Source organism: Callionymus lyra, chromosome 1, assembly GCF_982586985.1.
Source record: "Callionymus lyra chromosome 1, fCalLyr1.hap1.1, whole genome shotgun sequence".
NCBI lineage: Eukaryota > Metazoa > Chordata > Actinopteri > Syngnathiformes > Callionymidae > Callionymus > Callionymus lyra.
The window spans coordinates 44,714,755-44,786,843 of record NC_141818.1 but is presented as its reverse complement, the minus strand read 5'-3'; the positions used below and the strand labels follow the sequence as shown (position 1 = coordinate 44,786,843).

At 38.1% G+C, this 72,089-nt stretch overlaps 1 protein-coding gene across 1 annotated transcript; it reads left to right on the top strand.

Annotated features, from left to right (window-relative positions):
- Positions 1-41,084: 41,084 nt before the first annotated feature.
- On the top strand, positions 41,085-71,404 carry mad1l1 (mitotic arrest deficient 1 like 1). Its single transcript, XM_087809643.1, has 18 exons — positions 41,085-41,181; positions 41,739-41,888; positions 42,054-42,194; positions 42,342-42,521; positions 42,580-42,704; positions 42,766-42,847; positions 42,928-43,058; positions 43,666-43,780; positions 43,908-43,969; positions 48,564-48,650; positions 49,998-50,142; positions 52,698-52,838; positions 52,988-53,044; positions 54,370-54,461; positions 54,635-54,725; positions 60,480-60,711; positions 61,340-61,533; positions 70,687-71,404. Exons 2-18 carry the CDS (start codon positions 41,748-41,750, stop codon positions 70,834-70,836), a joined length of 2,166 nt encoding a protein of 721 aa, XP_087665769.1. The 5' UTR covers positions 41,085-41,181; positions 41,739-41,747; the 3' UTR covers positions 70,837-71,404.
- The last annotated feature ends 685 nt before the right edge of the window (positions 71,405-72,089 follow it).

Below are 72,089 nucleotides of genomic sequence, written 5' to 3'. Positions count from 1 at the left end.
GAGAGAAGAGATTTAGAAATTTAGATGTGAGGTTATCAAAGGACATCAGAGCAGACCATGATTTTTTTTTATCATTTCAGTAAATCTGTCTGGAGCTTTAGCAATTTCAGAAAAAGATCTTTTGCTCTGTAGAGTCAAACTTTATTGAATAGCTCGTATAGTCGACGACTGATTTGGAATTATTTTCCCATGGAAGATTGTAATCAGCAACATAATTGTCTGTCTAGACTGGTTGGTGACAGAAGAAAAGTGGACAAGAGGTAAAAAATGTCTTGAAGCCTCGACCTACAATCAAATCTACAGCAGTGAAGAAAACCTCTCACCAAACATGTAGAGATTTGTGATTTTGATGAGCTGAGAATGTTCCTGTAGATACAAGCGCTGTATTTATCCTCCACCTCAGCAGGATGAGCTGTTTTCCTACTTGTTTCCACTTTTAAATCCCTTCATTTGTTCCTCCTCAGTTATTCTTCTGATCAGTGCAGATATTCTTAGATAAAGAACTGAGTTTCAGGCGTAAGATCAGAAGTCTATTCAAATACATTTTTCTTTATATTCATTTGATATAAAAACAAGTACCTGAGAGGTTGTGGCTGAGGGTTGAAATATATTGCACACCTTAATAATCATTTAGGAAAGTGAGGTATTTATACTTATTATTTTACAAAAGTATTAAACAATAATACTAATTGAAACATGTTAAAGACATTCAATAAGATAAAATGTATTTTCATGAAGAAAAACGTATTGAAATCGTTAAATGAATGAATCAGCAAATGTAAAACTCAATAATAACACAAGTTACTCGCTCGTGATTTAAATCCAAGTTTCCGATTTACTTTATTTAGTTTAAATAATCACAATTGAAAAAAACAACATACTTGTGATCAAAGATCATCGAAAGAGATTCATTTCTTTTTATGGTTTGAAAAACTAAATAAAAGGTTTTTCCATCACAATGTAATTCAGTTAATAAATCATCCCAACAGCTGACAGCAAAAACCCTGGGAATGATCATTTTTTCATTTCATTACATTTACCCGGGTCTGCTCTCCTCGTGAAGAGATGGTGAAGGAGAGTTTGTAAACTCACACCATCAGGGAGACAAATGAGAAAGAAAAGCAGACAAAAACAATGATTTGTGTGAGCGATTGTGTGGGTGCATCAATAAATACACATCATAGAATAGTTCAGCCGCTACCGAAACTTTCAACATTCACAATAAACATATGTTTTATATCTATTAATGGTTTAAACTACATTACTATTTATAACTATTTTATTGATGCACATGACTTTAAACTTCCTCTGCAGTCACAAGCAGCAATGAGGCAAAGTTGCTGTGTTTACTATGTCGGGTAGAGTTTATTATGGTGGCCTGGAAGTTCAAAACAAATATACAAACTCTGAGCAAAGTTACAATTTCTTCACACAAATGAACAAACTAGTGAAATAAACACAATCACTTTTTTAAGAAATTGTTAAATTAATACAGTAAGTTGTGATTTTGTTTCAGTCTTTTCAGAGTTTCTAAATTTGTTTCACAGTTTGTAAATTTGTTTCACAGTTTTTAAATTTGTTTTATAGATAGTAAATTTGTTTCAGAGATAGTAAATGTGTTTCAGAGTTTCTAAATATGTTTCAGGGATTGTAAATGTGTTTTACAGTTTGTAAATTGGCTTCAGAGATTTTAAATGTATTTCACAGTTTGTAAATTTGTTTCACATTTAAAAAAAATTTATTCACAGTTTTTAAATTGGTTTCTCAGTTTGTAAATTTTATTCACAGTTTTTAAATTGGTTTCTCAGTTTGTAAATTTGATTCACAGTTTGTAAATTGGCTTACAGAGTGTTTAAATGTGTTTCAGATTTGGAAAATTTGATTCAGGAAATTGTAAGTTTGTTTAGGAGTTTTTATATTTGTTTTGCACTTCTGGGCCAACGTGGTTTATTATCACAGCGTTTACTTTCAGAAACTATCGTCCAAAAAAGAAAAGAAAGTTCTCACGTGAAATAATCAATTTATCACTACTAGCGTCGAAGCTATCGTTAGCTACCGTGTTGTGCAAAAGCTACAAATTACTCACGTTTATGCTCTGTTTCCTGTTTGCTTCACCATGGTCGCACATTTGTTTCTTATTAAATCTATCATACCCCTCCGTTTCAAGTAACCCTCAGACCGCACTTGTTTTCAAGGGCTACCTGGCGATCCGTCTTAACCCTTCATCCTACAGAGAATTGAGACACCCCTCAGTCTCTCGGGCACAGAGTCTTGCAGCCTATATCAGCTCCTGACCGGAATAAAGATGTTACACCCGGCAACATTGGTTTATGAGCGATTGCAGTTGAATGCAATTCAAAGGTGGAGCTGCTCGTGCATGAAATGTGTTTTCAGATGCAACAACATATAGACTTGTGAACTGATCGTGACCTTTTAATTTTTTTTAATATAATGCCTTAAAACATCCTTTTCTTCAAACCACCAAAATCAAACAAAGTGTCCTTTTTTTTTGTTTCTTTATCAGGCAGCAAACGTTCTGAGACGAGGTTCTAAGCTTGTGATGTTAATGTGCATGTGCTCCAAGAGTCGTTGCAGTGTGTCAGAGGTTTCTTTTCATAACCATAATAAGTAATGATCCGTGCAGACGAGAAACCGAAGCTCAATCTGCTCCCAAGTCCTTGAAAGCTCTTGTGGCAGGAAAACCTCATTTACTTCTCCTCGCTATTCTTACATGAATGTAAATTCAACAATTCACTTTTAAACGATTGTCACTTTGATTATAAGTTCAGGCCTTTACGCTTTTATTCGCCCCTGAAAGCTTTTGGTGTCTCTTTGCAGTAAGTAAAATGTTTACGCTGCCGTCTCCATTGGCCGACCGTTGATGTATTAAGGCCCAGCTAACTGTGATATTTGCTAATCAATCAACTTTAACTCAAAAGCTGCGTGCCATGAATTTCTGTGTGTTTTCAATCACGACGGCGTTTGCATAATGTGGGCAATGACTCGGTCTGGCGTGACATCTCTAAATTAATTGGCGACATGAGGCTTGTTAGCGCGTAAAAAAAAATCCATAAATTAGCGGCGTCTCAGTATGAGCTGCACGGTTCAAAGAAAACAAAACCATTTCAATATCCCAGTGAATGTGAGAGCTTCATAGCTAATGGGAAATTCCCAAGTGGCTCATCCACAGCCCAGACCAGCAGCCCTCCGATTGGTCAACTCGTACTATACATTTTTTTTTTATTCCTTTAATTTAAATGCAACCCTTGTGTAGCTGCTATTTCAAAGCTGCCAGTGAGTTGTTTAAGGTTTCTCACACTGACCGTGAGACGTATTCCGTTGAAGTCCATTTATTTTTTACATTGAAGCGAAAAAACATTACAGTTCTCCTAGTTGACAGGTAGAAAATCTGTTTGCTCCCACACCTGTGCTGTGTCTCAAATCGCATACTACTCTTAGTATGCTAGAAGTTAGTATGCATCAGTTTAGTGTACGTACTAACTAGTACGCAAATTCTCCACAGGTAGTATTTCTCAAATCAAACACTGCTGCTACACACTAACCTGAGATCACATGACAGCTTCTTCTTCTACTACTATTTAACGATGTTTCAACCAGCTGTTTGAACGCTATCGCCACCTGCTGGCAGCACGTATTGCAACTTTAGAAAAAGAAATAAAGAATGAAAGAAGAAAAAACATGAGAATCTTAATAATCGCGAGATATTTAAGCTGGTATCAGCAGCGAAGACGTGTTTATCCTCCTACTGCTTCGGAAAATGCACCTGTAAGTATATGAATATATATGCATTTATATATGACGTAACTTCCGTTTAAAACGTCACTAAGATGGCGGCTGTTTAGTGTGTTTAGTGTCCATCGAACCATACTCAGTTTTGTGGGCGTGTTAGTACGCCAATTTAGTGTGCATGGAGCACTAAATTTTGCGTACTAAGAATTGAGACGCACTAAAAATACTAACTTTTAGTACACTAGTATGCGATTTTAGACACAGCACTGCACTCAACTCGTCAAGCCTGCTCCACTCAGGTGTCCATATAAAGGAAGGTTCTACCTTAGATTTTATCTCAGTTTTTAAACATATCTTCTTAATACTACACGTGTCACTGTGTTTTCAATGGTTTTATCTTCTTATTAGGCCTTTGCTGAAATTACTATAAATATCTTAAATGGCTTTTGCTTGGAATTTTAACCCAAATATTTAACGTTTTACTCTCTAAGTACATGTCTCCCTTCCCAAGTTGGAGTTAACAGCAGCGTTTTTTTTTTTTGGGCTGGAGAGAATGATGAAAAACAGAAATGCACATTCCATCGTTCCAGTCAACATTTTGGACAGACAGTGCTAATGTACTCAGCTACATAAACAATGACTCCACTCGCTTTAAAACATTGGTGGCGAACAGAGCGGCTCTCGTTCGTGAGGCTAAAGCGCCACAACAATGGTACTATGAGGAAACAAGTGAGAAACCTCGCAGGCCTGGCCACTAGGGGGACTAAGGCAGATAAGTTAAAACATGAACAAGTAATGGGTCAGAGCTTCTGCACAAAGACCAAAGTGCCTGGCCAAAAAGACCAAACTCTCCAAGTGACCTCAGTCCAGATGAGGTCAGAAACAAAATCATCAACAGTATGGAAGTCAAAGAAATGCAACATCCTCTCAGCATGGTTTGCTACTCCTGAAAAGAGCAGTTACATGGATTTCAGATTGAAAGAAACACTGATCGAACTGAAAAAGAAAAGAAAAGGGTTACACAGCACCCTGAGCAGGACAGAAAAAAGAAAAAACTGCACACAGAACAACTCCCCTTAAAAGACTTACAAGCAGCTGAAGAACCAGTGGTAAAAAGGGTCAGCATTTTAAAAGAAGTAGTGAACGGCATAACTTTTTCCCAGTTCATCAGCAAGGTATACTCAGGGTAGGAGGGCGGCCGCACAAAGCTGCCAAGCAAGAGTTCAGTAAACATCCCTGCGATTCTCTCCAAACACTCCAGAGTTGCTTCACTCATCCTTCAGGACATTCATGAAAGAATAGGAGACTGTGGTCGCAACTATGTCCTGCTCAAAAGCATTGGGGTCACGTCAAAAATCAACTTTTGTTGTGCACAATATGCAGAAAGTTACATGTGTTGTGGCGTAAAGGGTTATTGGTCCAAGATCACTGACATCATCCTAATAACTTTTCCAGCTACTGGAGAAACCAGAATTACACACACACACATTTGAGAGACAAACATCTTATATAATGAGATTGGAAAACATCTTGTGAAATCACCTTGGCCGAGTGTCCAGGCATCGTCATGCCGAGGAGGTCCGGAAGGCGGACCCCACTGTGCTCTGTGTAAAGTCAATGTGAATGTTGTAAGACTTTGATGATTTTCTGGATTCTAAGCTTGTACGGATTGCTTGTGAATTATCTGCTGGGCTTCGACCCACAGTTAATACAATCCATCATCCCGTTGACCTGGTCTGGGTTCACTCATTTCCAGTCGACAACCTCTGGTTCCTTCTTCAATATATTGGCGTCCCTGGGTGAGTATACACCCGCTATGACATTGTGACAATATGAAAGCATTCCTGAAAACTGCATTCCTGTGTTTTTGAAGATTCATGTTTATGTTCATTATTCCTTGTATTATATGTGACTGAAGTTATTATATTGAATTTCAAGTGTTCATTCGAGTGTTATATCAAGTGTTTGAAAAACTATTACAAGTTATGTTTAAATTGAATATGCTAAAGCATGAGCTAACTGCTAATCATTTTCTTGTTCAGTCGTACATCACGGAATTAACTTTTTGTCTTTGACACAATACCAGATCATTTACAAATGTGGGTACAGACTATTTCGGGCCCTTTGAGGTGAAACAGGGCCGGATCACCGTCAAAAGGTATGGCGTCTTATTCTCCCGTTTAACTATTAGAGCCGTCCAAATTGAGGTGTCTGACAGTTTGGATACAAGTTCCTGCAATAATGCTCTCCGCAGATTCATCAGCAGAAAAGGACAAGTTGACATTATACGCCCGGACAATGGCACAAATCTCGTCGGTGCTGACGGAGAGTTAAAAGTGGCATTAAGGGACCGATCCCAAATTGAAAGGAAAATGCAACAAAAGGACATAACATGGATCTTCAACTGTCCTTCTGCTTCTCACCACGGAGGAGTATTGGAGACGCAGAAACGCTCCATCCGAAGAATCCTCTGCACTTTTAGGAGAAAAGTCTCTCAACAGTGAGGTAGAAAAGATGAATCAACAATCGTCCAATAACATTATTACCGGACAATCCACACGACCTTGAACCGCTCACACCAAATCACTTGTTCTTGATGGAAATACAGACCCACATTCCACCTGGTGTCTTCAAAGAAAATAAACTATATCCAAGATGAAGATGGAGGGGAGGACAATATCTTGAAAAATTGTTTTGGACCAGATGGACTCGTGAGTACGTACCTCTACTCCAGGAGAGCCCAAGTAACACATGGACAATGGGAAGAATCACCCAAACTTTGCTGACTCTGCTGGACTCGTGTGCAGAGAAGTGCTGAGGACCAAGTCCAGCACTTTGGAGAGACCAGTGCCTCATACAAGAGGCAGTTCAGAACTGAAAAAAGGACTGTTTGTAGTGTTTGTAATGTTTGTAAAGACAAGACAGGCTCTCAACTTTCACTAGCCTACCTTGTGTTATCTCAGGGTCAAAGAGACCCAAAAACAAAGGAGGTCGTTCAACTTGACCCAGAGGCAACACAAGGGATACCACAAACACATTTGTTTTCGGGCCTCCGGGTCACCTTGACCCTGAGATAACACAAGGGTTAAACAAATCATCAACACTTCATCTTCACTTTTCAATTAACTTTTACAGTCATTTTTCGCTGTAGAGCGCTTCTGAGTTACGATGATGACGTGAATCCTCTGCCATTCAAAGTAGAAAACGACCCTGAATCAGGGATTCAATCACAAGTGAATGCTTTGCGTATCTAGAAGTAAATCGAACACTAAACAAGCACTGAATGTGTCTGTATAACAAGAAAACATTAATTGCTTTCTTAATAACATCATTGTATTCATTGTGTATCATGACACTAACCAACCTTATGTCAACACAGGGTAAGAAATGTTTTCAGAGCAGATTTCAGACAAATATGTTTTTTCATTTTAATGTAGCGACTGGAGCTCAGTTCTCTTCATCTTCGATCAAAAAGACACTGAAAAACAACCTTGTCTTAGAGGGATCGTGGGAGCAACCACTTCATGAAGACTTGCATCTCTTGACGATTCTTGTGGTCATAGATTCATGTTTTCTTTTCAGGGCCATCCCGGCTATGAAGATGAATGTGAGCCATTTTTTAAATGGTAAGAGGGCGCGTTCTCTCCATCTCTTGATATAAATTCAACAAACTGAAGGACTTCACTTCATCAAAATGAATTTAAATTAGAGAAATACAGCATTACAAGCAACTTCAATTCAATCAGGAGAGCCTTGGACACAAGTTTAGGATTTAAAAATGTATTTTAATGTTGTGAGGTTGTAAAATATATTTGGCAAGACCCCATCCATCAGATGAATGATGGGATCTGAGAATTTTTAAATCCCCCTATCTTATCTCATCTTAATATTTTTATAATCATTGAGTTAACTTAAGTCATTTAAGCAGCTAATCCAACCGGTCCCAGCAAATCACGAGAGTAACAGTAGAAACCTGACTCTGATAAATACAAAGGCATTATTATGCGTTCACATTTCCTTTTCACATGTATAATACTCGAAGGAAAAACAATATAATGAAAAGAGAAATACCAATAAAATAAATGCTAAAAGGTCAAGACAAATAAGACAAACACAGGAGACTCAGTAAATCAGAGAAAAGCACAAAATGTCTTAAGATGTTTCTTGAAGGAGTCAGTAGATCATCAAACACAGAGGGAGAGGAAAATCAGGGCGTCATAGCTCAGATGGTAGAGTGGTTGCCTGCAGTCCAAAAGGTTGCAGGTTCAATCCCAGCTCCAGACAAGCTTGAGTCCCTGAGCAAGACACTTTACCCTGATTGCTCCTGATGGCAGATTCTGCACCATGTGTTGCAGCCTACTCCCATCAGTATGTGTGAATGGCTGTCAAAGCACTTTGTGACCCTGGTCTAGAAAGGCACTATATAAATAGAGATTATTATTATATTATTATAAAATAGTTCCAAAGCTGTGTTCAGGAACCATCAGTAGATTCTGATCCACAGACCTCAGAGCCCGAGCTGGGGTGTAAGTCTCGATCAGATCACTGATGGAAGGTCTGACCATTAATAGATCTGTAAGTAAGAACCAGAATTTTAAAGTTGATCCTGAAAGAAACTGGAAGCCAGTGAAGAGTTTTGAGGATCGGAGAAATGCAAGTTCTTCTACTAGAGCGGCTCAGAATTCTCTCTGCAGAGAATAAACTGCAGGCGAGACAGATCCTTCTCGTTTAGCGACAAAACAAACTGTTGCAGTAGTCCAGACGAGAAGACACAAACGCATGGATTATATATTAGTTAATAATGGTGAATGTCTTGGGTGCAACAGGTTTTAATGGATTGTCTTTAATCCATCAAAGTTGTCTAATGAGTGGTGCTTTTAAAATGGCAATGTTGCTAAACAATCATGGTATGTGATTTCAATTATTCATGGATTCTTTGTTTTGACTGAACCCTTCGGGGTTTGAAGTGATTTAAATTATTTGTGTACAGTTTTTTGGGCTCCTGCCAGTATCCTGTTTCGAAGTATGAAGGGCTGCCACTCAAAGCTCGAGGGGCCTCAACAGTCCCAAAACAAAATTCATAAATTTTTTCTGAAGCTTGTTTGGAGAATAAAAGGCAACTTGGAAAGACTTAAAATGCGTTTGCTTCTCAGGGAGGCGAAAAAAGGTTGATTTGAGATAAAAATAAATAAACGTTTTTGAGAACAAACTGGAATTTCGATTTAAAGGCAACTGTGTTGATTTATTCATTTTCAACCGCTTTATCCGTTACTTGGATTGTTGGGAGACTGGAGCTTATCCCAGTATCATAGGGTGAGAGGCAGGGGACACCCTGGACAGGATTCCAGTCTGTTGCAGGGCACCCAAAGACAGACAACCATTCACACACACACTCATACCTACGGGCAATTTCCTAAAGTTCTCAATCAACCTCCGTATGTTTTTGGACTGTGGGAGGAAACCGGAGTGCCAGGAGTAAACCTCGCAACACGGGAAAACACACAAACTCCACACAGAAAGGTCACTAGTTGCCTGGAAGCAAACCAGCAACCTTCTTGCTGTGAACTAAATCTTGTTTACTATAACCACACCCACTCTGCTGTGATTGGCCAAGCATCAAGGTTAGTCACTCAGCGTCATCAATCTCAGAATTCACCACATCCAAGGATCTCATTGTATAAGCAAAGTGGGAATGATTACAGCTGGCTGGAGGAGGAGTGAAGCCATTATTACGTCATAATAGACTCTCATAACCGCTTGTTCACCCAGATTTTATAAGGGATAGAACTTTATAAAGAAATATGTTCAAAACATGGTCATGATGAGGGACTTACTGCATCTTGGAGAGAAAGACTTCAACATTTGAAACATATTTGAAACATTCTATTTTTTTAATGATCATTGACAGACATACCGACTGGTTACGTTCATTGTCAGTGGCGCCTATTATGTATTTAAATAACTCCGTCTTCGCAACACAAAGCAAACCTTTTCATTTGAACTTCAAGGCCTCGGATGAATGAGGGCGGTAGATAATTGGAAAGGCTGAACTGATTAAAAACGTCCGCAGAAATCAGTTTTTAATCCACCACAAAATCCAAAAGAAACGTAATCACACATCAATGCACCTCACCTTTCTAAGAACGCCGCAACATTTTGTAAGCTGGAGGTAAAGATAAGATGAAGAGTATGATGGATAAACAAAAAAAATATATACTGTATATTTTAAAAAGTTTAATAAAGTTTAACGTGAAAACCCAACTCTCCTGACTCACTCACATGTTTCAAATGTTCTTCCTCTCCAAGATGCAGTAAGTCCCTCATCATGACCACGATTTGAACTTATTACTATAAAGTTGCTCTGAAATCTGGGCGAACGAGAGGTTACGAGAGTCCATTATGATGTAATATTGGCCTCACTCCTCCTCCTACCAGCTTTAATCACTCCCCGCTTTGTTTCTACAACAAGTCCCTTGGAGGTGGAGAGTTCCGGGATTGATGACGCTCAGTGACTAAACTTGATGCTTGTCCAATCACAGCATAGTGCGTGTGGTTATGATAAACAAGATTTAATCTCCAGGGAAAAGAAAGCGTCAATCTTTCAATGAAAAGAGAGTTTTGTACAAACACACACATACTGATGATACACTAGAGGTCCAACTTCAACCGGTTATGTCTAGAGTTAAACTGATAATGAATGATGTATGTTTAAAAAAAATAATAATCAAACAATCAATACCTTAAATATTGACGTTAATACTCTAATCTAAATCTGCACTATGAGAGGACAATAATACTTCTCTCTTCTTCTTTTGTTACGTTGATCTTCCTTGTCTGACTTTCAAAGACGATCATGTATGGGATACAGGAAGACGGGGCACGATGCAGAAAGTGTCCAGGATGGACGTTTGCTACTTTATAACCATGGACACGCACTTGCAGCTTCCTTTGAGTATAGGCTTGTGTGTGTTTTTCTGGCGTGACTAGAGTAAGAAGTGACACTGAGTTATGTGAATGACAAATGTTCTTTTTCTTTTCCACACAACTCAATCGAAAACCTCTGTACGTCAGTAGCCTGGAACCCACAATGAAGTCGAACAACCATTTCAACCTTCTGCTTCTCTTGCCATTCCGGACCTTTATAAAGAATGTTGATCTCTCAGGTATGCTTGTTGCTACAGTCGTTATCGGAAATATCAAAGAAACATTTATATTGGTCATAAGGAATTTGAGGTGTTCTTCCTTCAGTTGAAGAAAAGTTACAGTTTCAGGGTTTTTTAAAAAAAAGAAGATTTTTTCTTTTCTTTTCAAGAGTGCATGTGTGACTAATTCCCGAATTCTTTAATAAACTTTAAATAAATACTTGGCTCAGGTTGGCAATAAAAGAAAATTAAAAAAAAGTTGTCTTCGTTAAAGTATTTTTATTTGATTTTCCCGTCACAAACACTTGTTTAACAACTCCATGAACCTTGATGGTCGTCTTCTTCTTTTATGACAATCCTTCTCCTTTTCAACTCCTCTCTTTTTTTCCGTCATTCCAGGTGAAAAACCCTGAGCGACTCCGACTCCTGCCTAGAGCTTCTGTACACATACTCTGTGAAAACTACTGTCATTTAAAGCTTCTTCATCTTGCGCACCGACACATGCAATGTGTTTGAATGAGGAAAGACGTCAGGAAGGAGCTGAGAAGAATGATAACTTCGGTTACAAAGAAACTAGATCTACAATCTTACATAATCTGTCATGTATATCCTCAACCGACAGTCTGTCCGCTATAACAAACGCATCTCCCTTCTCAGTACAACCCAGGCAGCCATGTGTTCCCAATTACACATACACAATCTTTGCACCTACATATGGAAGTATAATCCATAATAAAATTAACTACAAATAAAATAAATAGATTTTTCTACTTTACTTCTACACAAAACAGACAAAATGTATACTCATTATACAAAAGTACTAACTTAATTCAGAGACATTAATCATCAATTATATATGTCTATTTTTCACATGCAATTTTTGAATACATTCAAACCTCCAGTGAACGATCCACTGCAAATTGTCGTTTTTCGTCTCACTTCACAGAGGTTTAGTTTAGATCTTGTTTGGTTTTGCATATTCTGTCAATCCTTGCCAAAATGACAAAAATGTGAAAATTAAAGTACAGGATTAAAGTACAAGGTTCTAAAAGTTTTGTTACATTAATAACATTCCATGGGTTTTCAAACATCTTAAAAATCAACCATGAACTGAATGGAAAACAACGTCACACCTTGTCAACACAGATACATGAAAAACTTTAGCAGGATTTTTATTCTTGATTTTATTGTGTAGTGTGTGTTTTATAAAGTAACATTTTCAGTTTTTGAATTCGTTTTGGGGCTAGTTTTGAGGGAGCTATGCAGGCGAGAGAGAGGGCACCTTCATAACCTTCACAAATACAGGTGGTTCAACAAAAAAAGAGTAATTATCTCTTCTGTATCTCATTATCTAGTCCCTAAAAGTGATGAGTTTTTTTGCAACAAGATAATAATGTATATTTATGTATATTTTAAAAGCGCTGAGTGATCATTTTTCTTGATATTTCGGCTCTGGTTCCAGGTCATTTTTCAAACCACCTAGTGGTCGCAGCAGACTAGAGGTCACACTCTGCATGTTGAGAGGCTCAGTGACAGCTCAGACTTTTTCCGACCACAGCGATGAGATTGATGTTCACCCGAATACATATGAGGTCCCATATCGTCTGACTCGTGAACCATACACCTTTCTAAAGTTTTTTTTCCACACTTGTATTCTCTTTCTCTTATACCATTTCATAAAATATATTCTATGCTCAGTATTTATCCTGTTTGGGGAGAATATCAGTTCAGACAGTGCTCAGCCGTGAGCAAACCATTTGTCACAGTAAAGACTTAAGCTGACAGCTGATCAACCCTCCTGCAGTCTGATACCGTTGATGCTTGACAGCCTCAAATTGGAAAGTAAACTGAAATAAATGATTAACGAACAACAGCAGGGAGAAAAAGAGTATGGACACCCTAACTTTTAACAGCCCGGAATACATGTCTTAAAACAAATGTTGTGGTTTTTATCTGTATTTTTTAGTGTGGCCTATCAGTGTAAATATATATATATATATATAACCTTTAAATAACATTTTATTTTAATTCAAAGTTATTTTATATTTCAATAGTGTGTGTGTAAAAGTCAATCATTTGATGGTTTGGTGTACAATCAACACTCAAATATTCATGGTGTTTATTCATTTGTGTGCTGCAATTAAACCTCCAGCCGCTAGTTGGCAACATTCGTAATTTCCTTCGAGCCCAAGTAACAAGAAAGCCGATAAAATCAATGAGTGAAAAAGAAAGGAAACACTAGAGTCCAGCAGCTTTTAAAGCTGATGTTTGGACTCATTTTAAAACAAAGTTTAAAGTTAAATGAAACACTGACAGATACTGGATATTACATGATGCTCCAGGTTGTTTAATAATGCACTTCATTGTTGATATAAGTTTACATTTTTGTTCATATTTTGAGAAGCACTTTCCAACAAACACTTTCATATGTGATTAGAGATAGTATTTCTCTGTGGTAAAATAAACAATAAACAATATATCGTTTTTCCTACAGTTTGGCAATATATCGTATCGTCACACATGTATCGTGATACGTATCTTGTCGCCAGATTCTTGCCTATTGCAGAATTTACAGACCACATGACTCTTGACGAAGATATTTAAGAATAAGATTTGAAAGTACAAACCAATAGTTTGGACACACACTTACATTTTACGTCTTTATTTTCAAGACTATTAAGGTTGTATATGATGTAGATGATCGTCAGAACTGTGAATGAATAGATGTGGAATTATGTACTTAACCGAAAATACGTCTCATATTCAAGATTCTACAAAGTACATTTTCTTCTAATGACTGCTTTGCAGCCTTTGATCTTTTTCTTGATGAAATTAAGTTAAGTTTTTCACCTGACAGTATTTTCTTATTATATATACGTTTAGATATTTTTTATTTTATTTTATTTTCAAATCCATACAATATCGTGATTTTTTTCTTTTAACCCCTTGCTAAACTTATATATACATACATATATACAAGAGGTAGTTTCAACAACAGATCATAAGAAAGCATGACGTCAAGTACTTCATATTTCTGCCCTTGTAGCTCTCTTTACCCAATATTTGCTCTGACTTGTTGAGAAAGCAATTATAGAAATATTATTCCACAAAGAAGGAAACCTTGAGCATTGTTTGTCGAGTTTGGTTGTAGTTGTTTGTTTCCGATGAGATGACTTAACTCTTGCTATTCCAAAAAACATATTTTTCCACTGACTCTGGTGCAATATTTAGTTGTACTGGTCCCACCTCTGGTTACACCATTGTGGTGATTTACCTTGGACAAAATATCACACCTCTGCTGCTCATCTGTGAGATGACTGGGACTAAACTCCACACATGCTTGTGTGACTTGGTTAATGGAGCTCATCGTATTGTACTTTTCAGCACAATGGAGTCTGTGGGAACCTCCTCCCAAAACTTTGAATTCCTAGAAAGAAAAGTGAAAAGCTGAATGTTTGTTTTTTTGACCTCTTGTCACTTCTGGAAGTTTCTATGCCTCCCTAAGCTTTTACAAACTTTTTTCTTGATTCTTTTCCTTCGGACTTCACAGCTATTGTCCAAAGAGTTCAAGGACTAATAAACTGTCTTTCAAAAGATCATTGATTCTCTATGATTCATGAGACTAAGGCAGCATCCAAAAACGACCCTTACCACTCCGTTATGTGCATGCCTGTGAGATGGAGGGCTGTCCCAATTCTCCTTTGGATGAATGTTTAAGACAGAGGGCCAGATAGCCCTCGAAACGGAGGGGTATGATGGATTTAATGGTAAAAATGCGAATTGTTAGTTTATAAGGTTATTGACTGTTTGTGTATTTTATGTGAAAGCCTTTTGTTTTTCTTCATACTCCTGGCTTCAGAGCGCACACAGTCTACTGTCTACACTGGAAGCGCCCGCGATATTTATTTTGTTTCAACGCCACAAATGAGCGTAAAATACACTCTTATTTAATTATTTCTGGAACAATTCTTCTCGCCGAGGCTTCAATACAAGAGGGACGTTACAGACGAGCAGTATGGAGGCATATTGATGGTTTTAAAGCCTTTTGGAGGGCGTTCGTCCCCGGGCTCTCAGTCGCTCCATTGAAATAAACAAACATTTTTGTCTATAACTCCAAAAAGAAACAGATTGCTCTGAAAATAATCCCAACCCTTAGTCGACACGAGGGTGAGTAGATAATGAATGAAGTTAGAATTTTGGGTGAACTATAACTTTAAAAAAGGACTAACAAATGTTGTCTTGGGTTATAGATTGGCTTCGTCCATTATTTTGAAAAAGAAAACTCGTAGCAACAAATAGAAAAAAAAACTATGAAGTAGTTCATTCTCGGTGCGATGAACTAAACTTTGAACTAGTTCACACAGAAAGTGACCTTCCCCAGTATTGTCAATTTTGTCTTGCAATCTTGTTTTGCAACAAACAAATGACAGTTGTATTATTAAAATATGAATAAATATATACTCCCTATGATTCATCAAACTCTGATGATGGTGTCTAAATGCAAAAGTGACTTTGCTACCTCACAACAATAACCCTTTTGTTATTTCTGACTCGATGACCTGCATGTGTGGTCTGGGTGGGATACCCAGATGTGTTTGTATAGGTTGCTATATAGATACCTCAAACGCATTTCTTTGGGGGGGCCTCCGGGTCACCTTGACCCAGATATAACACATTTTTTAAGAATCCTAAACTGTGTCTAAGTAATTCCTGGTTAGATTGTATTTGTTTTTAGAATTAGGAACGTGTAAAACGCTTTTATCTAACACATGACTAATTTCTACAGACCCCCTGCTGGATAAAAACTGACTGTTGTGTATTTTATTTAGGGGGTTTGCAGGGGTGGCTGCACCTGAGTTTCATTTGGATGGGGATGGACTGAAATCCCTCATCAGCATTCATGCCGTTGGCTTCAATATTCTGGGGCCTCAAGTGGAACAGAGATAAAGGTATTTTACCTCCACTGCTATTGACAGTGTACATTTGTTGACCTGTGGAATATGAAGGATTATAAATGACTTCATTATAAATAACTAAATGTATGAATATATATCAAAATGTATACTAAATATACTTGTTATGATTTTATTTTGTCTAAGAACGGTGCTATTTATAAATATATATTCTGTTTATTTCTAATGCATAGTTCTCATGTATGACAGTAGTAACTCTTGCAGAGGTTGTTTTAATTTGATGGTTTAACCTTCTTTGATTTCAAGTGTATCTTTAACGTTGTCTTGACAGTAGTCAGACAAGTTCAGAAGAATTCATAGAGGCTTTTTTTTCCAAAGCTCAGACATGGCGGAGGATTTGAGGAACAACCCAAAGTCGTTAATTGGCCATAATTCCGTGCCCTAATGACGTCCAACCTCAAAGATACATAGTGACCTGGTTGAGTCGCCTGGACCACCACATAAATGTTGGAGAAATGTGGAGAAAAATTCTAAGGTATTAAGCGATGAATGCAAGAGGTATGGCTGACAAATGTATAAGAATCTATGAAGAGTATTAACGTGATAACAACTGTTGAATGAGTTTACTACTTAAAATTTCAAAAACTGCAAGTAAAGGAAACCGCATTTTGAAAAATATGAATTCATAGTAATTGAATTCTATCACCTTCTTTTCCGGTAAAACTCAGCAATGAATGGAGTTTCAGAGAATGGATATATAGCAACAGAAAGTCCCAACCAAACACACCACCACACACCAGAAATACTGCGTAAGGGTCCGGCCACATGGACAACTTTCTTCAATGGTATTTTTCAGCTCCAGTGCCCAATAAACATGAGCATTTTTAACACGTCATCGATCAAGGTGCTGTTGAGAGGAGAAGCTTTCAAATTAGACTGTAAGCATTCATTGTGAACTCAAGAAAGATTCTTCGAAATAGTCCTGTTAGTGAGGAGGATGCATTGCATTTACATAATTATTATATTTTACTGAATTAGCTGCAACACATCCCTGATGTCGGTTCATTGATTAGAGGAATCTGTTCATATTTACTCAGGAGATTGGTGATTGCGTGACTTGGCAGCAGCATGGTTTTATTATTAGTAAGTAAGTAAGTAAGCTATTTGTAAAGCACCTTTCTAGACCAGGGTCACAAAGAGCTTTAACAATCATAAACAATACACAGATAAAATACATACAAATTTAAAAACTCTTAATGGCCCAGATACATAAGACAAACACAGGAGTACCAGAAAATCAGGAAAAAGCACAAATAAGAATGTCTTAAGTTGTTTCTTCAAGGATTTCAGGAAGGATTTCTCTCCTCTGGTCCGGAAGTGTGTTCAGGAACCATCAACAGATTCTGATCCACAGACCTAAGACCTGAAAGTAAGAACCAGAATTGAAATATGGATCCTGAAAGAAACTGGCAGCGAGTTTTAAAGATCGGAGAAATGTGAGTTCTTCTACTAGAGTGAGTTAGAATACTTGCTGTAGAGTTTTGCATTGAATGCAGGCGAGACAGATCCTTCTTGTTTAGACACAATAATTTTTCATTAATTATTTAATATTATTCAAAATGATTAGTGTTGAAGTTTCTTTTATGCTCTTTCTTGATCTAAAATATAGCAGAGTTTTGATTATACACTCACCAGGTTTAGACGGAACCCAACGTTATCCTGAACTCACTGATCCAAGCCCTGTTCAATAATCCATCTTAACCTGTTGTAACTTAAAGCCTTCTTGAGATGACTTGAAAATTATTGACCACCAGGAGGAACAGTACTGTTGGACGGCGAGGAAGATACATCCCATGTTCTATTGGAGAGTGACTACTTTGTGGTTGCAGGCCGATCACTCATTTCTACATGGTGGGTCATGTCTAGGTTATGTATAAGTCCGGCCATCAAACATGTTCTCTTGGATGCCCAGAAGAGACCACAATTGATAATAAGGGTTTGTGTTGTATCCCAGTGATGCATAGTGGTCACATTAGTGGACAGCAATTCAAGCATTCAGCCTTTTAACATTTTCTGCTTTTCACTTGGTTTTTCAGCAAAATTGACATAATAAGTATCAGTCTACCTTTTAACTGCGATGCCTGGGCTGAAGATGGAACTCAGAAGCAGAATTAAAGCAATTAAATCAAGTTAATTGATAAATGTATGTATGTTACTTTCTTTTTTTAGAAAAGGGACTTAAAGTATTCGCCATAAACCACAATATCTAAATTGCTAATCATTGAATATGAAACAAAACACAACATGGAGGCAAAAGACCTCCAAAGAAAAGGAAAAATATAACCCAAAAATCAGAGGGAAAATAAAATAGCAAAAAAAACAAAACTACTCAGTCACTTTGATAATAATAAAAAGTGTTACAACTAATAAATCGCTCCAGAGAAGAGGAAGAAAAAGGCTATGATCAAAACTACTCTATTAATATCTATGAAAAAATGAACGAACAAAAAGTCATTCACTGAAGAGGATCAAGAAAACAGAAATACAAACTCAGTATCTTGGCATAGCCGTGGTTTGTGACGAGGGCTGGAGATGCAGGACGAACACAAACACGCTCGCTCAAGACAAAAGGAAGACGTCGACCATTTAACGCACGAGTAAGAGCGGAACAGATGGAAACAATGAAGACCATGAGACCAGGGACACATGAGGAAGGCCAAATAATCACTGTGTGAGGTCAACAGTAAGTAGGTGTGATAAATAAACACCCACTGCTTGTGTAGTGATAATGAAAAATACATTTGAATATTGTGTGTTATATGGAGGGCCCAGCAAAACTTGATGAAAAGTGCATAATAAATGACTTGTCACTCTCCTGGGATTAGCCAGCTGTCACCTGTGAAAATAGGCGATGGCTACTCGACAAGCTGCTCTTAAGTAAGTATGTTGTTTGCTAAGGTTCAAATCCCACTGCCTTTTTTTATACCATTAAAATACACTGATGGTTTTTGATAGTTGGATGAAAACTGCTGTGAGATTGAGAGTAATGAGGCCCATTTTCTTATGAATCGTGTTCAAATATTTGTGCAGATCCTTGGAAGAACCTGCACACACAGGTCAAACATTTACAACATGGTTGTAAAGAAGACGTTAATCTGGCCTTTACTTACCAAGAGGGGAAACACTTATTTTCTCGAGAATGCTGGATATTCAGTGCACACCACAGGTAAACCACGCCTACACAGGTGAGCACACTTTGAGGAAATAGATTCATACTTTCTTATTAAGATTCAGAGATTCAGAGAAAACTCATTTGTGTGCGAGAAAACCAATAATGTCCAAGAATGTGAGACTTAACACCTGAGATATTGTTGTCAATTTTGTAACTACATACGTATATATGTCGGATTTTTTATTTCATTTTCATATGATTTTGAAGGACGACGAGACATGATGTATATATGGGTAAGAATTGTATCATCTTTCCATCCAGCTGGATGTCATTGCAGTAATAGAAGTTATTAGCCGTCTAAAAGCAAGGATTGTTTTGGGGAATATTCTTTATCTGTACCTCAGTTTATTCTTCCCAATTTTGTTTTTAGACAAGCTTATATCTTAGTAGTAAATATTTCAGTCGGCAACCCGCGGCTCCTCTGATGCTGCTCCCTGTGGTTTTTGAAAATATGTATTGGTATAAATGTGGGTATTTTATTTAAATGTTTCGTAATATTTTTCGAACAATCCATGAAAAACGAGCAGCTCTCTCCTTCACTTTACCTTTTATTTAACAAAAACTTTTACTGTAAGACGTAACTTTGCTGATATAAGAACAACATCAGTTCTTCAAGGTCATCAGAACTCTGATTCGTCGCCCTCCCTCACCTGTCTCACTCTTAAAGGAACAGTGACACGCACAAACTTTCAGAGGGTGAGTGAGAACGAGTGAAGTTTGAATTCTGTTTGAACTATCACCAACTAATGTTTTATTTATAGTTAGTTTATATATAGCTTAAAGGAAAAACAAAGAAAGTAAACATTGTATGGAATTATATTTTATTTTCAGAATCAGCTTCTTTTGCCAGTGATGTAGGAACAACACAGGAATTTGTTGTGTTGAAGTGGGAAAAGCGAGACAATCACCAAGGCATTTATATTCGGCGCCAAAAAGTCAAAAAGGGATTTGAGGCTCCGATGGTTTTCTTTCCTGTAGAAAACGGGTCCAAATGGCTCTTTGAGTAGAACAGGTTGTCCACGCCTTTTCTAGACGGTCTTAAACAAGATTCAAGGGTCAAAAGACAAAGAGAGTGATTTTCCTTTAGTGGAAATATGCAGAATCTCAGGATAATTAATTATTTTAACTTCATCAACCAAATTATTGAGACTCTAAAAGTGATTAATCACTTTTCAGTTTTCTTTTTTTTCTTCTCTGTCAGCCTCCGAAAACATGTTGGGGAAACTTGTCCAGTTCTTGTTGAGCTGGAATGTTCTTCGCAGAGACTTAGAAATCAAAGTGTTGGTCAAAGACTGCTCTGTCAATAATGTACAAATAAATAAAAGTCAGACTATGTACTATGAATATATGCATAGATATATGCATAGAAAATGGAACTGTTCTTTATTTATTTATTTGAAACTTGAATATTTATTGATTTCTTTTTAATAACGTCATTTATCTTCCTTCATATATATGGAATTACGATTGAGCAATAATCAAGATGAAAATACCAGTGAAGGTCGGACAGTAACTCCAGGACATTGTGATCTCTTTAGATCGACACATTGATTCAAACATTATTTGACCTGAATGTACATAAATCGGGGACAAAACTTCCATTAGCTTGATTCTCAGCATGGATGGCTGTAATTGGCTCTAATGTTTTTATCGTACATATCACCATTTTATAAGTAAGTAAGTAAGTAATAGTTATTTGTAAATATCTTTCTAGACCAGGGTCACAAAGCTTTAACAATCAAAACAATACTCAATAAAATATATGCTTAAAAGGTGAAGACACATAAGACAAAGTGAGAGTTTTAGCCTTTTTTTTTGTGCGTGCTTCTTATAGGCGTAGGTAGGAAACTGGGTTGTCGCCTAGTGCTGACATCTTATCAGTTATTACAGTTTTTAATTCAATTCAATTTTATTTAAAGTGTCTTATCATAACAAAGTTATCTCAAGACACTATACAGTAGAAATAAGACTACAGTTGATTAAGGAAAAATAGATCCCAGCAATTCAACAAAGAGCAAGAAACAAAACACTGTACAGTGAGCTGTACAGTGAGCAATGGCGAGGAAAAACTTCCTTTTAGAAGGCAGAAACCTCGAGCGGAACCAGACTCATTGTTGACGGCCTCCCGCTTTGACCGGCTGGGAGGAAGGATGGGGGGGTAGACAGATGGATAAGGAGAGGAGTGAGGGAGGATATAGTGAGAGAAAAGAGGAGAGTGTAGGAGGGTCCATGGGGGTGCTGGAGAGAACTCGGGATCTGATGACGTGGTGAAGATCCTGGATCAGCAGCAGCTCTGGAGGTGGATCCCTGGAGCTCCGGGAGAGAAATAAAAAGGTGTGGGTTTGGGACAAATGTATACAATACACAGGTATACAGACTCCGGTTTTAAAACCTTTTTTACGTTCATTTTCTTATGTGGATTCCCGATTACTCATTGTTCTTATTTTTTATTAAGAGTGCGGACTTCTCAACAGACAAATATGAACCACATTAGATTTTTTTATTTACAACATGTACGCAGGTAATTTGACTAAAGCCAAGTCCACAGTCAAGGTTAACGCGGTCATTCAAAAGATATTCATGTCTGAAACGTGTTTTGCGTTCCGACACCTATTTATGACAAATTTGACAAACAAAACCTTCGTGCAAATCATTCATTCATTTAAAAAAATCATTTCAATGATTGAACTATTCAATTTCATTCAACAGCACTATTAAAGAATTCTTCATATTTTCTGTGATGATGGCTTTTTTTAACATTCATGAGTCGAGGAGTCAAACTCTCTACAGATACTGTATTATATTAACAGTGGCCTCACTTTGTAACTTTGATGACGAAACCTGTTCACTTACGAGACCAAAAAACTAGTTTAACGCAGTCTAGAAAATCTGATGATATAAGAGATTTTCTCTCCGTTTGTAGACAAATGCACAGCAAATGAATAACTCTCGCTCTACATTATTGTTTAATTTGACTGACATAACATCCAACATCACATAACATCAACATTATGGTTGTGCAACATATCGTTCATACAATATATCCTCTTGCTGTGCAGTCAGTCAATATAATAATATTCTGCTGAAGTCATGATTGCACCAAGAATTTGTTACCGGGGCCGCCCAGAAGGTAATTTAGAAAATTACTGTTTTATCGATTATTATTATTACTGTCTAAAAGGCTTTTTGTTTTGAAAAACAAAAAGCTATTTCCTCTGAAGTCATAAAGTAAGTAAGTAATTAATATTTATATAGCGTTTTTCAAGACCAGCGTCACAAAGCGCTTAAACAATCCAAAAAAAATACAAAATAAAATATATACTTAAAAGGTCAAGATAACACAGAGACAAACACAGTAGTCTCAGAAAATCAAGGAAAAGCCTGAACGAATAAAAGTGTTTCTTGAAGGAGTCAGTAGATCATCAAACACAGATGTTTCTTGAAGGAGTCAGTAGATCATCAAACACAGATGTTTCTTGAAGGAGTCAGTAGATCATCAAACACAGATGTTTCTTGAAGGAGTCAGTAGATCATCAAACACAGATGTTTCTTGAAGGAGTCGGTAGATCATCAAACACAGATGTTTCTTGAAGGAGTCAGTAGATCATCAAACACAGATGTTTCTTGAAGGAGTCAGTAGATCATCAAACACAGATGTTTCTTGAAGGAGTCAGTAGATCATCAAACACAGAGATCGTTCCAAAGCTTAGGAGCAACAGTCTGGAAGGATTTCTCTCCTCTGGTCCGGAAGCGTGTTCTGGAACCATCAGTAGATTCTGATCCACAGACCTCAGAGCCCGAGCTGGGGTGTAAGTCTGGATCAGATCACTGATGGAAGGTCTGACCATGAATAGATCTGAAAGTAAGAACCAGAATTTTAAAGTTGATCCTGAAAGAAACTTGAAGCCAGTGAAGAGATTTAAGGATCGGAGAAATGTGAGTTCTTCTACTAGAGCGGGTCAGAATTTAGAGTTAGAGTTCTGAATCAACTGCAGGCGAGACACATCTTTCTTGTTAAGACATGAAAACAAACTGTTACAATAGTCCAGACAAGAAGACACAAACGCATGGATCACAAGCTCCAGATCATGTTGTAACAACATTTTCCTAAGTTTAGAGATTTTTCTCATTTGAAGGAAACAGTTTCTGGTCAGTTTTCTGCAGTGTTGAACTAGAGACATGTCTTTGTCAAATACAACACCCAGGTTTCTCAGGCTCAGTTTGACAGACTGACCTAAGTCACCCAAGTACTGACTCAACCCTGGAACCTTATCATCAGGAGCAATAAGTAACTGTAGAAGCTTAGTTCAATCAGAAAATAAACATGTAAACTAGTGGAAAAATGTTTTTACATGAAGGTCCTTGAATATAATGCCCACAATAAACCACTGTGCAAAAAAAGGTTGGGATCCCCTGCAGTAGAGTACTGTGTGGGAGGAAAATCAAAGGAAGACTGAAGAAAAATAATTTTAGTAAATAACAGAGAGAAGAAAATGGTTACATCACCAAGGCACGACAGATTTTGTAGGAAAAACATCTCTTAGTAGAAGTAGAACGAGAGAGAGAGAGAGAGAAACATTATATAAATTGCAATTATACTGTAATAAAATTGTGGGTAGCCTCAAACAAATATGCTATTTTGATGTAGTGTCAATTTAAACCAGCAGTATGAGTTACTAGCCAATTAAAAGGCTGGGATTATGTCCAACTAGCAGGAGCCTACTGGCCCATATGAACGGGTGTATGGAGGGTCAATGGGCAGACTGATAATAGCTGCGACAGGTGTGATTATATAACTGTGAGCAGTTGGAAAAACTTGGAAAAAAGAAAAGTAATTCAGTCCATTTATAAACCTTGCTTTTATTAAGTCAAGCTGAAATGAGTTTCACCAGCAGACAAATAACGTGTCCAATACTCCAGTTCTTATCTGTCATTGTGGTTGACTTGAACGCTGTATTAGTTTGAATATAAAAGGTTTTGTAATCTCACCCAGGCAAAGATGTAATTGAGGCAGAGGCACAGCCTTGTGTTAAATGAAAAAATGTGAAAGAAGAGCAATTACTTCCATGTCCAGAAAAATGTAATGCGATTCAATCCCGGTTTGAGTGCAGTGTTATTCCCTCAGGAGAGAGCAAAGAAAAAGACAGTATATAATCACTACAACATGTCCTCACACCCGAGGCGTCATACCGTCCGACACCGTGCAATTCCCCCTGGCGTTCGTGTTGAATCCTAACATGATCGACTGGATTCTGAGTTGACTGGAGATGGAAATGAAACCATGAATTACAGTAAAAGGCTTTTATAAATCCATTAAAAAGTTTTGATTTTGTCCTAGGTTGTTTTTTCCTTTGTCAGCTATTAAAGGATCCAAACTAAAGTCAAACTTAACTCATTTTCTTCTCACCCTTATGTCGAATAAGGGTTGGGATTATAGTAAACTGTGCTATTTATAGTTATAGACAAAAATGTTTTTTCATTTTAATGTAGCGCCTGGAGCTCAGTTGTCTTCTTCTTCGTCCAAAAAGACACTTGAAAACATCCAAACACCTCCATACTGCTCGTCTGTAACGTCCATCTTGGATTGAAGCCTTGACGAGAAGAACTGTTTCAGAAAATAAATAAAAAGTCTATATTTTACCCTTGTTTGTGAATATTGCTAGCTCTTCCAGAGCGCACACGGTCTACTGTCTACAGTTTGTCTTATGTGTCCGGGCCTTTAAAAGTATATATTTTACTGTGTTTTGTTTTCGATTGTTAAAGCGCTTCGTGACCCTGGTCTAGAAAGATCTTTACAAATAACTATTACTTACTTACTTCACTGGAAGCGCTTGCGATATTTACCTGGAGTACTTCTGGTTCATATCGCTTGTCAATATTTACACTTCTCCCACAAACCAGCATAAAATATAGGTATTAAAATATTAAATATATTAATACTACATTCTTTTTTTTCAGAACAATTATTTACTTGTCGAGGCTTCAATCCAAGAGGGACGTTACAGACGAGCAGTATGGAGGTATTTGGATGTTTTTAAGTTTATTTTTGGACGAAGATGAAGACGAAGACAACTCCAGTCGCTACATTAAAATGAACAAACATTTGTGTCTATAACTCTAAAAAGGATGCAGATTACTCTTAGTCGACATGAGGGTGAGTAGAAAATAAGTTATCACTTAGATGTGAAATTCATTGCGATCTCTGAAGGGATTCATTTCAGTTGCAGCGTAAACCTTTAAAACAATAGTGTTGGAACACTGAACGTCATCTGAAAGTTGTTAGTCATTTTGCTGTGCCTATTACCATGGCAATTTTTCTTTTCAATTCACATACTTTTTTCAGCCATATTTACATTTTTTTTCAAGATTCATGAGTCATTATTAAGTAAGTAAGTAAGGATTTTTTTTTATATAGCGCTTTTCCAGACCATTTTGTCATTGTAAAGCAGTTAAATATCCACGATAACAACATTTTGTTAAGATTCGGACATTAAAATAGAAAACATTGCCTGGCAAGAAAGCATAAATAACAGTCAGGGAAGACAAGTAGTAAAGTACACACAGTGGAAACAGCTTGATGTCACTTGAGATATATATGGGTGCTATAGCACTCAGAGCACTGGGAAGGAAACTGTACCTTGGTCTACTCAGCTGTATTTTAATGTTCCTCTATCGCTTCCCTGTTGACTGCAGTTCAAAAAGTCTATATCTTGAGTGGGAGGGATCTGACGCGATGCATCTTACGTTTGGATCCTATTCCCACATGGCTGCTTAAAGAAGTGTTTCCCTTACTCAGCACATTCGTACTTTGCACTATTAACTTCTCAATGACAGCAGGTTATGTGCCTCAGTCTTTTTAAAGTTGCAGTATTTGAACATCTGTTAAATAAGCCCACTCTTGATCCAGGGGTTTGTTACAAACTATAGACCTAATCTCTAATCCTGTCTTCATTTCACAGATTCCGGAAAAAGGGGTTGTTAGTTAGTTGTGTGATTATCCCCATTAAAACAATCTGTTAAAGGTTGGTTTCAGGGAACACCACAGCACAGAGACCGCCCTAGTAAAAGTAAGTAATGACCTTTGCTGTGTCTCAAAGACAGTGCACTTATTTCAACAGGGTAGTACTGTCTTAAATCAAACACTGCTACACACTTACAGGAAATTAATATTAAGTTGTGTTTCATTGTGTTATTATTGTTGTTGAGTTGTTTTACGGTAAATGACGGTTTCATTATGTTGTTTGCTACTTTTGAAAAGTAGTGAGGTATCTTCCATTTAGCGACATAGTTTTAGACGAAGCGTCACCTAAGATGTCGGCCGTCCATTGATTCAAACTCAATTTTCTGGCCGTGTGAGTTGAGCACAATTTGCGCACTACATTTTCACACACTGCTCAGTGTGAATGCACTTTTGTACTCACAACATTAAGTGCATTGAAGTGCAGAAGTGTGTGATTTGGGACACAGCAATGCTAATGGTCTCTGATCAGGATTGTGTTACAGTCCTTGTTCTTCTGGACCTCAGGTCTGCCAATTTGACATTGTTGACGACCAACTTTTTCTACAAAAACTACAAAACCAGATAGGTACAAGTGGAACTGCTTAAAACTGGATTAAATCTTATCTATCAGAGAGAAAACATTATGTACACGTCAACAACCTCTCAACGACACTAGCTTTGGTGTCCCACAAGGTTCTGTTCTTGGTTCAATCCTATTCACAATCTATATACTTCAACCAGGCAACTTGATGAGAAGACACTCAACCTTTACTGTTATGCTGATGACACTCAACTGTATTTGTCAAAGTAGATGAAGTAGATGAAAGAAATCAGCTACACAACTACAGTCCTGTATTACAGATATCAAGTCCTGGATGACCCAAAACTTCCTTTTATTAAACTCTGACAAAACTGAGGTTCCACTAGGTGGTTCACAACATCTCAGACAATCCCTAACTTATGATCTAGCTTCCCAAAAGGGACTTGCTCCTGTTGCCAGCACCACTGTTAAGAATCTGGGTGTCTGCTTAGACGAGGACTTATCATTTAACTCACACATTAAACAAATCTCACGGACCGCCTACTTCCACCTTCGTAACATTTCAAAAATCAGGCTTTTCCTTCCTTTGGATGCAACTGAATATCATCCATGCTTTTGTTACCTCCAGGCTGGAATATTTTAACTCTCTTCTGTCAGGATGTTCTAAAAAGTCTCTCAGAACTCTTCATATCATTCAGAACTCTGCAGCAGTTAGGCCTGACTCTGGCTTTAAACCAGCACTTCTCGTTCTGCTGCTAAAGGCTAAGATTGTTGGAGGAGGGTTTTTTTAGACACGATGATTTCTATGTGTATCCTTCTTTTCTGCCTTATATTCACCACCTGTGCAGTTTAAACCCACACTTTTCTTTTCCACCTCCATAGCTGCAGCTGTATCCATGACCTCCTCCACAATCCATGTCAACTGATCCAGATTTCTCTCCATGATCCTCCCTGGACTCTCCTACCCTACTCTTTACACTCCTCTTTTCTCACTTTATCCGTTATCTCCATGGCCCCAGGAGAGGAAGGGATGCCCAGCGACCTGTTGCCGTCCACTCACTTCAAACCTCCCAGTTCAGTTTGCTGATAGCAGCAATTGACTTTGATTGTAGATTTAATCTAGCAAAATCACAGCTGGTATGAAAGATAAAAACCAAACTAACATGCTAATAAAATGCCAAACCACCAAATTCTCACTCCTGTTTTCCTGAACCTTTCGATTGACCCAGAACACTTGATTTTAAAAGCAAGAAACCAATTGAAATACATTATTATAACAGCTTCGTTGTTACCTTGAATAAACATGTATATTGGGTTTCAGGCGGGCAGCCAGCGGGGGCCCACCAGGAGGTCCTACAGAAGACCGGTGAGTCTGTGACTCCCAGCTGGATCTGTTGCCGCAGCAACCACATAGAAAATGTAGGATCGGATAATAATAAACCAGATAGAGAAGCTATAATTAACTCTCCATTAGCTTTTTAACTAGAAAAAGACGTCAATGTTTTGTGTGACAGGCAGGAAAGAAACTTTCATGTGGAATAAGAAATAGATCATCTTTTACTGTAAATATACAGACATGACAAATCAATGGGGACACACTTGGTAACCATTAAAACAGAATGTGCTTTTCCAGCTGCTGTTGGTATCAATACAGTTAATTTACTCTTGAATTTAAGTCCATTTCAAGATAATATTGACTGAACTCTTTTTAATTGACACATTATTTAGGTGGATGTTGTGAAGCTCCTCTCAAATTGCGGTTTATTATTATTTCACACAACTGCCCTTTTTGAGATCGAACCGCCTCTACGGGGGTTTAAAGTAAATGAGTGTTTCTTTGAAAGATGGATAATTAGCAAGGATGTTCCCAGCATGCAAGTTAAGTTTTCCATCCTCTTGACATTTAAAGACTTGTTTTAAACCCACTTGTGTGATCTGCACAGGAGCGACAGTTTCGTTACAGTTGTCTTTCACATTGAAATTCGACAGACTGAGCGGTAGAATGAATTAAAATTACTCAGAAATTCATCCACATAAACGCATCAAAAATTTTTCTTTTATTCCTGCTTTTTTCCCTTTCTATTCAGAGTTTCTAAGCCCCCAGACACGATTTTTAAATGTATTAATTTTCCTCATTCCTTTTTTCTTTCTACTTAATACCATATCACCAGATAATATTTTTTGGATGATTCTTATTTCGCAAGCAACTGACAAATGTTGTTTTCCTTTTTATTGTAATGTCTGTTATAATAAAGTGTTTGTTAAGGGGCAAGTTTCACAACAATTTATGATACATTTTTTGTTCTTTTTTAAAAGGGCTTGATAATCTCGAAATGGAAATTTGTGAGATGTTGTATCCAAAAAGATTCTGATTACGTTAATCTCAAGATTTGAAAATGGATTAGAATCCAAGATGGTGATGCAATTACATAACGGCTCCTTGAGCTTTTGGTCTGATAGCAAACAAGAGCATAATTAGAGATTATGATGATTTCTTTCTGGACCATATAAACCTGAAGTACGGCTCGGCTGAACTGATCCATTTTCCTTATGATACGTCCACCTCACAGATTTGGCAGATGAAGATTACGATAAAATATCTTAAATATTTAAAGGTTAACCTCAGGTTCGTCATGATAAAATGTCACCACTTTGTACCAAATATGAGAGAGAAACAGGTTTTTTGTTATATAAAATGTTTTAATTCCTAATTTCAGCTCATGAAAATGGGAAAAAAAAAGAAAGCGCTTTGTTCAGTATATGAGAGAAAGTGAGTCTGCGAATAGACTATGGACAATAAAAGACAACTTGCTGATATTCCAGATAGACTAAGAGACTTTGTTTAAGATACTGTCGACTGTACTTTCTCCTTTTTTTACTTTCCTTTTTTTTCCCACTTGTGAAGTGTACCGCTGTCTTCAGTCTTGTCTGTTCTCTGATCTTTATGATCTGGAGTTGATGTAAACTTAACAATAAAATATTGGGGTGGTGGGCGTTAAGAAATGTTTAACCCTTGCGTTATCTCAAGGTCAAGGTGACCCAAAGGCTGCAAAACCAATGTGTTTGGAAAGACCTCCCTGGATTCCATAAATACATATGCGATGGTGGAGGTTGTTGACCCAGAGACAACACAAGGGATACCAATAACAAATTTATTTTAAGGCTTTCGGGTCACATTGACCCAGAAACAAGACAAAGGTTAAAAAAGTTGCATGTTATGGTCATAATTATTATGTATTAAGGGTCTCTCTGGGCCACGTTCAATCACAGACTCCTTCTTCTTATTGACAATTCATATTTTTGACATAAATGAATATCAGGCACATCTTATTTGGCCTTCCTCACGAAAATAAAGTCTTTAAATAATAAGTCACAACATCATTCCACTCCAACTACCTGCACAATTGATGTGTTCTACTCTGATGTGATTCTCTTAAAGATTAAAATTATGAATATAATAAATAAAATAGAAGGGGAATATATATTATGTATATTTAAATTCGAATTTATTATTATTTATTTGTATGTATTATTCCCATATTGTGCTTTTCCACTTGAATTTCCAATTAGTTTGACAAATTGAGACACGTTTAATTTCCCATTACTTATAGCAGAATCAGAAAGCTTCACTGAGGGTGTTCCATAACATCTATTTCCAGTGAATGAAACACAGTGTTAAAGACACGTATGTGATCGCAGACCTCACAGTACTTTCAAACCGCAGCGTCATTTATCCTTAACTGATGTTGTCAGATCAGCAAAGGTCAGGATTCATCTCCTACAAAGTCTTGTGCACATCAAACAGCCGCGGGAACATCTCTTTAGTCTCTGCTGATTACGGGGGGGAAAAATAAATCAGACCTGCAAAGACCAGAGACGTCAGTTTTCTTCAACTCAGCGTGGCAGCGAGACTTTGATGTTTCAGGGAAGTTGGTGAGATCGCTGTTTTGAATTAATATGCAGACAACTCAACCGCAGAATCGATTTGGAATCAAATATTAATCTGAGCGAATGGAAATTTGGAGAAAAAAAACAAACAAGTCCAGAGCTTGTATGAATATATCATTTTTATCCTGATGGAACCCCACTTGAAGTACAGAAGTGCAGTGCAAGCTTAACTGCAGTCGACATGAAGGAAGCATCCACACTTTTCTTTCATTCCTGCTTCCTTCAGGTCCTTTTTTTAATTTTTTTTAATGGACCCCAGACTCTATTATATCAATTTATATTTTTTATTAAATTTTATTCAAAGTGTCATATCATAATGAAGTTATCCAAAGAAACCTACGCTTTAAATACGACTACATTGGAGAAAAGCAAACCAGATCCAGCAACCCAACAATAAGCGAACCACAACGTGACAGTGACGAGGAAACGCTTGGGCTTTGTATTAACTGCAGGCGACACAGCTCCGTCCTTTTTAGACACGAGGAGACACAAACGCATGGATAATACGCTCCAAATTGTAAAATAACTGCATTTTTTTTACTTCCTCAAAAGGTTCAGCAAGATGTGTCTTTACATTACAAGATTTTCACACTGCTACATTTGTACTGGAACCACACCCTGGTCTGTGAAATAAAACTTACTTAATATACTCCTGTGTAAAATAACTTCCCACATGTTGCCTCACAAATTCTGTAAATCATCCCTTTTTTAATATGTATCAAATGCAGTGTAGATTTCATTAAGCTCGAACCTTCTGAGGTCTTCTGCCTCTTTGTACCTCCTTGGTTAGATTATAGATTGTAATACATATGGTTTACGTTAGATAGAAATTGGACATACTTACATTTTCAGGGGGGTCTTTGCGCCCGTTGTGCTACCTTTACCTTGACGTAAGACATTTAGATCACATGTACACTTAGAAGAGAAAATGACAGTTTTCCCACTGGGTGGGAGATTGTGTTCAACAGGCTGAAGACTAAATTCTGTTTTCCTTTTTGCTTCAGCTATCTCACAGGATGTTAACTCTCTCCCGCGTCGCTGATGTTCCCAACTTACGATCGGAAACGCAATTGATAGAGTCCCGATCGATAGGAATCTGTTTAGCAGGAGCGGGCAATTTAATTGCGGTTACACACGAGAAACACAAAAGCAGGTTTGGACTGCGCTCTTGAAGGAAAACCCTACATTTCCGGTGGTGCTACTTATACATCGTCTGAGCCGGGCTCACACAACGTCATGTTGTGTATAATTGCATTCCAGTATGTGTAGCTAAAGATCCAATGAAACTCGACCGTCCTGGCAACCGCTTGAATGATCTGTTGTGACAGCTGCCAAAACATGTTTGAATATGATTCAGTAAAATCACGGTGAATGTGAAATAATCAATATCTTCAGCCAGAAAAAATGAGCAGAAACAACATATTCAGGTAACAAGGAAAACAGTGAAGGGTAAACTATTGACGTTGGACATTGTAGTTGCACTAACTGTTGCAAAGACAACAAAATAACTACTACTATAGCTGGTTATTTGACAGTTAAATGTTGGCGAGATAGTTTAAATCATCAAAAGGATGTTTGGTAAGACTTTCTATAAAGGTTTAATAATATATTACGAGCACATACATAACACATTCAAGTGTACAGAGCATCTCAGGGGGACACTGGGGGAAGAAAATGTATCCTTAGATCCTGGGATCGATTGCTCATGTCTATTAATGTCTGTACACCAAACAGCCGGGGATCAGCACATTCGAGGACGGAGATGATTTTTACTTTGAAAAGTGGATTTCAAATAATCTACATGAGCATCATGTTAATCTGTAGTTAAATTCAATATCAACCAACGCCAAGGTCTCCGGCAACTTCACGAGTGTATGATGTTTCATATTTTGTGTTTTTGCTTTGTCTTCTTTTGTCCTATTCAATTCATCTTAAAGTTGAGCGAAAATGTTTTTTGTTCTCTGTCGCTGCCTGTGTTTTTTTCTCTGACGCACACTCCATTGTGAAGTTGAACTTGACATAACTGTGTGTCATTTTTCTTTACATCCCTTCACAAGTAAGATGCCAAAAAAGGCCATCCATTGTTTTTATGATTCGGGAGGATATCAGGATTGACATGTCATAGCGTTGATACACTGGATCTGGAAACTCAACTTTGACTTCGCTATACTGGCGATCCGAGCCATTACCATAACAGCGTGAACACGCTTGACATGTGTTTTTGTTGAGCTTCTTTTGTAATTGTGGAATTGAGATGAATTCTAATACATTGTGAAGTTTGACCTCACAGCACCAACGTTGTGTGTTTTTCTTTACCCGCATCCCTTCACATTGAGAAGTTCACAAGGGTGTAGCATTTTGAGGCACCGCTGGGATTGTGTGTGCAGCGTGGCTCAGCCAGAGATGTCCAAAGTTGTCACACATCCCCTTAACCAGTACAGCAGGAGAAAGTGAAAATACGACCACAAGAACTGGCTGAATTGATCCATCTTTAGGACAACATCTTTAAACTTCAGGTAGCTTGTGATGCGGAAACAAGAAAAACAGAAACTGAGTGACTCCCCTTATCTCTCCCGTCGCACAGAGATTCCAAGATTGCTGGTGAACTTGGTGAACCATGTCGAAAGGAGAGCCTGACTTTCCCTAGACACCTTAAATCGAACATGGTTTGATTGGTTTGAATATTATCTGGCATGTCTCTTCGTAGCTACTAGGAGGGAAAAGCAGATTTAAATACTACAATCTCATTAATTCAATATCAATTCAATTTTATTTAAAGTGTCTTATCATAACAAAGTTATCTCAAGACACTTTACAGTTGAAGTAAGACTATAGTGGAGAAAGGAAAAACAGATCCCAGCAATTCAACATCATCATTACCCGGAGAAAGGTGCCACCGATCTCTAAAAGCAGAGGTACAGGGGGTTAAAGGAAACGCCACAGAAGTTACGCCCTCTTGATCCGAGACAAAATATCTTGTTTGCTCCGCAGGATCGTCAGGTCTTCACTTCAATATAACCCAGGGTTAGTTCAGAAAGTGTTTCTTCATACTGTAAGTTTGTAAAACGCTTGACCTTCAGCCATACTAGGAGCAATCTGAGGTCTCGGTTGAACTGTTGCTGAGTGTGTGAACATTGTCGATGCATACAAGACCGAAAGAAGCAATAAAAGGGAGCTGGTATATTGTAGAAAGACTCAGGCTTTCAAGTGACTATCATTGGTGAGGACTGGGAAATAGCACCTATTCCAGATGTAATATTGAGAGACATTCTGGATGTGAATCTGGATAAGGATCTTTTGACTTTTGATCTGCAAACGGGGAGATGGTTGGGTGGAGGTAACAATCACGTTAGCTTCAGGTGCTACAGTTCACACAGACGTTACTGCTCCCACAATAGTAAAGACTGGCAGTGGACATTTTTAACCAATCATTGGTTAAAATTACATAAATTATAATAGACAGGGAAATTAATATATCAAATGCTTTTGTAAATACCAACTGAGTCCTTTTGTAGAACCATGTTACTGCAGTTACAGATGATGTTGGTGTTTATCAAAGATTCAATACCAAAACCTATTTACAAAGAACCAAGAGAGTACTCAAATAAACTCATAGCTCAGGTTTCCATCTCATAAACCAATAACACAGTATTGGAGAGATTGATTAACTGTCTTGTTAAACCACCAATACTTGGTTTTCCAGACTAATGAGTCATTTTACACAGAAGCATAAAACTAAGCATTAGGCGCCGTCTTGTATCAGGAACATGGGGGAAATTGCCTGAGGTAGGAGGTATACTTTCTGCATTTCGGGGGAAGCCTGAGTGTTTTTGCTTTAAAATGGGCTTTGACAGAACAATTCAGTGACAAATTAGCTCCTCTTGCACAGTGTATACAGACAACAACTGACTCACCTACGAGTTATCAACTGCCAAACATGCAACAGGGCACATCTGTGTAGAATGCATTCGTCCTATCGATTATCTTTAGTTAGCCAAAAAGACTATACTTAAACGTCAACCCAACCTCAGGGTTCGGGCATCATCAAGGACGGGCTGTTCTCATTATTAGATCAGGTACAGATCAAGTAGAACTAGTAGACTTTCATCTGACAATCAAATGTCGTCCAGGCAAAGATAACAGTGACGCTGACAGTCTCTCTAGAATGCCTTGTGACATTGAAGTGCAAGCTATTTAACTGAATGTCCTGCACACAGCATTGTCTTTGATTGTCACGGAAAATGCAGGTGAGAATATGCTAGCCATTTTCTAGAGATCCGTTAAACTGTTGCGTCACTGTTTTTGTTTTTACCTTAACCCCTGATTACTCCTGTTGGTGAGCGTCCAAGCCTATGACGATGATAGAATATTACACAAAAAGACTGCAAATAGAACACAATTTGTTCTCTCTCATAATGAGATGGGCTATCAAGGTGTGGAGTACACAACAAACCCTTGTTTGAGATTGCTTCTTTTGGCCACAGTAGAGCACAAGCACTATATCACACAAAGCTGTACAGTACGTACCACTCCACTACCTGGATAAATGCAAAGGTGGATACGATCTAGTTGGTTGTCGAAGCATATCCAAAGAAAAGTCTGCTAAAGTGATCGCTGATCAGAATTTAAATGACTATACACTGAGGTTTGGATGTCAATGAGAATTCATCACGATCAGGGAAAATAATTTGAGGACCAACTGTTTGGTCAGGTGAAGAAAAGATCTGAAAACAAGGGTACCACCCTCAAGGTAAAAGGCTAGTTGAGAGAATTAATAGGACTTAACTGCACAAGTTGTTAACACTCACTGAAAAACAGAAGTCAGACTGGCTTAGGTCATTGACCAAACTCATTTATGCATACAACTGTACACCGGTTTCTTCCTATTCACTGGGAGATCACGACGACTACCTGGAGATTTGCTGTTTGATTTGACACCTGAGGCCGTGACTCCTGATCATTAGCAATATACTGTATTAAAAAAAGTGGAAACAACAGATGCAGGAGGCATTCGAGAACAACAGTGTTCAGAAAGGAGCCTGACAGTGAAGTTTGGATTCCAGGGTTAATGTCAGGAACATGACACCCAGGGACTTCGGAATCACTGGTAGTCAAGTCATCCGTCTGGTGTTAAAAGAACATTCTGATACATGAAGTAATACCAGAGCATGGCAACGCAAGAGGACCTCAGTATTCTTCATGTAAACCTTATGCTGCCATACGACCACCTGCCCATTCATAAAGACCCTCTAGATAAATAAGAAGTAAGGAAAATGTCTGACTATGGCAACTATCCAATCAGGAATCATCACTTACCTACACCATGGCATCACAGGAATTTGTATCAATGAAAACAGTGAATTAATACAAGCAGAGATGAGCATCCCAGATGAAGTTGCCCTAGTGGAAAGGGTGCATCAGCAGCTTGTAAGGGAGAGAATGGACCCAATAATTCTGCCCTACAAGCAGATGGGAGATCCTGAATTCTACAGAGCTGGCCCCCACTTTTACCACTACATACTGGCCATCACCAACATTGAGGATTCCAACACAGTATACGCAGTAACTACCAACCTATGGTAGTTACTGAATAAAGTGAAACACTGAGCATTAACAGACTATTGAAAGCCCAGTGCACATACGGTATACATGTTTATGGACTTTAAGGAGAAACTGAGCATTGGAATACATATTCCTAGATTGCTAAAGCTGATAGATAGACTGATAGATTCATGGACTTTGACAAAGCTGAATGTTTCTCTGGGAAAGTGCATATTTCAGTTCAGTTTCGCATGAAGGTGATAGGGTTCATTTTAGGACCATGACACCCAGAAACTTTTAGAATGAAGACAAAACTCAGAGCTAGATAGATTATAGCTACCATAGACAGAATGATAGATTCATGGACTTTGACAAAGCCGAATGTTTCTCTGGGAACTGTTAATGATGATGAGCCTTTTGTTATTTGCTCCAAACGTTGTGTGACTCATCTATTTCATGAGAGATCGAGGCAACATCTGATTAGTGGGGGAGTATGTGATGGTTATAGTAATGGAAAAGATAATGGAATAAATATTATATTAAGCATGTTTCATATTTTGTGGGGGGGTTACATTTTTTGTTTTTTATGAATAATTTTTACTTCTATGAAATGATATGTATACTATTTATATATATAAATATAAAGCGTCCTGTTACACCCCAGTGAAAGGGAAATGAAAGATGACATACGTCTGGTGTTAAAGGTTCCGAGAAAAGTGTAAGTAAGGCAAGCAGGAATTCTCAGACGCAGGAAGTACTAAGGGACCAAATTACATCTGGACTTTCTTCGTCGGGTGTTTGTCAGAGTATTGGATATCACTGTTTGCTGACCTTGACCCCTGAATACTCCTGATGGTGAGCGTCACAGCCCACTCTTATCATCTCACTTACTCGTACTCTTTGGAAGATTACCACGAAAGAGTGGAAACAACAGATGCAGTAAGATGACAGTAAATTGCATATTTCAGTTCAGTTTTGCATGAAGTTGAAAGGGTTCATTTTAAGGGGCATGAAACACAGAAACCTTTGGAATGAAGACAAACTCAGAGATAAATACACTCTATTTGAGCCTCTAAAAATCAAAAACAGACTTACTGTAATGGTAGGCCTGTTCAGTACAGAGGTTCGTCCTGAGAACCGGTCTTTATTTTCTTTATGACATGAATACTTAATATACCAGTGAAAAGCCCAAACAACGTCCGTAACGTGCGCGATGGTAAAGTTTTTCAGCGAGGGACCCATTTCACTGCTGCACACCAACAGCACAGCGTCTACACAGAGAAGTGTTGAGCCGACGAACGCATAACCATAGTTGAAAACCGGTTTTAGATTACCAGGGGTTTTAGAGGACCGTCCACATCCACAGTCTGCAATCTGTAAGTAGCAGAAAGAAGTGCATTCAAGAAGCGTTTGCTAAACTGCTTATGAGGAAAAAAGGCAAGCGGTGGGTCAAGGTAACGAACCCAATCACATTCCACCTCCTTAAATTAACCTTAAAGTACAGTCTCAATGTCATGATGGTATGTCGCGCACACACAAAGAGAAGCCACTTGCGAAACACGTTAATGGTCTCACAGCAGCAAGATATGCTCCATGTTGACATAAAATGTAAGCTTAGTCAGACTACTTTTACGATGCTATATACTTCTTAGGATCTGTTTCTCAAACATCGATGCTCTAATGCAGGGAGACTTGATCACCTATTGACCATGTCAACTTCCATTAGACACGACAAAAAGGTTCTTTATTGATTTCTCAGTCGCATACGTTGCTTCCTGTACATGGCTCGTTCTGTCCTGGCTAATGACGTTGCCTCCGGCAAGAACCAACGTGAGCTCAGACGAGTCACACCAGGATCAAGCAGCCACGCTCCACTGCACCACATCAGCTGTCACAGACTCCAGAACAGCACTTTATCTGAGCACACAGCCTAATGTGCGGCACACTCTTCTGTCGGAACAGTATGATCCCCCTCTTTCTCCATCTCTATTCTTAGTGACTTACTCTCACATTTCTCAGATCCTTAAAACTCTTCACTGGCTGTCAGTTTCTTTAAGGATCAACTTTAAAATTCTGGTTCTTACTTTCAGATCTATTCATGGTCAGACCTTCCATCAGTGATCTGATCCAGACTTACACCCCAGCTCGAATCTGAGGTCTGTGGATCACAAAATGCTGATGGTTCCTCACACACGGAGGAGAGAAATCCTTCCAGACTGTTGCTCCTAAGCTATGGAACAATCTCTGTGTTTGATGATCTACTGACTCCTTCAAGAAACATCTTAAGACACTTTTATTCGTGTTGCCTTTTCCTTGATTCTCCGAGACTCCTCTGTTTGTCTCGGTTTTATCTTGACCTCTGAAGTACATATTTTATTGAGTATTGTTTTGATTGTTTAAGCGCTTTGTGACCCTGGTCTAGAAAAGTGCTCTCCAAATATTACTTACTTACTTACCTACTTATAATCCCTTACCCAGGTAGATGTTCATACAGTGTTTCTGATGCATTCCTCTAAGACTGTGCCACATTGCCCACGCACAGCTAAAAATATTCCCACAGCTTGATTCAAGTCTAAGACCTGTCTGGCCTCGCCCACCCAGACCTTTTTCTGCACAGCTGTTCAAACTTCCATCAATGGATCCAACACAAAGTGATACATTGACAGACTTCCTCCCCGCAAACTCACGCCAATATCCAGGCCTGCTCTAACGTGGCATTTCATCTTCCTCCTGCATCAAGTGAAACGTTCCTGCACGGTAGACTTGTCGAGACCACCTCTGCAGAGACACTTTTTAGGCAGAACAAGTATAGGCCAAGAGTTTTCAAGAACAAGAACAAGACTATGTTTTATTTTGCCTTCAATTCCTATATCGTATTGAAAAGTGTTCTCCCTGGGTCAAGGTGACCCTATCGCCTGGAAACAAATGTGTTTGAGGTATCCAGGCCAACAACCTCCACCACTGCATATGTACTTATGGAAGCCCGGGAGGTCATTGACCTTGACCCAGAGACAACACAAGGGTTAAGCACTGTCATCAGTGAACAGAGAAGCAGATGGAGCGCAAATGCTCCTCCCATGATGCAACACTAATAGGCTCAGGGACTCATTCATTCCTAGTGCTATTAGATTGTTTAATATTGAGTTTGGAGGCAGGAGTGGTTAACCTTTTTATTTTTGTTTAAATGTATTTTCTATACATCCATCCATCCATCTTTGTTGGATAATATGAGAACTAATCTTGGAAAATGATTCAAGGAGGGATGATTGATATTCTCACCTTGAAACATAATGAGAAAAACAAAAAACAAAGCAAAAACTAATTTTAATCAAAAGTTTACCTTCGAGAACACAGTTGTTTACAACTTATTTGTTTTAACATTAATAAATATGTAAATGAAATTTTTGATTCATTTTTTAATTCATTAACAATCAGGGTTTACTGAAGCATCAAATAATAAAAATAATTTCTCTGTTCATAACCTGCTCTAATAATAAAAGATTAATGATTTTGTTTTTGCATTAAATACATTTGGACAATATGCTTTGATACTTCAGGAGATCATGAAAAGACCAAATGTGACTACTTTTTGCATGAACAATTGTATATGTAGGGAAATCAATTAAATCTGGGGTCACTTTTTGGCAACTACAAGCTACCCCAAGGGCACCATGTGACCCTAAAGGCTACCATCTGCTCTGAAAAAACGCATATATTATTATTATAGCCGAATAATGGTATTCCTCTAATTCACTATAGATATAATACAATAATCAAACGATTGATCCCCAAATAAATACAAATGGGGCCACAATAAAGGGAACAGAAAATGAAACATAATAAGTTGTATGAAAGATGTTTTTTTGAACAGGCCCAAGGCCACTCCAGCATCATGTTGGTGACCCCTGAATTAAATAAACATACCGCTTTATCCCTTAGTGGGGTTGCGGGGAGACTGGAGCCTATCCCAGTATCATAGGGCGAGAGGCAGGGACAGGACAATTCCCCAAAGTTCACAATCAACCTCTGTATGTTTTTGGACTGTGGGAGGAAACCGGAGTGCCTGGAGTAAACCCACGCAACACGGGGAGAACATACAAACTCCACACAGAAAGGTTGGCTTGGCCTGGAATCGAACCTGCAACCTTCTCACTGTGAGGCAACTGTGCAACTCAAGATCAGATACAATTCAGCGGATATTAATTAATGAGACAATGGCATTTTCATTTCACTCCAAACCTTAAGTTGAGTAGGTCAAGATGCTGGTGTTTACAAATATTCAGACTGAGTTCTCAAAAAAAATAAAATAAAGTAAATATAAAACAAAATGGACAATCCACAGTTGCCTTTCAAGTAGTAAATACATCTGTATGGCAATACTGCCATCTGCTGGATATAAAACAAAAATACATCTTTGTACCCGTCCAGATTATTGGTTTGGTTTATATCAATACAGGGATGGAATGTTTACACGTTTGAACACGTTCATATTTTTAAATAATGATTATTTTCATAAGTAAGAATCAAGTTATTAGTATTTATATAGCGCCTTTCCAGACCAGGGTCACAAAGCGCTTAAACAATAAAAAATAAAAATAAAAACAATGAAATAAAAACTTTAAAAGGTCAAGGTCAAGACAAACACAGGAGTCTCAGAGAATCAAGGAAAAGCCTGCACGAATAAAAATGTCTGGAGATGGTTCATACATGATTATTTAATAAGCCATCATTTACGAATGGAAAATGTTTGACATAAGGATAATTATTATATAATTTAAAATATTTCTAAATATAGAAACATATTTAACGTATGCATTATTATTTTTATTTTTATTTTTATTTATAAACGCAATTGTTTCCGTGTTATTCTATTTAATTATTTCTCAATTTCATTATTCTACGATCAGACCATGGCCGCAATGAAAACACATAAAAGTACGGAATAACGGACCCAAAATATTAGATCGTTTCCTTTTGAGTTTGTGAATCAGATCTCGCGAGATTTCGTTTGAGCAAACTGGAGGGAGAGCTGCGGTGCTAACTGCTAGCAAGCTAACTGGTCGGCACTGAGGGAAAGCGCGTTTGTGTCTCACAGTCTCTGACTATTATTGCTGGTAAATATCACTTATAATATTCTCAAGAACACGATTAGATATCGCTTAGGCTGTTTATCGAGTTCTTATTACCAAAAAAAAGGCATTTGTGATCATTGCAACTTTCGAGACATAAACGTTAACCAAAAAGAAGGTTATTGTTGTTTTCAACTCTGCGTTAGTAAAACAACACCGAAAACAACATACTTTTTATAAACCAACTTGTAAAATGCAATTCAGACTAACATTTAATCGATTTAATGTTTCCCATTGCTACTGTAAAAGGTCAGTTTTACGTCACCAAGTAACAAAATAATTCTAAACAAAATGTGCCTACATTTGAAAATACAACAAGCGTGAATGAGATCAACAATAGTTGCAACAATCTTGTTTTTGTTTGTGAGTGGAATCTGTGAAATTTATGTTAACTTTGAGACATGCTTTTAACCTTTTTAAAGTGACAGTTGTATATAGGATTCGACGTTTTGCACGGACTGTGTTCAATCATTTGACCCCTGGTGTGAGTCAGTTTGTGTCGATCTTTGTTTATGTTAAAGTCTGTATGCATTTTTCCACAGGCTGTTAATATGGATCCGGAAGACGACACTACTGTCCTCACCACCCTGAAATCCTTTAACTCCTTCATCAGCTTCAATGAATCGGCAAATCGTCTATCGGAGGCTCCAAGAGCAGGACATTTTCAGGATCAGTACAAGCGCAACATGGAGGTATTTCTACATTGATCAGGGTTCAATTCATAGATGGTTAATTTGTTGTACCTTTAAGGTAAGGTAAAACTTTATTGATCCCTCAGGATCTTTACACTGTTCACATTTTAGAAAAACATCAGAATATCGGCCACAAATTGTTGTTTCAATATCATCTTTTTCCAGTTGTTGGAGGCAGCAGACAAGGTGCATTCAAGAAATCGCTTACTTCACCTGGACCACGAAAAGAAGCAGATGGAATTAAGTCACAAGCGAGCTCGATTTGAATTTGAGAAAACTGCATCTGATAAAGCGAGAGACCTGGAGGTACCAAATGCACAATATGATGCTTGATCTTTCTGCCCGTCATTCTCAACAAAACCTTATATTATTCGAAAATACAAATACATTGATGTACAAAATTGCAGTTCTTGTTGTCAATGTATATGATGGTTCCTGGTTTTCTTATTTCAGCATGAGGTGGACCGGAACCAGGAGCTTTTGGGTCGCATAAAGAAGCTGGAAGAAAGGGAGAAGGATGCTGCGAAGAAAATACTAGAGCATGTCGAGGAAAACCACACTCTTTATAAGAAGCTAGAGAGTGTCAATAAGAAATTGGACGAGCGAGATATGAAATTAAACGCTGGCAACCAGGTGTGCAAATTGTTTGACATTTCTTTACCCCCTTTTTCTAACCTACACATGTCTTTAGTCTATCAGTTGTCTGAAGGATGAGATCAGAGAGCTGAAACAGAAGATTCAGAATCAGGATTCAACCATTTCTAATCAAAACCTGGTGAAGCAAGAGTTGCAGGAACAGCAGGATTTACAGTGCAGGTACCTAATGAGACATTACCGCGACTGTGAACTCCCTGTGATGCTCTTTTTTTTGTTATAGAAAGCATCAGGAAATGTCTCAACTTTGTCAGACTCTTCAAGCTTCTCAGTCAGTTTGTTCCGACCACGTTCTTAAAATCAAGGTAGGAATGTTAAGATTATGCCGAGGTTGAGTTATGGTTTTCAGGTAGGTCTGAAGAAATGATGTTATATTTCATGGCAGGAGTTGGAGAGACGTCTCGTCCTCCAGGAGGAGGATGTGTTAATAGTGAAGACCGTCCAGTCAGAGGTTGCTAGAGTTCCAGATCTGGAGAAAGAGTTGAAGAGACTCTGTGAGGATAACGCCTTTCTCAGGTGAAACTCACTAAATATGCAACATGATTGAGTGCTATTGTAATCCATGACACAAAGAACCGTTTTTAGTTTTTAACTACAAATAAAGATGCTCAATTTTAGTATTACATTTAAAAAAAATAGCATTTGGTTTCGATTGGTTTTAAAAAGATATTTAGTTTATCTACTCAATTTATATAGTAAGTGCCAAGTTTTTGACATTTTTACATTATTCTAATTGGTTTAAAAACAAAAAAACATTGCTGTTAGACTCTTCAGAAACAGAAGAACCATTTTCAAACTTGCTCATTGTCAAATTTGGCATCGGCTTCAATAATGAAAACATAAGAGACTGAACTCTCTGGAACTTTTTTCAATGTTTCTGCATGTTATCACAGTTGTCTTTATGCATTACCGAACAGGCAACTAATGATCAGGTGTCGTGTAAAGCTTAAGAAGCTGACTAGAGTTAGAGATTCAATCATAAGCTTGATATTTGTAGATGTCTCATAGTAATGATCATTTTTTAAAAGGGTATTTGCTTTGATATGATTTACAATATCTACAACATACAGGTGTCACTCTAACAACCTCAGATTCATAACGGGTTTCATCTTTGTTGATCCAGGCAGAGCAAAGAGAACTGTGGCCTGCTGAAGGAGGAAGTCGAAGGGCTCAGGAGGAAGCTGGAGAGGATGGAGAAAACTAAAGTGGACTTGGTCAATGCAGAATTGGAGAAAGAGGTAGAATGTTGCTTGTAACCGTGATGCTACCATCAAGATGATTTAATTGAATTGTGTATTTAATAAAGATCTTTGTTATAGAGAAAAAAAAACACTTTTCAATGGAGAATTATCCTTTTGATTTCAGAGGTTAGCGGAGAAGCTGCAAGCCTGGGAGAATCTTGGAGAATCATCAGGGCTCAACATAAGGTCAGAAAGCATTATTTATGAAAAGGTTGTTTAAAAAAAAACTGTTTTTCAGGGTAAAGTTAACTGTAAGTTAAATGAAATTTAAACATCAATGTTGTGCATTTTAAAAGTTATTTTAGATCTGTATATACTCCCTTTTCATCTCCAACTTTTTCCAATCAACTAAGCAGTGAATGAAGGTGTTCCTAGAGCCCTACAGCACTTGCATACTTTGAAAATGATTTAAGGTTAATTGGTCCTCAAGTGCAGTTTTATTTGATTGATTGGCATCTTTATTAATGATGCAAATATACAAGTTAAAAGTAAACAATTTTTTTTCTACCTGGTTTATCATAGATTTTATGAGTAAAATGTGCAGCAAACTACAGAAGTTTCTTGCATTAGGCAAAACCCATAAGTGTACTTCTTTCATTTGAGTGTTAAATGGCAACTAATATGAAAACCAAGCTTTCCTGATGGACTCACTGTAGTAAATGTTGAATCTTCCTCTCCAAGATGCAGTAACTCCCTCATCATGACCATTAACTTGTTACTTTATAAAGTCGCTCTGAAATCTGGGCGAACGAGAGGTTACAAGAGCAGAGTCCATTCTGATGTAATAATGGCTTGACTCCTCCTCCAGCCAGCCTTAATCACGCCCCGCTTTGTTTATACAACGACTCCTTTGGAGGTGGAGACTTCTGGGGTTGATGATGCGTGGTGACAAACCTTGGTGTTTGAACAATCACAGCAGAGTAGGTGTGGTTATGGTAAAAATTCTAATCTTAGTGTGAGAGCAAATGTTCTAATGTCAATATTTAAATTAAGAGAGTTCTGTACAGACACAGGCTGATGAGTAAAGGTCCAAGATCTATTTAAGAGACATATTAGTATCCGTTTAAAGGAATAGAACTTAGAAATCTTTGATATAACTCACAATATGTAGAGTACATGAGTCCACCAGATGGCGCTGAGCTCTTGCCAATAAGAGAGAAATACATACTGTACTGCAGCGCCTTCTAGCAGAGCAGTATATTTCCCAAGCTGTGTCCAGTACACATTTATAATGAGGTGTTGCAAAAGCAACCACCTCACTACTATCGTCACAATGATTGTCATCCTCAATTTGGCAAAACATGCACATATTGTATAGATTGGATCCATTTCCAGGGACGGCAAGTTTACTAATGCATTCGCCCACAAGCTACATTTTCAGTGATTAACTCGGGCTGTGATGTAAACCGAACGGCACTGCATCATGTTCACAAGCCGGATCTAGTCTCCTCTAATGGTGAGCGTGTGTGTGCGTGTGTGCGTGTGTGCGTGTGTGCGTGTGTGCGTGTGTGTGTGTGTGTGTGTGTGTGCGCGGCCAAGATTATGAGCGGTGCCGAATAAATGAAGTCAGGTCCAGCAGGAGATTTTTCTTGATCGTTGCGCAATACAACAAGTCATCTGTACTTTTGTATCCCATTTAAATGTCAATTCCCGCCAATTGCCTCGACTTCGTCACAAGTATTTGAAATGAAATCTCTCACTGACGTGAATAAATGTTTAAACATTATGTGGTACTAAATTAAATATTATCGCTGGAGGAAAGACGGCGTTTGATATTTACTACTGTTCACTCTGTGCGACACTGTCCCCGCTCTCATTAAACAAACATGTGACAGGATTGTTTCAACCAAAGACGAATCGTAACGATTCTTATCCCCGAAGTAGTGACACGATGTTTGGAAAGATGCTTGACGGTCCCTAACCTGGCTGCAGCACTCGACCCCCAAATGTTGTTTTTTTTGTGCCTGTTAAATGCGACTTTTCAGATTCAGGAAATTATTATTAGGATAGTATTTGAGTTTACAATGAATTTTCCAGTGCACACCCCTACCTAATCATCCTCAGAGAAACTGCCATGGTTTAGTTTGCATGGCTTTAGTTCATGAGAAAACCGTCATTGCGTTTTATTTCAGATAGTTTCACAGCTTTATACAGTTGTTTCTATTGTAGTGTTAGATTTTCTGGAAGCGGGTCTAAGACTATTTCCGAGGGCCAATTGTAAATCTTGTAATAAATGAAATGTTTAATTGGACAAAAGAAGATTAACTTCAGTCAAATACACCTCATTAGGGTGACCTTTGGTATACGGGCTATTTGGCTACAGTTGACTTGGCCTGACCTTGGCAGCATATTGGCATTAATGAGGCCAATACTTCCATCTCTACTCTTTTTTTCTTTTTTTCTAATCATCACCACCAAGTCTGGTGGAAAAGGCACAGAGCCAGAAGGTCAGCGCTACTTGGGCTACATTAATTTGACTTTGTCGAGCAGTGCCCAGTTCTGCATAGAGCTTAAAGTAATCACTCAATATTTAAACTCCAATAATTTTCTACTCGTCGTCATGGCAATAAGAGTAATTTTTCAGAGTAATCTGTTCCTTTTTAGAGTTACAGACAAAATATTTTGTTCATTTTAATATTGCAATAGAAGCTCAGTTGTCTTCATCCTCGTCTAAAAAAACACTTGGTCTACATGAGGATGAGTAGGAAAAAAAAAATCAAATTTAAATTTTGGGTGAACTTTCACTTTAAATTTTGAGTTGATGACTTATCTTTCTAATGCCCTTTTTCCTTGTCCAAATTCGACTATCACATATAATAATAATAATAATAATGATTAATAATAATATATATACAATTTTTTTGAAAAAAATGCTGTATTTGCTGTGGCTAATTGGAAAATAAAGTTCTACCTTACCTTACCTTATAACTTCTTTTTGTATTTTTTTTGCAACAACTTATTGGTGAAATCATAAGAAAGGGTCAGAAGTCAGGATTGTGACTTAATATTGATTGCGTTGTTGTCATCATTGCCTTCTTAATTGTCAACTCGTTGCCTTCACAGACGCAAGTACTTTGTATACAACAACATGAGTGACCATCCCCCTTGAATCACTCAAGGAAATATTTATATTTTTAATTTTAGCAAGAAAGCCAAGCTGGTTGCCAAAAAAGGCGTCTCACATAAAGGGAGTTAATCTCCCCGTGCTCAGGGCGATGTGAAATTACCTGCTCTTCGTACCATAGTCATCCCATCATACGACTCCTGGACTCATATTTTAGTCATGAGATTATTTCCAGACCCGAGGCACTATTGAGCCAAGTGCGTTTGGTGATAAATCCACAATGCCTAACTTTTATCGCAAAGTCCATCCACTTACTTCACCCATTTTATTACTCAAATAATAACACACAGATCCCCTGCATTTGTTATGATCTTTTGATGACTTTGAAAGTATATATACATGTGTATATATAGATATATGCGGTATTTATATTGCAGTATTTATATTACAGTATTTGTATTGATGTTCTTTGATTGTTTTTGTGCTTCTGGCTCTAATTCAACATTAGCTAGTATGTTTATTATTATGTAATTAAATGTATAATTAAAAAAATGTAACTGAATTTTTGTAGGTAATAAAAAAATATGATTTTTGAAGTTATTTGATGAAGCAAAGGGGGAAAAAAGGAGTTGCATTTATGACCCCTCAATTTTCAAGGTACTCATTTGAAGATATTGTATTAACTAGGGGTTTAAAAAAAAAAAAGGGATATTTTTATTCCACTAAACTGTATCGATATTCGAAAAAACAAAACCATTTTTTTAACCTTTGAGAGAAAATGCTATTTTAGTTCAACGTTATTTTTATGGTATATATATTTCGATAGTGTGTTTGAAAGACAATCATTTGATGTTTTATTTTTACAATTAAAACTCAAATATTCACAGTGTTTGTTCATTTGTGTGCTGCAATTAAACCTCCAGCCACTAGTTGTCAACATTTCCTCTGTGAAAAGTAACAACAAAAAACGGGAGAAATTTGCAGCAAAGATCGAAAAAGAAACTTAAGTCCAGCAGATTTTAAAGCTGATGTTTGGACTCTTTTTAAAACAAAGTTTAAAGTTAAATAATTAAACCCTGACAGATACTGGATATTACATGTTGCTCCAGGTTGTTTGAGATGTTAATGCACTTCATTGTTAGTAAAGGTTTACATTTTTGTTAATATTTTGAGATATATTTCATAATTTCTTTGTTGTGAAAGCCAGAAAAGAAACAATTAATGGTTGTTCCTTCAGTATCTCAATATATCGTATCGTCACACATGTATCGCCAGATTCTCGCCAATACACAGCCCTAGTATTTACTAGAGGAACGTTTCTTCCTCTTGAAGGTACTGTTGTATGTACATTACGATAAACATTTGACTTGAATGTATTTCCCAGAAGCCCATATTGAGACAAAGAGCTTTACGTGCTCAGTGATTTGAAAACGCCAAGTAACCTTACTTGAGTAAAATCACCTTCAAACTGGCTTTCTAACTAAGAAGACGCTCACAAGCCTCTTCTCATATTTCTTTATGGTAGTCTTCTTTTTTTTCCACACACCCTCGTGGCTCTTTAAAAATGGATGTGAAATTCCATCTTTATTACAATCTCGTTCACTTTCTTCTGCACCCTGGTCTCATTGATTTTCATCTTTATTTTTTTTTTATATTTATTTATCCGTGAATGATTCCCGACTGCCTCTGTACACATTCTGTTTTTTATGACCGCAGGAAACCAGAAGATTTGTCCAGGGAGGTGATTCAAATCCAGCAGAGAGAAATTACTCTGAAGGAGCAGAATTACTCACTGAGGAGCCGGTAGGACCAGCAACCTTTGCTTTTCCATTTATTCTCCAGTCGCCTTTTGACGTCATTCCCCCTCTCTCTCTCTTTCTCTTTCTCTCTCGCTCTCTCTCTGTGTACGTCTAATAGAGCGTATCTCACAGAACTTAATTGTCACAAAGTTAATTAATTCGCTCTCGATTCCAATAGCACACGTGTGCGTGCGTGTGTGTGTGTGTGTGTGAGAGAGGGAAAAATCTCTAATTAAACTTGTCCTGTTTAGGCGAAGGTGACGTCTGTTGGGACGCCGGCGCACACCAATAATCATGCCGCAGCTCAGTCCTCCTAAGAAAACTTTCATTAGCTGACGAGCATCGTCTCTCTGCCCAAGTGCAACGGGGCCCGTTGTGACTTTTAAGAAACAGGAAATGCGATGGGTGGAGGGAGGTGGTGAAAGAGAGCAGAGCTTATGTTGTAATCATTGTTTTGCGGGATAATTACAGTCCCGTTGATCAGGCCCGGCACAAATCTGAAGTCTCTGAATAATACTTCAGTGTCAGTCAGGCTGAATGTCTGTAAATTAATGTACCCAAGTGACATTGCAGTTTTATTCAGCTTAAGAAAAGCAATTATTAAGACAAATTACTGAACAGAGATGTTTTTTTTGTATTTTCCAAATAACAGACTTTTATTACACTGTAGATGTTGATAATTTTCTGTTAAGGATTATGGTTGTCGAGATATTTTCAACTCTATGCCAATAACATATTTGATACTTGATAGCATTTTACTACCACAAAGATAAAAAAAAAACAACAGATTTAAAACGAACACTTTTCTTAGCAATACAAATGCAAAAAGAACCTCTGGTAAAACACATGTCCTTTTTTTTTTAGAACCAAACATTAATTATAAAGAATAAAAACTGTTGTGCAAAAAGAAACCGTTTCGATGATTGAGTATCGATACTTTTGACGACCTAATGGAAGGGTTCTGCATTCACTTCCATTGTGCCATTGAAGAGAAAATCATTTTTTGGCTGAATTGTACAGAAAATATGAAGAATGTCTTTTCAATTTAGTTCTGATTCAATTGTATTACAAGGCCGTCAATTACTTTTTCTCAATTTTCTGGAAGAATTTCCGATGGCATTTTTCAACTTTGAGGTGCACAGTCTTTTACTTTATTTGGAGTGAAAAGTAAATATTTATCAAAAAATAGAATTGTGAATTTTGAACAAATGGGTAAAACGGTAGAACCATCAAGACTTTCAGACATATGACTGAAATAAAGGTAAATTAAATGTATTTTCATCAGTATTTTAAGCTGTCTGATATCAGTTGCCTTTGTACACCTGATGCTGACGCTCTCTTTTGTGATCAGTATAAGGAATCTAGAGCGTGTCCAGTCTGAGGTCCAAGCAGAGCTTTCCCGACACCAGGCGAAGACCGCGGAGGAACAGAAGAAGAAGGAGACGCAGGAGCTGCTGTTCCGTAGACTCCAGAAAAGATTGCTCTTACTTACAAAGGTATTTAAAACTACAGCCCAATAACTACGTTTGATTAATACTACCTTGATCTGGTTCAATTGAAATGGGCTTTTAAAATGTTTTATTAGATGTTCCTCTTAATGAATTTGCTTTTTAGATTTCATCAGATAAAATGGTCTCTCATATCTCGGCTCTTCCGATCGAGCCATTTAGAAAGTGTTCTCTCCCTTTGACCACTCCGTTTTTGTATATTGGTCGCATGTTTATTCTGATCCTATAAAGAGATCTACATGTATATGAAAGTAGTTGACTTTTCGGATCATGACACAGTGAGTGAGTAATTGATGAGTAATAATTGTCTTAACTGTCATATTTGTGAGTCTGTTGGAGCCTAAATGCATTTAAATAAAAGCAAAAGGGTTGAACCAAAAAGAGTAACATGAGAGTAACAAAGATGAAGTGTTGTTTTCGGCAACAAAGGCACACAATTACAACCCAACTAAACAGAAAAATGAGAGTTTTGCAAAGTGTAGAATGTTTTAAATTTGTAGATTAAATTTGTACTGGAGTTTGAGGTTTGTAGATGAATAGGGACTTTGTGATGTTATTTAATTGAGAGACTGTAAAGCCTCTCATGACACAAGTGCATTAGTGATGGTTAATAACATTCATATTTGTACTCTTCAGATGCTAATGTTAAGAACCAGATTATAAAATCAAAGACCTGAAGAATGTAGTTTTCATTTGCGTGGCAGTGGAGTGCTGGACAGTACTTACAACGGCTCGCTTCAGGCCTTGTTGCTAATTATACCCTTTTATTATTGAAAGAGTTCTTCTTCTGTGCTATGTTTATTCTAATTAAACCAAAATCTGAAAAGATAAATTGAAGAGACAGTAATTTGTGGAGCAACTGTGCCTGCAGCTGTTGGCGTGTCCCACATGACCAGCCTTGGTAAATTCAGCATCTATTAAACTGGTTTTGTCACCACTGCATTAATAATGATGCCAATAATTTATTTGAATGGTCTTTTAAGTGTAATGTATGAATTAGAAATGACCACATTCAGTCATTGGGGGGAGTGTCTGTTGGTTTTAACTTAAAAATCAATTATGATGTTTTCATTTTTTGCCATGTTCATGGGAAAGAGATTAAAAAAATTATAGGTTCCCACTCAGCATGACAGCCTTATCTGGCGTTGGCAGATTTGAAATCTTATCTTAACCATTACAGGTAAATTGAGAGTAGAAAGCCTGAGGGCTCCTGTTTTGAGAAAAGTCCCCTCAAGCTATTTTGTGGTAGTTTTCAATTTCGCTCTGTTTTCCCGTCATTTCTCTTTCAATTACTTCTTTTAAATGTGTTTAGTGACATGATTTGATGTCTGTTATTGCTGGCTCATTCACCCACAATGAATTTTCCAGATTATCACAAGGCCGACTTGACTCGATCTGATTGCGTTTGTCTTTTCCTGCTGAGATTGGCCTACGAGGTGGATAAAGCGATTAAGGGAACATTACAGTTCCATTAGGATTCAGGCCATAAGCAAATGAACGTCGCTGAGAAAACACATCAATTTCTAATTCTGCTCGTTTCTGTTTGTAATTAGGACTCTTAACGGGAAACTCATGTGGAAAAACTAATTCTTTCTCTCCAAGATGCAGTTAGTCCCTTTATCATGAGCATGAACTTATTACTTTACAATGTTGCTCTGAAATCTGGGCGAACGAGAGGTTACGAGAGCCGAGTCCATTATGACGTTATAATGGCTTCACTCCTCCTCCGGGACCCACTTTGTTTATAAAATTGAGTCCCTTGGAGGTGAAGACTTAAGGGAATGACGGGCATCTTTTTTTCCGTCCAATCACAGCAGAGTGGGTGTGGTTATGGTAAACATGCTTTATAGAATAATTTTCTAATGTCAATATTTCAATGAAAAGGGTTTTATACAGACACATACTGATGATACAATAGAGTCCAACTTTTATTTAAGACACTATTAAATCAACACGTTAGTTGCCCTTTGAGATACTCAAGTCTCTGTTGACACAACTGGTTATTTATTCAATAAATAACTTTTCTTTTAATAGTTTGCTTCATTTTGTGAAGAGTTTTTTTTTTTCTTTATCTAGTCATTTGTATTTTTATTATATTATAACAAGTACAATTGTGCAGCTTTCAAAAGATCATTTGATGAATACATTTTTTTTCATTTAGCTTTTGAACTAAAAAACATGAATACCATAATACTGCACAAGAAACCTGTAATGGACAATATGACAAATTATTTTGAATAGCGCACTAATAAGAGTGCAGGAATAACAATAAAAGACCAGTGGAATGGGTTTTACATATTTGGACCTTTTTTAACACAATCAAAAATGATTTATGTTTACGTCCCCTTTTGTTTCTTCCACCACCTACCGACCTACTCATGTGCAAACAAAGGACTTTGTACTCATGATGGTCTAATTCTACTCACGATAGAAATCATCAGAGGAAAGTCACGATTGTTCAAATTCATTTTGGTCGTCGCACCACGGCTTGTTACTGCCCATGGTTTCTATCTCTGACTCTTGTGTCAATATCTGTCTTTCAGGAGCGTGATGGAATGCGAAGCATTCTGGAGTCTTATGACAGTGAGCTGGCACCCACTGAATACACCCCACAACTCAGCAAGCGTCTTAAAGAAGCAGAGGAGTTGCTGTTGAAGACTCAGGGTCAGAACTCGGAGCTTGAGGTCAGTCAACAGATACTGTTTCAATAGTTTCATATTGTTGAGCAGCATTCGGGTGGCCCTTTCACTTACACTGTTAAATATAATAATAATTAACTTTATTTACCACCTTTTGTATTTATACATGTGTTCTTTGCTGTTGTTATTTCCAGACACAGCTGACCCAGACACAGGAAGAAGTGGGTTCTTTCAAGCTACAGTTGGAAAGTGTAAGTATAGCAAAAATCCTGAAATCTTTTAGAGTTTGCACGCTTCATTCAGGCTTAAGGGAGCCTGTGGTGTGTCTAAAACGAACCTGTCAAAATTATTGGATGGTTGAATGGATTCATCAAATTGAACTGCCATTTTTCCTGCCGATTTCCCCTCCTTAGTTTGATACTGTGTCTCACTGATGTTCTTGCTATTCTTACAAGCCCAGTATAACTTGAGACGAGAATAATTATAACAACGTCTTATGTGAAGGGTGTCTTTTGGCAGACCATTAGGAAAGTATGTGGAATAATAAACTGAGATGTGTATCTTCTCAGCAGAGAGAGTATTTGCCCCATAATATCCGTAATAAATACAAGTAAACAGTTTTACAATTTCCGGTTCAAATTGGTCATCAATTGGGGCGGAAATGTCTTTGAACATAAATCTGTTGACTAGCGGTTGTAGATAAACTTTGACAATCACTTATCTAAGGAAATTAAAAGCCCATGTATCGCACATCAGCACAGGAGTTAGCTGATGAATATTTAAGTGATAGTTTACCCAAAATAGTTTTTCATTTCCATAAAGAAAATTGAGTGGAATTTGGGTCAACTATTGCTTTAAAGTAGGGCTGAACGATTATAGAAGACAAACTAATTGCGCTTATTCTCCTCAAGATTGAGATTACTGATAAATGTATGATTACTTTTTCAATTTTCCCTTTAAGGGGTTTGTTCTCGAATACAAGAAATAACTCGTGTTACAGTAAAATGTATTTCTTTGTGATTGAAAAATCAACATATTAGTTGCCCTTTAACATCAAAATTGTTTTTCTTACCCAATGATGCATCAATCTCGTATGCGTTTAATTAATATTGAACTGACCTCATATTAAAAAGCAGCTCAATGCAATATGACCATAAACCGTCTTGACGCTCTGAAGCAGTGGCACATGCTTGTTTCTCTTCATTCCCCTGTTGCCCTGGCAACATCAACATAACACAACCAACGAGTATTGATGCGTGAAATCCACCTGTCTGGGATTGCGGTAATTACTTATCTGTGTCTGGGAGTGAAAGTGGGCATGAGCAGAGAGAAGGATGGAAGCAGTCGGAAATAATGCGTCCAAAGCTTGATGCGAAGCAGATATGGAATGGAAATGCTGGATAAATGCTGTGAGCCGTGTAGGTGAAACCACAGAAATACATGACAAGGATTGCTCTGCAATTACAGGATGCGTGTGTTTGACAAACCTACTGGTAATTCCTTAAAATTCCAGATCAAATTATCTCCCGGATAACTTTCCTTTGTGTTTTTAATTAAAACCTTCTTGTTCTTTCAGAGGGAGATGGAACTTGTGACTTTGAGGAAACAACAAACCTCAACTGTTGACAAGAATGCCACGCTTTCCAAAGAGGAGCTGGACTTACTGAGGTCAGATTTTTTTTTTTTTAGTTATATTAAGTGCAAATGGATTAATTTAACCTGTTTAACGTTTGTCGTCAAGCTGCTGATATACCTCACAACAAACACGTGATCCATGATCTACATCATGTTTCACAGAGCTTCAGTTTGTGATTAACCCGGTGAACGTTTCTTTTTTTTAGGCAGAAAATTGAAGATTTGGAGGCTGAGCGGCAGCGCTTGGAGGAGCAGAACAACATTCTTGAGCTCAGACTGGAGAGACACGACCTACAGGTAGGTGCCAAGACCAGCTGCTTCTATGGTGGATTTATTTCTGTGGCACAAAGGAACCAATTTAACAAACCCCCAGGCAGCATCAGGGGCCATATGACACTGCAGATTGATTCACACTGTTTCTTCCAACATCTGACAGCTTTCTCAGCAGAACGTGGTTTGACGGCATTGGGCTAAATTCAGTTTTTTTCTGAGTTTTTGATTTTGAAAGAATGAGATTGTGAGTGTGTTGGAGCCTAAAACACCTTTTTAGATGAGATTGGAAAAGCGAAGTGAGGTCAAGGAAATGCAATACTTGCTACTTGCTCGTCCACCTTCAGTCACAGTACACTCCTCTGGTGCAGAGACAGACTGTGACCACTAAGACAATCAGAAAGTGGACACCAGCTGTGGAGGACGCCATCAGAGACTGCTTTGAAACAACAGACTGGGATGTGCTGCTGAGGTCTCATGGTGAGGACATCGAGGGACAGACACACTGTCTAACAGATTATTTAAATTTCTGTTTGGACGTTGTCGCCCCTACTAAGACTGTCCGCTGTTACCCTAATAATAAACCGTGGGTAACAAAGGAGGTCAAGGATGTCCTTAACAGGAAGAAAGTGGCATTCAGGAGCAGAGACAGGGACGCCATGAGGTCAGCTCAGCAGGAGGTGAAGCGATGCTTGAAGGAGGCAAAGGACACCTACAGGAGGAGGTTGGAGGAGAAGCTGAGCCGAGAAGAAATAAGAGAGGTCTGGGATGGTGTTAAAACCATCACTGGACACAAGACCAAGGCCTCTCTGACTGCAGTGGACACGGTGGATGAGGCAAATGGACTGAACAACTTTTTCAACAGGTTTGAGCAGGTCACCTCACCCTCACTGCTGCCCGCCTCAGGACCTGCCCCACCTTCTTGTGCCCCCCCCAGCTCCACAGAACCACTTCCCAGCTTCACCTCACTCCAGGTACAGGATGTACTTCGGAGGATTCGTCCAGGGAAGGCTGCTGGTCCTGATAAGGTGTCTGCTCGACTGCTAAAGACCTGCGCTGCTGAACTAGCTGAGCCACTCCAGCATGTCTTCAACCTCAGTCTACGGCTGGGGAAAGTACCAACTCTGTGGAAGACTTCCTGTATCGTTCCAGTCCCTAAAAAGATCCGACCGAGTGTGCTGAACGATTACAGACCGGTGGCACTGACTTCGCAGCTGATGAAGACACTGGAGCGGCTGGTCCTCAAACATCTTACGCCACAAGTCCAGCACGCGCAAGACCCCCTGCAGTTTGCCTACCAGCCAGCAGTTGGTGTGGAAGATGCCATCCTTCACCTCCTGCATCGGACCTACTCCCACTTGGATAAAGGAAGCGGTTCAGTGAGAATCCTGTTCCTGGACTTTTCTAGTGCCTTCAACACTATCCAACCCACTCTGCTGCAGGACAAACTGACTAAGATGCATGTGGACCCTGGTCTGGTCTCCTGGATTACGGACTATCTTACTGATCGACCACAGTATGTCAGGCTGAAGGACATCAAGTCTGACACTATGGTGTGCAGTACAGGAGCACCTCAGGGGACAGTACTGGCCCCTCTCCTCTTCACCATCTACACTTCAGACTTCTGCTACAACTCAGAGCTGAGTCTCGTCCAGAAGTATGCTGACGACACTGCCATTGTTGGATGCATCAGGGACAATAGCGAAGACGAGTACAGGAGTCTGATACGTGACTTTGTGGACTGGAGTGAGAGGAACCACTTGCAGCTGAACACCTCAAAAACCAAGGAGCTGGTCTTGGATTTCGGGAGGTCCAGGACAAAGCCACGTCCAGTGTCCATCAGAGGCGACGAGGTGGAGATAGTGGACAACTATAAGTACCTCGGTGTGTGGATGGACAGTAAACTGGACTGGTCCTGCAACACAGACCATGTGTATAAGAAGGTTCAGAGTAGACTGTACTTTCTGAGGAGGCTTCGTTCATTTAACATCTGCAAGAAGCTCCTCTGCATGTTCTACCAGTCTGTGGTGGCCAGTGTCCTGTTCTATGCTGTGGTGTGTTGGGGTGGAAATGTGTCCAAGAGGAGTGTCAACAGGTTGGACAGGTTGATCAGGAGGGCTGGTTCTGTGGTTGGAATGAAGCTGGACTCACTGGTGACAGTTGCTGAGAGGAGATCATTGAACAAACTACTGTCCATCATGGACGATGACAGTCATCCTCTCAGCACTGTCATCAGTGAGCAGAGAAGCAGAATGAGTGCACGAATGCTCCTACCCAGGTGCAAAACAAATAGACTCAGGGACTCATTCATCCCTCGGGCTATTAAATTGTACAATTCTGAGTTCGGGGGCAGGAGTGGAGTGAGAGTATCTGGATGTTCTGTTCCATGTTAGTCTTTGTATCTTTGTCTTTGTTGTTTTTCTTTCCTTGACCTATGTTCTTTGTCTTTGTCTTTAGACTTAGATTGTGTCATCTTGTTCTTCCTCTTTATGTTCTTCTTATTTTATTTTTTATGTATTATTTTTTATTGTTTATGAAAAATTGCTGGCTATTGTAAAAAAACAATTTCCCAAAGGAGACCTCCTGAGGGATCAATAAAGTTTTACCTTACCTTACCTTACCTTACTGTTGACAGTACCAGGAAAAAGGTGAAAAGGAAGATAATCAATAATGTTCCTGGGCTGTGATCAAGGAATTGTGATGAGGATAAGGGGTGTGAAAAATAATCGATTCATTGACATCTTCATGTAGTGATATTCAACAGCACTGTATTGATTTTTTTTTTTAACCCCCCATTCTATATTTACAATTAACATTCAAATATTCACAGCGTTTGTTAATTTTTGTGTCGCGATAAAACCTCCGTCCGCTAGATAGCAGCTGTCATTACACCCTCTTCCGCCAGAGGAACAATGAAATCTCGCGATATCCAGACTATTACTGAGAATGAGAGGATACAGTCAAGTCCAGCTGCTTGCAAAGCTGATGTTTGTACATATTTTGGCTTTCAATTGAACCTAAAGAGAGTGGAACAATCGTAATACATCACTACAATTTTCTGTCCCGTAAAATCTTTTTATCGTCACTATCGTGATCAGGACAGGAATTTTGTCCTCACGTGTCATTTATCTTGCAATCCCTTTCATGAATTACGTTTTTTCTTACATTAGCACTCATAAAATTTACCCCCGAGTGTTTCCTGTCTGCTTCAAGCTTCTGCTACAAACAAGCTTAAAATATATAATTGTTTTTCTGGAACAATTCCTAATTTTAAGGCTTCAATAGAAGAGGGATGTTACAGACGAGCAGTATGGAGGTATTTGGTTGTTTTTAAGTGTCTTTTTGTTTACTGTTGCCTTTGAATGTGTGCAAATTGTCAATTACAATCACAACATATAAAAGAAAAGACTTAAATAACTAATCATACTTAATAACACCAACTAACTTGCTTTTGAAACAATTTGAGCGGGATTCTCATGTATACTATACTGTATTATGTACAAAACGTGGTGTTCATTTTGACAGAAGTCGAACAATAAACACCCATTTTCCCTCCGTGCCTCCCAGTCGAATGATTTAGTTATCAGAAGAATCCCTTTCAAATATTCTTTCCATTGACTCCAGAAAGATTAGGTAAGGCACAATTGGGACCCATTGGGTCTAGGGCAAACCCTGAGCTATAGGCTCCAAGTCGGGGTTGGGGTGAATCCAATTATATTTAGTCAGTAGTCACCCTGTTTTCTTCCCGACCAGAGGTGTGACATTCCACGTCCAGAGGACTAGAAAATTAATATGGGCACTGGAACATCGAGGCCTCTACTCCTGGCTTCCCAATTGCCACTGCAACCGTAATGTATGGTCGAAAGTTGATACACATTGCTCACTATTGATTTAATAATGTGATTTGGCCGTTCTAGACAAAAATAATGATGGGCTTGCAAGATATTGCATAAGATTTTTCAGGCCTCTGACAGTGAATTATTATATTATTTCAGGCATGTAGCATGGAGGATAATATACCTGTTTTATGCGGATTGAATTATATCCTGAATATGGTTTAATTATAATTGTTCAATATGTGATGAATTATACATTTTACCAGACCGGTTCAGCTGCAGCAAGCCAGAAGTGGATGAGTACAGTTTGTTCCTGCAGCCAGAGCTCAGTGACAGGAGAGGATATAGAAAACAGAAATGGAATTAAAGCATTCTGTTTACTACAAAAACAAAACCATACATCAATTTTGAAATCTGAAATCACTACATGCTTTCTATTATACTATAATGGAAATCATTGATTTAGTGATTCTGTATTTCTGGGACTCCTTCTGGGAAATTAGCATCTATAGCTGTTAATGGAAAGGTCAATGGATGAAATGGGAATGTTAACCAGGTTGAATGTCCTTAGCTCATCTCCAAAATATGTTGCCTTTTATATTATAAATACACTACAGTTAATCCACTGACGTCTTTAAATAAATATTTCATAAAAGCAGATTTAGAGCAACTGTGGAGTTTAAGAATAGAACATGACGCTATTTGCCTGTGACGTCTTCTCTGACCATTCAAGGGACTTTAGATGAAAATAGTCGACTTACCCAGCTTTCCTCAACAGAAATACAAAGCTTTATTTACACCTAAGTGAGGCATTATCTCTGCAGGCCACGTTGCCTCTTCCATCTCTTTTTTTGTTTCCAGCATTCTGTTTTCTCTCGTTCATTTACCATCTTCTTTCCGCTTCCTTCCCTCAACGGCCATGTTTTGTTTGGCACCAGAGGGCATATGGAATCTTATTTGGTCAGTAATAAAGAGCATGGTGGTGTGTATTTGTGTTCCTCCTATTTTTCTTTTTTTTTTCTAGGTCACCTTAATGGCACAGAGATAGAGACGTATACAGCTACTGGAATATCTTAACAAGTCTATAGGAAACCTTTCTTTCTTTTTTCGCTTGAATCTTTTTTTCCTTCTGGACCAATAATCTATCTTTATACTGGTCTATCGATACATTAGGTTTATCACCTCTGTATTGTGAACAGTACTACTATGGATTTGTGTATTTACATCAGAGAAGGACTTGTTTGAGTCACTTTTTTGGCAAAGGCAAAGACAAACTAAGGTTTGGCAATAATTTATAAATGACAACATACACCTATTTTTTGGTTTAGGAAGGTTTTGTCCAAGCACTTCCACGCATGTGATGAAAGTTTGCTGAGGGAAGTTATTGCCACGAATAAGCACACTTAATGAAGCATGAAAGTTTTTTTTTTTTTTGTATGCTGTGGTTGTTGAAGGTTTTGTGTAATTAGCTACTTGTCAGAAGTATGACCTATATCAGGGTTTTTTCTAGTATTATGTTTTTGCTTTGATAATTATCTGGAAAGGTTATTGAGACAAATTGACAAGTCGGTGTTAAATCTTTCCAATCAGTCCTGTACATAAATGGAACAAAACCATTTCACATCTATTCTTTGTACAATTATAAGCATTCTCTGGCATTTCATTGGGAGGTTGACCTTTTTTTAATTTGTTTTTTTTCTAAAAGACAAAGACATAACCTTTTTAACTATTTGAATAGGATGTAAAATATGTCCAAGTGTTTAGAATATTGCAAGACATATAGACGGACATCCTGTTAGATTATGTACAAAGTTGTGGTCTATCAATTATTGTGTGTTGTTTATTCACAACTGCTGCCATGAAATTGAGTTTGTTTCATTTTGTCAAAGAAAGTTTGTAAAAAGACTCTCTGAATTTTGTGATTTTGTTTTATTTTACCTTTTAGGGAGACTACGATCCGGTCAAGACCCGAGTCATGCATTTCAAAATGAATCCTACTGCAGTGGCCAAGCAACAACGACAACAAGATGTCGAATCCCTCAATGAGGAGGTGACTCGTCTAAGGGAACTGTTGCACTCCATACAGGAGGGGGGACTTCTGACCCAATCGCAAGTTGATGGTGGACTTCTTTCCTCCGGTCAAAGCTTCAATTTGCCGCCTTCGAAAGAGGTGCTTGGTAAGATTGTACCCTCAATTTCAAAGTTATTTTTGGGATTCCAATATTCTTACAATAATTACAACTGGAAGAATTGCATTTCGAGAATAAAATGCAGTGTTAATGACGATGCTGAATCTTTACTTTGGTTTGCTTTCAAATGCTGGTAAGTATTTAATAAGGATTCAATGTAAAAATGAATCAAAAAGTTGAAATGATGGCGTAAAGGAAAGGGACGGATGTAAAAAGGTTGAGAGGAGGATAAGAAGAGGAAGTAGTACAACTATAAGTATTAATAAATAGTAGTACTAGTAGTTGAAGTAGGTAGACAAATGTGGGATGTTTTGAGAAGTCGAATGACAGGTGTGAGTATATGAACGTAGCGGAAGGTCAAAGTAGAATCAGTCGAAGCATGAGTTGAAGAGTTTGTTAATTGAAAAGAATGTGGGGGAAGGAGTAGAACAGATGGAGGAAAGCTATAACATAGCACACGTGTCCTTAATGAGAATTATCAATGTTTTAATTGTCTTGCATCTCCTCCAGATCTTATTGATTTCAACTAAGTTTAGGCCTTCAGCATTCACACAATTAGACACACACACACCTACCGGTACATCAAAGGTTAATTTTAAATGTCCCATTTTCACAGATCTACGCAAGCAGATGGAGAGCTCCGAACTGAAGAATCAGCGACTGAAGGAGGTCTTTCAAAAGAAAATTCAGGAGTTTCGCACCGTCTGCTACGTTCTGACCGGCTATCAGATGGACATCACCACCGAGAACCAATATCGACTCTCATCGGTCTACGCAGAAAGAATGGACGACTCCCTTCTCTTTAAAAAGGTATTTCTAAAACTAGAATGTTAGAAAAAATAATATTTATCGAGTAAAGAAAATATACAGGGGGGGGGGGGCAAACTCTGCATGGTCTGTTTTGACCCAGAGAAACTCGGGTTTACATGGAAAATGAAGGGCAATGGGGGGGTTAAGATATTTCAATTTTATAACTTTATAACATAACCTTTTAATGTATATTTTTACGAAGTCAATGGAGATAAGAAATGTCTTGAGATGCTAGTGACCACATTCTGTTAAGGCTTCTTAAATATTTTAACTCCTTCTTCAATCATATGCAGGAAGCCTTGGTTTATCTTGATTTATAAAAAAACGCTTTGTCCTCATTCCATGTTTTTTAGTTTGACTAAAAAATGTAAAACAATGCGGTCCTGAAGCCTTCTAATTGAAGTTATCCATTACAGACACATTATACAACACAAAAAAGGTTTTACACTTCCAGTCTGGTTTATGTTGCTGCAGAAGTTGTTGGACGATGTGAACACCAACTTTCTCTGCTTTTGAATGTAGTTGTGTTTATCCAACATAAATTATTTGTTTAAAATATGCCAGCTATTTTATATTTGCTCAAATCAGCTTTTTAAGATGCTTTAGAAGCCAAAAACGAAAGCTCTTCCTCCCACATGTATGTTTCTGCTTCGTGAATCCACATTATAGTGTCAGTCAGACTGCTAGCTACAAGCTGTGTTGAACGCTTTCTTGCAAGGCAGTCGAGGTAATAAAACAGAATATATGCATGAAGGAAAGGGAGCGATGCGACTGCAGTGTCACAAGCAAGGGTTGTGATAATCGATCATTTCTCCCCATACACTCATTGTGAGAGCTAAATAAAAACTCTCCTGCTCTTTAACTGCAGGGCATTTCTTCTCCCCAAGTATCGTTGCAACGAAAACATCCTGCTTAACTCCTTTATCAACTTCCTCGCCTTTCTGTTCTCCCCTTTTTTCACTCTACCCTCCTTATTACCCCTTCCTTGCTTATCACGCTGCTTCTCTGATCTTGTTGTAGATATTAATCACTGCGTTGTTGCTATTCTGGGTTATGAAAGTTGGACTACAGTTGTATCTTAGTAGAATTTGAAGTGGCAGAGAAGAAAACAATATTATCGTCACTACTCTTTATAAAAATATGTTAATCTCTATGGCATTGGTTAACCATCCTTAATATACTATAGATTATTCTATAGTTCGTGGCCCACGGTTTACAATGTTGTGATGGTGGACATTTCACTTAAAGAGCAACTAATGTGTAGCATAATCGATCCTAGAAGCCTCCACCTCCGAAGGACTCGTTGTATAAACAAAGCGGGCATGATTACAGCTGGCTAAAGGAGGAGTGAAGTCATTATTACGTCATATTGGACTCCGCTCTTGTAACCTCTCGTTCGCCAAGATTTCAGACGTGGGAGAACTTTGTGTCATTGTCTTGTTGTGTCTACCTCGTCTAACTTTTAAAGGAGGAGTATAGGAAGAAAAATACCTTTTTAAAATTTACATTTTAACCACTTAAAACCAATTTAATTTGGGTTCATACTTTGTTTTATATGTCGTATCAATTAAGGATGACGTCCATAATTTGAGTAATTGAAAGGCCCCTTATCTGCTTGAGTAGAGAGGGGGATGGGTTCAGAGTATTTGTTTTTCAAATGTATTTTTAAATACCTAAAAACACTGGTTATTTAAGCAAGTATTTGATCATTTTCAAAGGGTATTTTCAAACAAGCATTTAGATGGATGTGATGTAATGTGTGTAGGGGGGGCGGGGGGGGAAATATCTCTGTCCTCTAGACGTAACGAAGGTAGATAAAATCTCCTCGCTGCTCATTAAAATCGGGTCTCAATTCACTGCCTACCGTCTCCAGATGACTTGGAAGTGGAATGCTAGGCAATAATTGGGTAGCTGTTGCCAGGAATACGACAATTTTCAAGAACCTACTTTTCGTGTAATGTGCACAAACTAAGATAATAAAAAACAAAGAGTTTATGAACAGCACCAAGCCTTGATGACTACCCTGTGTTTATTTGCCTCTAGAGGACGACTAATGCTACCTGGGTGTGTGTTTTGTCCGCGTGCCCGTCTTGGACGTTACTTTTTAACGATAACTGGTTGTAAATATCGAATAACATCCTAATGTCTTGCAAGTCACAGTTCAAAAGTATGTCAATCTGCTTGTTACCGTTTTTATGTTAATGGGGGTTAAAATGGCAGATTTATCTTAAAACAATTTGGACCTTTTGTTCCCGCAGATGCTTCAGGGGAGATATCGTCACACAGTTTCCATTTCATTTCTGTTGCTCTTTTTCTTGTTGAATTTTAAATACGTCACTTTAAAATCTTGGCACCGATTGGTTGATGTGCCACAACTTCTTCATTTAAACATTTGTTACAGAAGTCGTTTCTTTCAAAAACGCATGAAGGTTGAAACTATAATTTATCTCTTTGTTGTTTTTTTTTTTTGTGAAAGAAAGAAAAGATGCTGTATCATTTATCTACTTTAAAAAATACCAAAAAAGATGCGTTGAGCGATTTTTAAACGTTGATTTTGTTCGCCTTGCTGTTCTAAGTCATGTGCGAAACCCTTGGCATCGTCACAGAGATGCCCGTTGTGAGTGGATGCTTGAACTTCCAGTCCAACAGACTTCACAAGCTCAAACCTCCAAAGGAAGAACTCCAGAAGTGATGTTCCCAGTGAGGGAAGGGAGCTGTGGCTGTTGACTCTGATCCTTCCTGGCAGATTCTTGTCCCGTTTCCCCTCGGGTTGTGCTTGTGTTCATGCACTAGTTGATGTCACTGGCTCCTATGGTGGATCCTGAGAACATATGTTTGTTGTCTCTCGAGTGGCACGTTGCGTTTCTAACATAAACATAAGTGCACCTAAGGTCATGCCGCTTTCCAAGAACAAAAATACAAAACTCCCTCAAACCTTGTTGCGTTTTTTTAATGGGTTTTGACACTTTACCCCGTGCATGTGATGAGAAGGCATCATTTGTAAGAGCAAAGGTTTCAACAAAATGTTGCTGCTATTTCTGACTGAGAAACTGAAGAAAAGCTGATTTGTTCGATTTATTATTATTGGTGTAACCTTTAAGTGACATTCCACAATATTGATAATTATCTATTTTACCTCTGACAATTTTCTTTACTCCAGACACTTTTGTTTTTGTTGTATCTGCTTATCAAGTCCATAAGAAATATGGAGTGTGGCTGATGTGTCAAAATATTTCTGGAATGTTGGTACTACATGAACCTCAAGTTTTTATTTTTAAAGGAGGAGCTACATGGCTTCTCAAGAACAGTATGATTTATTTATGTCTTAACTTCCTAAAACCATTTGAATGGTAAATCCCATTCTGATTGCAATATAAATATGCATCGAATCGCAGCTGATTGCGTGATGTCTTTAATTATGTCTTTTTCGTGATGCGCTCCCTACTTCCTCCGACCCAAGAATAGGCAGGAATGCCAAAATCTGCATTTAGATTGAAATATGGGCATCTACATATTCCTGATGAGACCTTTAATCGGTTTGTTGTTTTTTTTGCCTTTAACCCATCACCGATCGTGTAAAGTGGTCTTAAGAATTGACTGGTGGGCGTGTGTTTATGAATGTGACACGTCTGAGCCAAGAAATCTACAAATATAAGTAAGAAATGACTTCATCACCAACGGAACAAAGGCTCAAACATTATCTGTTAAGATACATTCGCCAATTATTTTCATGAAAATAGGAAATTTGAGCAATTAAAGCAATGTAACAGTGAATCAGTCAAAAATAAGCTTAGATGAAGGCTGTTTTATGGATAGATGGATATACTGTATATGTTATAGCAAATGAATCAACAAACATTTTATTTGGAAGTAATAAATATTGTGAGAAACGTCAGAAAGTCATTTCCAAAAAGTTTATCCTTTAAAAAAATATTTTTTTTGTCTTTCTGTCGCATTCCCTTTTTTATTATTTTATTTTTATTTCTTTATGATTTGTATTTTTATTTGTTCTCTTTTTAATGTCTAAAAGAAAAGAATATTGTGTATTGTACTCTTTGATCAAATTTCCTTGTTCTTCAAATGCATTTTACTTAAATAGAAAGTTTTAAGGGAATATGTATAATAAGTATGGCAATTAGATTAAAAGAAGGGAAAATAAAGTCTCAAAACTTGGACAACATATTTATTTATCTAAGTTATCTTAAAGTCATTCATTATTAAATGAGGCACAAGATAAAATGTATTAACAGTAGAAACTTTCTCGAGATGAGTCTGAATTAATTAATTCTGCGACCAAGGGCTGTATTACCCTCGTAATATCCTTGAAGATTTATCCATAGCATTGATAAGCCACAGACCGACAACATTTATAAACATTGTATACACTTTGAGCTTGTGTTTGGTCTCACTTCTGTTTATTTAAGTATTTCTTCAATTTTGCACCATTTATTTTCACCATATTTTCTATTTTATTTCACTTTATTTAAGTAAACATGATCAATTAGAAGTGGCTATAATATAGCTATCCATTGATGGTATTTCGGTCCCAGGTGTGAAACAAACCGGGGATTCATTGATAAAATGAAAGAGCTTAATGTTGTTTATAGTTTTTTTTGCTGACCAGTAGACAAAACACATTATAAAAACTGACTTTAACAACTTTACAGTTAGTCAAATTGAACCCCTATGGGGATTAGAAAATACATGTACAGTAAGTAGAGGTTGCTTACGTTTAACCTGATGCAAACACAAGGTAAGGTCAAACATGTTCACAGGTCCTTTCAGATAAAATGTAAAATTCAAAACCTATGATCATATTATCAAAGCCTAATGAATGTTATGTTGAATATAAAGTATGCAATTGTGGCAAACTAGACCTGTAGAGAGATATTTAGCAATACAATCTTTTAATATCTGCTTGTTTTTCATGAAGGCTAATCTAAAGACGTTCTTCTTAAAAGCACATAATTGTCAGTTCCCCCGCTGCCAGGATTAATTGATGGAATTAAAAAGTAAAAGTATAAAGTCTACGTCCTGAGGCCGGTATTTGCATTGGTTTGCTATACAAGAAACTATGTGCGTGTGTGTGTTTGTCACTTTCTTTTTGGAACAGTTTTGACTGGAATTTTCCCACAATGTTTACCCCATCTCCCACACTGAGTGTTTGTCATTCCAACTGCAGCTCCCCTGTTTTGATGAGGTCACCGAAAATACCCTGCCCCGAATCCCCAAGCCGGCGAAATCGATTTCCTTTAATTGGGTAGATGAGTAGATGTAGCGGATGACTGGCATTGGTCTCGTACTCGGCACAGTGTGTGTGTGTGTGTGTGTCTGTTCTGTTTGCTGGCATTCTAAACTCACAAGAAAGGGTACAATTGGAGTTTGACAAAATTGCAAAGTACAAAACCTACAATCTTTGTGACTACCTCTGAAAGTAGGTTTCTTTACAAAATGCATTTCCAGCTTTAAAACATGTTTGAGAAATTGAGATTTTTAGTTAAAGGTCAACTCGTGTGAAAACCCAACTCTCCTGACTCACTCACATGTTTCAAATGTTTAATATTTCTCTCCAAGATGCAGTAAGTCCCTCATCATGGCCATGATTTGAATTTATTGCTTTGTAAAGTTGCTCTGAAATCTGGACGAACGAGAGGTTACGAGAGCGGTGTCCATAATGACGTAATAATAGCTTCACTCCTCCTCCAGCCAGCTGTAAACACACTACGCTTTGTTTATACAACAAGTCTTGGAGGAGGAATCTTCTGAGATTGATGATGCGCGGTGACAGTCTTTGGTGCTTGAATAGACCACAGTAGTGTGGGTGAGGTTATGGTAAACAAGATTTCATCTCCAGGAAAAAAAAAGTTTTTTCAGTGGTCGGGGCTTAAGATCATTTTCTAATGTCAATATTTCCATGAAAAGAGAGTTTTGTACAAACAGACACTGATGATATGATGGAGCCCAACATCTATTTAAGATGCACTTAAATCAACACATTAGTTGCTCTTTAAAGGAACGTTAACCTCTCTTTCTCTACCACCGTCTGAACATCGATGTGCAGACAAATAGAAAACTCATCCGACTCATATGATCTGATGAGGGAAAATGTAAGATTTGACCTACAAGCCTTTATATAGTTACATAGTTTGACAAATTTACATGAGGAGTTGTTAATGTTCTGAAGGTTTAAGCATGGATATGACGGTCTTTCTTTCCCCCCTTACTCAACCTCTACTTGACCTTTGCTTTGACTTGACATTTCCATCTCTTCTGATGTGAAGCGGAACCCCGTCCTTTGTTAAGCGCACTCGATGAGAGGTCAAATATTTCAAGCTTGAAGTAAGCAATTAGTTTATTCAATCTAATGGAAAAGGTGAGTGAATTGAAATTATCTGATGGCCAATAATTGACAAGTGCTTTTTTTACAACAAGGGATACTAGACTAAAATAATTGGGAATGTTTTACTCATGACTTGAACCAACAGGCCATGGAATAGTATTTGAGTGACTTATTTTTTAGAATTCATAAGGTTGATTGTGAACTTGTTCGTAGATGGGCTTGAAAACCAAAATGGGATTGAATCTACAAAATAAGGCCAAAGTCGACTGAAAAACAGCTGCCATTAAGAAATGAAATTCACAGGAACAATCAAAAGAAAATGTTTGTTTTTTACTTGAATATGGAAATACTTCTATAACTGCTGCTTTTGTTCAACATATCATTATATATAATTCCGAACAACCTCTGAGACCAATTTAATGTGGGAAAATATTTTTATTATTATTTCTGAAGAAACACAATTTTACATCAAACATATGCATGAAAAATGCATTAAATAATTGAATAGATAGAAAGATGTTAATGGTTGTTTTTAATTTAGTTGTTAATAGAAGTTGTTTATGTATCTAGCGCAGGGCTTTTGGATTAGTTATGTCATAAATGTGGATAACCGCACACACTGTGACAAACTTCAAACTGGTGTTACAAACCCCGATCTCCATGGCAACCCGCCTCGGCTCTCCTCTTTGATGTGCCCCGTCTGTGGCTGCTGGCATTTCCAGAGCTGTGTGCACAAATTTGAGTGTGTTTGTGCGCGAGAGGAGACGCCCGAGGATATGGCATAGCTTTGAGACGGCTGCGCACGGAGAGACACGACGCCAGGGAGCAGCGAGGAAATAAAGCTGCAGAGTGAGCCTGTCAGATCAAGCGATGGGGAGGAAGAAGAAGAAAAAAAAAACGGTCACCAGGAACCTGCTGTGATTACAGAGAAGATTCTCACCGCCGCCTCTTCAAAGCAGATGAAACGCGCTGGTCATCATCTCGTCCGGCTCGTGAAGACACTCGTGGCAACTTTTGTTTAAGGCAGATTATCACGTATCGGTCAATGTCGAAGGGTCTGAGTCAAACCCATTGTTCTATTTCATAATAATTGTTAGGTATTGTATTTTTCGAGGTGTTATGCAAGCCTTCAGCTCACTCCAAAAACTCTTATTTTATTTTTTTTTAGATTATCTTTGATTTATGAAATAGTTGAACTGGCACTGATAATTATCCGTACATGCTCAGATCGGAGAGTTTTATGTTTAAATCAAATCGATAAATGAAAACGTATGGTGCGATGTAAGCCAGGCCCAGACTGGTCCCCCCGACCAGATCCTGCCCCAAGTTGGGAATCTGAGGGTCTCCGCAATTTTGCTGAGCTATGCCAAAGGACAAAGCTCACAGTTTGATCTTCGTCCCTCTCCTATGATCCCGGACTGTGGGCAGTGACCGAAATGTGGCTCTTTAAGCTCCGCCTTAAGGACGGGGTCACAAGCCCATGGAGAAGCCGCTGTTCCTCCCGTTGAGAGTCGTCACTTGTGTCGACTTTCTGGTTATGGTTGCAATATCTATCAAGATGTTTTGTTTGAAACATTCCATTTTAAAGCCTTTTAAAAGATTCTGTTCGAACTGTCTTGTATATATTAATAATATACACAGCCTTTTTTTATTTCTGTGTTTTTCACTTGGACTCCACCTAAGCTCATGTTATGCACTTTCACCCCGTCACATGTTTCCCTACATGTTTTTAATGAATGGATCCCGACGTCAAGTAAAAACGTGGCCTCTCTCCTACACATTAACACAACGTCTCAATATCTTCTCGGTTCGTCATGGGACTGTGCCTCCTCTCCGCTCGCCTCCCTCTATCCAGACTCCACTTTAATTACTTTCCCCCTCGTTTCCCTCATCCCCTTCTCTCCTACTCCATCGCCCCGAGCTGCTTCTCATTCCTTATAATTAATCCACACAGATTTCGACACCTTCACCCTTCCCCGCAACACACACACACACACACACACACTTGCACATCAACAACTTCAAGTGATGTTTTTATGCTTGACAAAGTTTCTCTCAGAAGAAGAATCTTTGGAAATGTTACATCTTTTTTTTTGCCAGAGTTGCTTATATGCTGCGGTGCTACGACTCTAGCATAGCTGGTGTGTATTGACTTGATCCAGGGTCACCCCAAAAAAACCGAGACCAGACTTTCCTCGTCTTCTTCTATAATTGAATGCAACTTTGCTTGTGATTAGTCTATTGTGTTTAAAACGTCATATCAAAAACATAAGTTTTACCTTTGTAAGTAAGTAAGTAATATTTATTTATATAGCGCTTTTCGAGACCAGGGTCACAAAGCGCTTAAACAATCAAAACAATACTCAAAAAAGTACATACTTTAAAGATCAAGATAATACTGAGAACAACACAGGAGTTCCACAAAATCAAGGAAAAGCCTGAACAAATAGAAACGTCTTAAGATGCTTCTTAAAGGAGTCAGTAGACTCCATCAAGCGCAAAGAGAGGAAGATCGTTCCAAAGCTTAGGAGCAACAGCCTGAAAAGATTTCTCTCCTCTGGTCCTGAACCGTGTTCAGGAACCATCAGTAGCTTCTGATCCACAGACCTCAGAGCCCGAGATGGGGTGTAAGGCTGGATCAGATCACTGATGGAAGGTCTGACCATGAATAGATCTGAAAGTAAGAACCAGAATTTTAAAGTTGATCCTGAAAGAAACTGGAAGCCAGTGAAGAGTTTTAAGGATCGGAGAAATGTTTGTGACTCAAAGACTATTTAATTTGTAACTTAACAAATGTGTCCTTGTACCTGCAGGGTCCCAGCGGAAGCATGCTGCTAATGGAGACAGAGTTTTCCAAAACCCTCGGAGAGATGGTTGCACTCCACCTCCATCATCAGAAGAGCATCCCGGCGTTCCTGTCCGCCGTCACCCTGGAACTTTTCAGTCGCCAGACCGCCATGTGAAATGACTGGCAAGCTTGGTCTTCGCCCGGGGCGAGTGTGTTCATGAGTGCACACAAAAGGAGATGAGTGAGGATCCGTTGGAAGATGACTCACTGTTTGTCAGTGCGAGATGCAAGACAAATGACTTGGGTACCACGTGCTCTTAGACACATTCATGTACAGAAAGTAAATCAAACTAGCCTCAGCCACAAGTTGAAGTGCAGATATTTTTAAACAATCTTTTATTTTTTAAGGTCGGCGCTTCCTTGTTGATCCGGGGTTTTTTTTCTGGGTCTTGGCGTTGGTCTTCGATCGTTAAATAAAAGGATAATGACTTGTATTCTAATTACAAGGTCACTGTGTTTTTTGCAGGTGAGCTTGCAATGATAAGATCAGCAGATGGTGCCCGCATGCAAAACATCTTGAAGTCTGCTGCAGCTTTAGGTTTGCTTCTAATACAACGAGGCAGAAGTTACACTGTTGTTTAATGAATTAGATCCATTCAGGTAATTTTTTTTGCTTTAAAGTTTGAACTGATTAAATCCTTAAAGTGCTTTGTAAAGCTCTAATAAACGTATTCCTGCCATTATTAGCCATCATTTCAATGTGTTTTCAATATGTACGAATCGAGATTCTCTTTAACCAACAGGTGGACTAAAGGTTCCATCAGAATCCTGGGGGTTTAAATCTGTCTCCTACACAACTGTGACCGCTTCTTCTTTTGATGACACCTGTCGAACAGGCCTTAGCATGCAGGTACCGACATCACACACAAATAATGGACAGATTTCTACAATCGTCTCTATTGGCTCTAAAGTTAACTTTGGGTTATTTAAGCGACTTAATTCTAATTAGGAGTCTGGTAAGGGATTTGGAAAATAAATGACATTTGAAATTCTTCTCAGAGCAAACTGCGAGACGCTAATAAAGTCATCAAAAGTTAGTTCAGAAATTCAAATTTTCTACTTACTCTCAGGCTGACTAAGGATTGGGAATATTTTCAGAGTAATCTGTTCCTTTTTAGAGTTATAGATGAAAATGTTTGTTCATTAATGTAGGGAGTGCAGCTCAAGTGTCCCTTTGGAACAATTTCTCTCGTCGAGGTTTCAACACAAGAGGGACGTTACAGACGAGCAGTATGGAGGTTTTTTGAGGTTTTTAAGTGTCGTTCTGGCAAAACTGGGTTTTCCAAAGAGAACATTGGGGGCCTCCTGTGTGGACAAATAATTTTCCAAGTCAAAATTGATATGTATCAACAATGAAAAGAGCTTGAA

Coding starts and splice junctions, on each gene's coding strand:
- mad1l1 (XM_087809643.1), top strand. CDS start 41,748: ATGGATCCGGAAGACGACACTACTGTCCTCACCACCCTGAAATCCTTT. Junction 42,195..42,341: donor ATAAAGCGAGAGACCTGGAG/GTACCAAATGCA, acceptor TTCTTATTTCAG/CATGAGGTGGACCGGAACCA. Junction 42,848..42,927: donor ACCACGTTCTTAAAATCAAG/GTAGGAATGTTA, acceptor ATTTCATGGCAG/GAGTTGGAGAGACGTCTCGT.